Source organism: Pithys albifrons, chromosome 1 (genome assembly GCF_047495875.1).
Source record: "Pithys albifrons albifrons isolate INPA30051 chromosome 1, PitAlb_v1, whole genome shotgun sequence".
NCBI lineage: Eukaryota > Metazoa > Chordata > Aves > Passeriformes > Thamnophilidae > Pithys > Pithys albifrons.
In genome coordinates, this window is record NC_092458.1 from 6,661,105 (window position 1) to 6,722,052 (window position 60,948).

The 60,948-nt window shown below is 40.4% G+C and overlaps 1 protein-coding gene across 1 annotated transcript; it reads left to right on the plus strand.

Moving 5' to 3' along the window:
• The first annotated feature begins 6,205 nt into the window (after nt 1–6,205).
• SMPX (small muscle protein X-linked) lies at nt 6,206–44,731 on the plus strand. The gene is made up of 4 exons (XM_071569427.1): nt 6,206–6,252; nt 10,948–11,037; nt 15,508–15,661; nt 43,720–44,731. Exons 1-3 carry the CDS (start codon nt 6,214–6,216, stop codon nt 15,646–15,648), a joined length of 270 nt encoding a protein of 89 aa, XP_071425528.1. The 5' UTR covers nt 6,206–6,213; the 3' UTR covers nt 15,649–15,661; nt 43,720–44,731.
• Nucleotides 44,732–60,948: the final 16,217 nt, after the last annotated feature.

The window sequence follows — 60,948 nt, forward strand, 5'->3', positions numbered from 1 at the left end:
CTTTTGGATCTCTGTACACAAGACACAATGGTTTATGTCACATGTCAGTGTACATGGCCTTAACTTGCCAGATGAATCCATCATCTGAAATGCACATATGCATCATTATTAACTTACTGAATAATCTGCTGGGTGTATCAAGCAGATGAATCTGCGAGTCATGGGGCTGTGCATCCCAAAGGTTATTCAAAGGTAATGATACGCTGCAAAATAAAGCCAAGTGACTATTTTTCCCTTAAAAATCTACTCAGATCTACATTTTCTGACATTATGGGTAAACTTTGGGTTTACTCTTTTTATCCCCACAGTTTAATACAGTTTATGGGTGATAGGTATGTGACAAAAGTAGATTCTCTTCCTGTTTACACATCACTATCTATTAACTTACTTGTCACTGCTCTGAAAATGTATTGAAGGAAGCAGTGTTGTGTTGGTATTTCTTAGGAATATTTGCCAAATTATTTTAAAAGCTAAACAATGGCCTACATTTGCTAAATTAATGACATGGGGAAGGAAGAACTGTGTATTCAAGAGCTAGTTTGTAATATAACTATTGTAATGCAAATTGAAATAAGTTCATTACAAGCCAGGTTACAAGTCATCAGCTTTACTGGCTTCCAGATGACAGTATTTTTGGAAGAGAGGGCAGCAGAGAGTGAGTCGCAGGCTTAATGAAGCAGCCTGATTGGTCATCTTCCTCTTTGAGATACTTGACATGAAAAGGCTCATTGGTCAAATGAGTTTAAGTTAAAGTCAAGACAGATGCTCTCTGAAATCACTGTCCCAATGACAACTATGAGTAGTTGCATCCAGAGGAACCCTGACAGGCTTGAAAGATGAGCCTGTGTGAACCTACTGAAGTTCAACAAGGCCAAGTGAAAAGTTCTGCCCCTGAGTCAGGGCAATCCCAAGCACAGGTACAGGCTGGGTAGAGAATGGATTGAGAGCAGCCCAGAGGAGAAGGACTTGGGAGTGTTTGTGGACAAAAAGCTGAGTATGATGTGGCAATGTACAACAGCATCCTGGGCTGCATCAAAAGAGGTGTGAGCAGCAGATCAAGGGAGGCGATTCTCCCCTTCTACTCTGCTCTTGTGATACCCCACCTGGACTGTGTTTAGCTCTGGGGTCCCCAGCACAAGAAAGATGTGGACCTCTTAGAACAAGTCCAGAGGAGAACCACCAAGTTGATCAGAGGGCTGGAGCACATCTCTTGTGAAGTCAGGCTGAGAGAGTTGGGGCTGTTCAACCTGGGGAACAGAAGGCATCAAGGAGACCCTGTGGCAGCCTTCCAGTACCTAAAGGGGGCTACTAGAAAGCTGGAGAGAGACTTTTCACAAGGGCATGTAGTGATAGGACAAGGGAGAATGGCTTTAAGCTGAAGGAGGACAGGTTTAGATTAGATGTTAGGAAGAAATTATTTGCTGTGAGGGGATTGAGGCATTGCAACAGGCTTCCCAGAGAGGTTGTGGATTCCCTGTCCTTGGAGGTGTTCAAGACCAGGCTGGATGGGGCTCTGAGTAACATGGTCTAGTGAAAGGTTCCCTGTCTGTGGCCAGGGAATTTGAGGTAAATGATCTTTAAGGTCCCTTGCAACACAAACCATTCTGTGATTCTGTGATCAATGTCTTTGGCACTAATTTTGAAAGTTGTTGATCTTCTCTTAAAAGTGGCAAGTAGCAGCAGCAAGTGGCCAGTACAGTATTGCCCAAAAGGACACTGCTCTTGCAACCATTAGTGTTGCGAGTCAAGTGGGAAGCAGGTATGGCAGAGGAGTGATGAGGATGGAAGTTCACTCTTGTGAAGATGCAGTGGGCAGGAGCCTGCACTTCTGCAAGTGGAAACACCAGGATATTCCCCACACATGCTGTGACAGATCTCCATCAGTAGCCTTCACTGAAGACAGTACTCCAGCCACATGAGCATTGACTGTGTGATAACATTTCCCTTCCCTCATGAGCTGTAGCAAGACACACGCACACACATACACACTCTTCCTTTAGCTTTCCTTCATCCACATGCCCAAAGGGCTGCTATGGCCTTGCATGCTCAGAAGCCTTCCTCCCCTGTGTGGCTGTCCTGCATCCAGGGTGGCTGTGCCGACCCCAGGGCAGATGCTGTGTGAGTTTGCTCCCAGGTGGCAGCAATGCAGTCACGTTGGTGTGTCATTCACCTCCCCTACATAGTTCCTCTGAGGTGAGTTCCTCATAATTACGTCTCTGTAATTATTTCATTCTCTGGTGTGGCAGTAGGGAGGCACACACTGCCCCAAATGCCACGGGAGTTGTGCATTACCTACTGCTGCTGTATGCCTGGCACTTGGGAAAAACCCAGAATGACAGGGAGAGGGAGGGCAGGAAAAGGACCCAAAGGTGTGTTCCTTCAACACCTCCTGCTTGACAGTTGAGCCCTGATTTTACCATGGTCAAGTGTCACAGGGGACCAAGTTACAGGGTGAATCAAATTCTATATTTAGGAAGAACAACTGGAAGCTATGACAGGAATTCCCTTTTACACTTCGCTTCTTTGCTGAGTCCCACTCCAGCCTGGAGCAGCTCTCAGTGCCGTCCAGGCTGAAAGCATCGGAGCTATTCCAGACACATTAAAAGGGTCACAGTCAATACCTCAGCTGGTAGAAGAAGGTACCTTTTCAGCATCAAAAGGAGGTGTGCATACTTACTTGACGGTTTGGAACTTTTCTTTTATAAGTAAATAAGTAAGCTAATATTGAAGGGGTCAGTTAAAAACTTGGAAGACCCTTCTGAAAACTCTTCTATAACTGCTGTGAGTTGACTACAATAGTTGTGGGTTTCTGCTTATTTCAATGTCTCATGCAGCGTATCAGCATATTCAGAGCAGATTGCTCTTGCTTTGTAGTCTGTGGGGATCTTTAAAGATTTAAAATAGAAAGTCACTTAAACACCTAGTGACTCATAAGAAGTGTAACTGTGTATTAGCTGGAATACTATACTACATAGGTAGATGGTTATTGTTTTCTCTGTGGTTATTAGTGAAATATTACATGGGAGCTTTGATGGTAAGAGTGGTTTCTTTCACTGTAAATTTAACAGGTAACTGTACTAGAGATTATTATATATTACAGAAAATGTGACCACATTTGCCTGGAGCATGTAGTAAGTTTTCATGTAACAGACTGAAAGCTGCAAAGTGGGGGTTTCTCCTCTTGCGTTATAGTAGCTGGGTCTCACAGTAATGTAGTTCCTGTCAAAGCCTCTCAATAAGAGAAAACACTGCAGTTCTGTGTCTGGAATACCCGCTGTGCTCGATGCTGTATGTGCGGCGGGGGGAGAGGACAGCTTCCAGCTGGGGCAGGGGGAGGGCTCTATCTGTTGTCTGTGTGCTACTGTACATCACTTGTGTGGATTACAAAAGATGGCATTATGATATCTCATCGTATTTAAAGCAAATTGCATAAGTCAGCTTATTATCTTGATGCAACCCTGTCAGAAATTATTTTTAGCAGAGAGACAGAAGATAAGTCTTTTGTTTTACAATGTTTCACTGCAAAACACTGATTTATTTCACTGTAGTAGTCCCATATTTCACAAGTAGTTCTGCTTGAGTGCTTTCACTGTGAAGCAAGGGAATTTGCAGGGGAATTTGCAAGAAGTCCAGCATAAGCCAGCTCCGAACTGAACTGATGTTGCCATTGCTTTCTAAGTTTGGCTCAGCATGCAGCCCATAAAAGGTGAAAGGTAAGGTGTGGGGAGGCCAAAAGGACACCAGGCAATACAGGCTGTGTGTGTTTGTGTTTTTCTGCTTACCTGTGAAATTCTGCTGCGGAAATGAGGGTGATGTGGGATTTTTTTCAAGTGTGCAGAGCTGACTGGAATGACAGGAATAGCTTAATACAATCAGTGTAGCAACTCTTGACTCTCTCTCTGAGATGCGTGACAAAAGAACAAAGTAATTTATAAAAATGAGCTGATCACCCCTGTAATGGCTGCACTTGTTAATAAACCTAAGGTTTATTTTCCTGTGATTGATGGTCACTATTGCTCTGTAAGGAAACTGAGGGAAGGTGGGAAGGGGAAAGAGCCAGAGAAGTAGATCTATTTTTACTCAGGAGTGAGCTGTTGTCCTGATTTCTCTGACGGTAATGAGGACAGCACGATCTGGTAGGAAAATCACCTCCTCCAAAAGCAGTCCTACACAATTGTATCATGCATCCCTCTTTAGGAACCGGTGTCTGATTGCAGTCCTTTCGAACACTGACTGCCTGTGAACCCAGAGCCCCTCGCTGAGGCGCACTGACTCTGTGCTTGTTTTAAAGCTGAGATTCAGTTTAAATCCCTGCTGTTTATCTCTAGGTGGCCCAAGAGGGGTAAATTGATGTTTTTTGCAATGCACAGGAGTCCAAGATGAAGTACATCTTAGCTTGAATTCCTTTGTGACAGTGGTCGGGAAGTAGATCCACTGTGTTTTAAAATATTTTATGTTATTTTTCTATGCTTTTGTATTCATTTGTTATTCTGGTTAGAAAGAGGAGAAGTTGATAAGAAAAATTAATTAAACTTTCTCTATTGTGAGTCTTATCTTCCCAATAAACTGGGGATTGTTTTGTGTTTATTTTGGAATACAGTCAGTGGTTACCAGAACAGTTACTTCTATGTATAGTAAAAGTTTTCAAAAAGGAAGGAGGAAGAGTGTATTAACTCCTTTTATGTTTTTGAAATCTGTTCGAATTTTTTTTCATGAACTTCAGTGGCCAAGATTGCATCTCCTAAAGTGAATTCTGAAGTTTTTAAAACTACCTCTGATTTTAATATTGTATATGTAAAACCTCAGCCTACAACTCACTGGAAGAATGCTGTTTGTATTTTGCCCTGTTATTAATTTAGTGGAAGCAATGTCAACCCAAAGCCCTTTATGAAGATGACTGAACACTGTGTTGGCTTGGACACTGTGTTGGCTTGGACAGCACGTTTTTCAGCTGTGAGTGCAACCAGAGAGAGACCTCTAATGGCAGGTCATTTTAACTTTTAATTCTGCTCAGCATCGTACACAGATTTAAAGCCGACGTGAGAATATGGACGGGCAAGTCTTTCATGCAGCCTCAGTGATACGACTCCAGGCTGATATGCTAAGTTGAAGCCAACCTATAACTCATCTATACATTTTTTTTGGTACTGCTTCACATGGCAGTTACACTTTTTGGACTACCCAAGTCTCTGACACTTTCAATTTCTCAGTATATTTCTACTATCTCTCCTATGCCATTTATTACTATTCTCATTACTTCCTTTCCTATCTCAAGTTAAATATAGTATCAGAAATATGCTGTAATTTGTGATCAACGAGTTCTCTGGTGAATAATTTCTCAACTTTTAGTATTAATATCTTACTTTGTATAATAGTGGTTAAATAACCAGACTTTGATGAAGGTCTAGTCCAGTAAAAATCTTAATTTTCAGTCAGTGAGTAAAAGGCTGAGATGATGTTTCAAATAATCTGCTAATAAAAATTCTTGCTGTTTACTTCAATCTATTTCCTTTTGTTATTGTATATTAATATTGTATCAGTCTGTGTTTCTCACATGCATGAAAATCTATGGAAAAATCTGTTAACTTATTGCTGAAGAAAACTGGTGAATCTGTATGTTCTAAACCTTTGAAGAGAGACTACTTTGTGCACTAGCAATTGTCAAAGAGAACTTTTCAGTTTGACCGTCTTGGTTGCTCTCAATCTACAGGCATTAAAGGTTTGCAAGAATGTGAGAGTCAGAAAATGGTCATGTCTGCATTTATCAATGTTTGCTAACAAGTTATGCTTTGTTTGAAAGAAGGCTTAGACTGAAAGTTCTAGTAATTCCCACATACATACTGTGCTGGAGATAATCATACCTTGTTTATCCTCAAATGCTTCCCTTAGTTCTAACTCATTTTACAATGCTGTTAATATTTGAGAGATTCCTTATCTCTACTCATTCTTGTTTTTAATGTGAAAGAGATAGCTTCATTTGTGGCTATGAAAGATTAATTGGAGAAGCTCAAGTGTTCTCTCTCTTTCTGATATTCAGAAGGAATAACTAAGCAACTTGGAAACTGAGATGGAAACAGGAGCTGGGTGAATGAAATGGATGCCTGTCAAGAGGCAGCATGGGTTAAGTTCTAGCCTATCTCCCTTAGCTATCAGAATGTCAGAGCCTGTAACACTTTCCCATTTTGCTTGCAGGGATAAGCCTCTGTCTTAAAAATGTCAAAACAGCCAGCATCACATGTCAAAGCCATTCAGGTAAGAGAGAGTGTTTATGTTTCTAATATAATAAAATAATAAATCTCAACCTCCATTGCTTGGCAAACTGCATTTTTACTCAGGCAAAGGACCATAGGTGTGGTAACTGGGGATTATTCTGTTAAAGTGAAAAGCTGAGTAGATATGAGAGCACTGAAAAAGTGTGACCTGAAGAGCATCTTTTGATCTGAGCTCATAAAAACTGAATCAGGTGGGTTTGTTGATCACTTGTTTGCACAGTCTTTCCAGTGTGAGGTTATGCTGTTGGTGAATCAGCTGAGCAAACATGGTGATACATCTGTGTAACCGATCAGCATTATAAGTAAAAATAATTCTTGCAACTATTAGATTTTCTACAAAGTTAATACAATGCTGGTAGAATTATAGGCTAAAAAGAGGGTATAGCTATTGTGCAGTTTTTAATGTCTGCATTCCTTTAGGAAAAAACTCCACAGCTTCCAATATTTGTTTAAGAAGTATTGTGTTTTAAAGCTAGAATAAAATGAGAGAAAAGTTGATATTTTAATTTAAAGATTCTTCTCTATCACATGGCTCCTCAAATGGTATATGCTTATAATGATGAAGTTGATTGTTGCATATTTGTAAAAGAAACAGCTGGAGAATTATCCCATTATCATGAAGTAACATAATGAAAAATGTATTTAGCTCATACTGTCAATGACTCTTGTCAAAAGGCCAAAATATTTCCTGAACTGAAGAATCTTACAGAATTTTCATGTATTTTGTAAAATGCACTTCCAATGAAATTTTATGAGTTCAGGTTCCCTTACATAAGAAGCACAAAATGGAATTTCTAAAGTGTGATCTGTCCTCTCTTTCCTCAAGATAATACTAATTCAATGGATTGGAGTATCAAGATTAATTACTCGGTGACTAGGTGGCATATTGAAGTTGTAAGGTGGTGTAAAAATGCTAATTCTCTTTATCATCATCAATTCTACTGAAACAGGCATGCAAATTACTGTTCTGCAATACAGTTGAAATTATGAAAATTTGGCTATTTTGCCAGAATTTTGATTTCACTCAGTTCAAATTTTCATTCCTCTTTTATCCTGACTATAGAAATGTTTGTATGACTAATGAAAAAATACAGATGTTTTATAGTTCAGAAGTATTTACATTTTACATTTAAATTCCATAGACATGTGTGAATATTTTTAAGAAATGAATTTGTTTACTTTTTTCTTAAGTAAAGAAGTAGTGATAGACTGCTTTTTATTTTTCTGATGGCTTTCCAGTTTCTAAATGTAAACAATGCTTCTAGCTTGTTCATTTAAAAAGTGCATTAAGTTTAAATACTAAGTTTAATATTTTAAAAAACTTGAATTTTTTGCAAAAGTAATTTGAATCATGAGAAAAACTACAGCACAAACTTTAAAATATATCTATTAAACATTATGTCAAAGGTGGCTCCAGTAGGGAGACTTGCACTTGAATCGGTGCCTATCACACTTTGAGCACTCCACGAACCATGACTCAAAATGTCACATTACTTTTACACATTGTGTTTCATATGTTGTGATTCTTTGCTCTTGTGTGCAGCCGTGGAAATGCAATGCCACTTTACTCAGTGAAGTATTTCTTGGTGCTCTGGCTTCTGTCTGACCATATGAGATGTACACAAAAACTTTGACTTGACAAAAGCCACTAAATACAGACGTGTGAGGGTTAAAGGCAACAACTGGTTCCCAAATTTGGGGCAATAAAGGACAAAAGTACTATTAATTCCTGGTAAAATTAATTGCTTGCCTTCCCCTCTCAGTGTGCAAAAGGCTGTGTACAGCTCTGACTGAAAACTATTCTATTCAAATACCACTCTTTGCTTTCCCCAGAGACAAGGGTGAGGGGGTTCCTGGTTGGCTTTTAGTGTGGATTTTCTTTTTCCTGAATTACATTCAATTTTCTCTGCAGTTACTCTCTTTCTCTCTTATTTTTACAAATTAAATATATTTATACTGAAGTGTCTTTCCAGATTATTCAGTCATCAGTCTAAACAGCTAGGAATGACTGAGATGCTGTGAAGAACTTATCCATAGCAGTCCTCAACTCATGCGTCGCTGCATGAGCTGTATCCTAATCTGAATACCCTGTATCTATTAAAGAGAAAGAAGAACCCCCAAAAATTCTCTAAATATCGGTTCAGTTGATTCAGACCAGCAAAATATGTTGTATGTCGTGCTTACAGATATTCTTCCTTTGGTCTGTTCAGAAAGACCTCAGTAAAGTACAAACTTTTGTACTCATTACAAAAACTGCAATGACATCTAAAATATGGTAGGCATTTTCCAGAAACAAAGAAAGAGGCAAACCTATTAAATTAGTATGTTAAAAATAACAATCACACCTAGCAAGTCTGTTTAAAGTAATTATAACTCAGGATTTCAGGAGTTTGGAACAGAAAATTTCCTGTTTAGCATTTTACTGGATGAGAAGCAGGCAAAGAAGTGATCCCTGAGGCTCATATCTCCATCCCAGCAGACAGGTGACAAAAGCCTTGAAATGCATTTTAAAAACAAAATTGCAAACTTGTGCTGATTGCAGCACAACACCATCCTTGCAGAGTGTACAGCTGCTCATCTGTGGGACAGGACAGGCACTGGATTAACAGGGAGATTTTACAGCTCAGGACTTTGGTACCTCTGTTCAGGAACTGTTTGGAAATAAGTCATGCTTTCATTTCATACTTTGTGTTATCAGATCCAGGCAGTGTTTGATTATGTCTTAAAGGATGCTAATTTTACCAAGTTAATACATCATGACTGCGCATGTCTTGCCCAAACTCTGATGTGAGTGCCCTTATTGGAAGTAAAATAGTACAAACTGCTTTGGTGTGACACAGATTACTGTAAAAGTGCTGAAGCAGACCAAAGAGCAGTTTGTTTAATTTAATTAGCAGTCTGGGACTTAGTGGTTCATTTTTGTTCCCTGAACCAGTTTTAGTCACAGTTGGTCTGTCAATCACAGTAGGAAATTCAAGGGTTGTGGTGTGCCATGGGAGGCTGACTTCTGCTTTGATGGACTCCAAGGGGAAGGAATGTCCAAGTTCAGGATGAGCACCATCTTAAGCTCTTAAAGTTTCAACTCTGCAGACTTGTATGACCACGCTAGCTGTAAAGAACAGAGAAGTTTCACATTCCAAAAAAAGAAGTTGCCTGGAGGTACCAGAGCTTGGTGAAGGAGATGCTTAAAATTAAAAATAGCAAAGCTGGGGTTTTTTTCCCCCATAAATGAAATACTAGGTTAAGAACTGTGAGGCTGAAAATGCCCTGTCTCCTGGGAATTTACAAAGTGCAGGTGAAAGGTTTCACAGTATCTAAACTAATGCTCAGTGAAAAAGCATTATTAAACAAACACCCAGTTGTCTATAAACTACATGACATGACCCTGCAGATATTTGGCAGCCCCACTGAAATGACAGCATCACCTTGCCTAAATAAGATAATGGGAAACAGGTAAGTAGAATACAGGAAAAGGTGCTTATTTCTTGACAAACTGGACTCTTAGTTTGCTAGTTAGATTACAGCTGTCAGAAAACTTGTTACTGAAAACAGTGAGCTGTTTTCCTGTGGTTGACCAACTGAGGTATGATCGGCAAGACCATAATTTGAGCAGAAGGATGGGATTATTTATCTTCATTTAATGCAAATCGGTCAGATGGGGAACTACAGGAACACCAGCTCACTGTTAGAAGGTTCTCTGTTTCCCCTCTGTAACATTACCAATTCACCTTCTGGTTTTACCAGTGGGAGTCATGATATTTTGATGACATTTCCTAGGAGCAGCTTCTCTTCTGAGATCACGAGATAAGAGTAGGTATAAATTGTGCATTTAGCTGATCCTGCCATTTGACTTCTAAAATAATCTAGACTGGGTCACATTGGGAAATAGATACATTTCAGCTGCTCTTTCCTAAGCAGTGTTTTGTGTCATTCTTTTCTCAAAAATCTTTACTTTTGTGGTATCCATTATCAGCACCAGTTATGTTATGGCTTCCAGCTTTCTGCCCCAGATGAAAAGCCAGATTGATGCAGTTGTGTGGGTATCATTCTGGAGGGAGTTTGCTGAAGCCAGGGCCTAGTGGTCTGCCCAGTGTTAGAGCTGGTTCAACCATTTCCAGTTTGTAGCACCCATGGGTAAATTTTGTTGCTAAAATCACATTTTAAACACTTGTGGCTTAAGCTGACTCAAGGCAGGCTTTCCTTCCAACCTACTTGTGATTGAATGAGGTGAAAGCTGGTGTCACTGGGGAAGGGAGGGTGGTCCAGTGGTTTGGGTGGTATTGTAGGAGTTGGGTGATTTGCACTTAAATGTTGCTTTTGACATTGGCTTTCTCTTGGACCTTGACCAAATTGAAGCAGATCTAGGTGCCTAAAAACACTTTGGTGTCTAGTACTCATTTAAAGTCCAATGAAATCAGGAAGCCTTAGTCTAAAATGCAGAACTTCAAAAGCTTTCTAGGTTGCTTTGTTTTTTCACTTTCAGTCTTTAAAATGAGAGGAAAGCACTTCTCTTTCCCACAGGAGTGGTGTGGTGATGCATACATTGAAGACATAAGTGCTCTGGAAACCACAGTAATGTCTATACACTTGTCCCAATCCTTTTGAGTTTGCCATTTATCAAGTGTGTGTTTATTTATCAGTCACCATTATCTGCATGACAATTTCCTTCTCACAGGCTAATATTAACATCCCAATGGGAGCATTTCGACCTGGTGCAGGCCATCCTCATAAAAGAAAAGAACTTACACCTGAAGAAGTGGAGGAGGTAAGCAAAAAAGGGGGTTTGACTTTTTTTCTGCAGAAGAATCCCTGTCATAAAATGGAAGGAAGCCTTTAAATCATTCTTATAGCTCTGCACACCAGTCTTAGGTGCCACAGCTGGACAGGCACTGATCATTCATTGAAATAAATGGCCACTGACTAAATACTTCATATATAATAGTCTGCTTTTGGTGCCAAGGCACCTGTAGGAATTGAAACTGTTTCTAAGGTGTGCAGCTGTGCTTCAACAGCAGCATGATATCTGCCATCAGGGAAGAGAGCCAGGAATTCACCAGAGGCATTTGTCTAGATGGGAGTTGACAGGATACAGCAGGGAAAGCTATAGCAAGGCTTTGGAAGAATATGCTACTACCTGCTGAGCTGTGGTGGGATTTATTGTTAGAGCTTAACAATATGGGAACAGCTTTGCAAACATGGCACTTTTTGGAATGTTTATCAACAAGGAGAAATTGAATGTGAAGACACTTGCAAGTTAAAACAGAAAATTAGAACCCATTTACCTGCCTAGGGGTGAAAATACTCCATTTTAGGCTGAACTCCATATTTTTATGCTTATGTTTTACAGGGAATATTTAACACAGAGTTTTGAATATAAAATCCAATTTGTGCCTTAACTGACACTGATCAAAAAGACTTTGATTAAACACAAATATCCTATTTCTAAATAATATTAAAGCATCTTATTTACCATTAAGTTTTATTGTAAATGAGTACTAAAACATATAGTGGGAAAAAAGGTAAGGGTAGATGATTCAAACAAGGAAAAAGTCAATTAAATGTGGGTGTTTCTGGCTTCCTGACCAGTTGGTTTCATTTGGATTTGTAATCCCCATCTGAGAACTGGTTCTGGTGGGCCAGAGCTGCTGATGTTCCTCAGAGCCAAGGGCAGGAAAGGGTCCAGTTGGCTCCATACATCCAGGCTGTCTCTGACAGGAGTGGTTTGGTGAACCTGCTGCCATGCAGACAAAGCAAAGCTGTTGTGGCAGGAGAGAGTCTTGCCCTCCTGCAGAGCAGAGCTGTGATGGTCAGGAGGGAGGGGACAGCCACAGCTCCCTAGGAATGCCATGGCACTGCTGGTGATTCAGCCCCAGAAAAGATGCAGCCAGATTAGTTTTGAACAAGTCATCAGCTCCTTCTACTTGGAGCAGGCAGTTCAAATGGTCAGGTTTAGTTATGTAAGAGCTAATTCTTCCTTTTCAGATTTTCTTTTTTTTTTAGTTTGCCCATATTTGGATATAAATAGTACTCTATTTACAGAGAACTTTCCTGAAGTAATCAAACCCAAGCTCTTAAGAAGATTTAAAAGAAACAAACATACAGAATGACCTTGAACATATATTGTGGCTTTCTCCCCTGGAAAGAAAGGAAAGCATATTCTCTCTGCAGTAATTAAACTGGTGAAGGAGTGCATGTTATTAAGCAGAAACTAATATAGCATGTGTGAATTCTGGTAGTGTTTGAGAAATAAAATAAATGACTGGTTCCGATAATTAGGTTTGGTTGGGTAATTGAATATTGCTTTGCTTCTCAGGTGCATGAATACTATAAAAGAGACATTATGGCATCAAAGTTCTTGGCATAGGTTTTATAGGCAATATTCAGCCAAACCAATAGGAGCAAAGACTACAGAAACAGATCTTGTAAAAGGAATAGAATAAAAATGCAACTAGTGCACTTGGCTTTTCAGTTTTCTTCTCTCTTAAAATTTTGTAATAGAGCTCATGATTTTTCAGAGCAGTTTTAGACAAATACAACTTTTGCTAACAATGTGTAGTGTTTTTCACTATTTCTTAGAGGCTTGGCAAAGGAGATGAGGGGAATATGGGCCTTACTCAACGGGATGGTGGAACCAGGTGGGAATGTGATTTTTGAAGGGCAATAGAGCAGGCATGTTAATGTGGAAAGAAATGGAGGGTGGGAATTTCACAAAATAACTTATTCAGTCAGAGCATTTCCATCCTTGTATTTGTCAACTCATGTATATCAAAATCACTCTTCAGACTTCCTTCCATAGAACTGGAGGCCAAAGTGCAATCTCAGCGATGCATTGCACATGGAATGGGTGATAAAGGGAGGGATGCAGTCATAGGGAACCTGAGGTTAGAAGAGAAAGTTGACAGCAATTTGTGGGACACAAAGTCTCCAAAACACAGTCAAAGCTTACACTGCTTGTTCCACATGAGGAATGGTATTGCACATGACTTGACATGGTATTTTTAACATAGTATCTGCTATTTATAGTAAGAACTAAGCAGCTGAGGGAGTGGTAGTTTCCTCTGATTATTCAGATTAGCTAGTTGTGTAAGAAAACTGTCAAAGGAGACAATACAAGCTCTTGGCATCTTGGACTACTGATAGAATCTTGTGCATCCTTCCAAACAGCTTCTGTATCAATTTACTTATTCTCCTGCTGTGCTTTGCTACTGTTTCAGGATGTTGGATCATTAGGCTAAATGGCAGACAGTATATATCCTAGCTGTGGCTGAATTACTGGCTGGGAGTTGAAATGATCAAGCAGAAAAAATAGTATGATGTTATTAGTTAGTATTATCTTGTATTAAATAATAGTGTATTGGCTAAAATGTGAGAAAAGATAATACAAGCTTATCAAGCCAAGCAATGTAATTGTTGCTTCAGTTTTCCTATATCTATAGTGATCTTGAAAAAGTTCTTGAAGATCACATAGGAAGAAAAGCTCTGTTTTCTTAAATACCTTGTTTATTTGCCACTTGACATTGCAAAAAGCCTTCTTCCTAATTAGTAAGTAGTCTATTAGTCAGCAGAAAAAAGACAGGCTTACTGGCCAATAATATTTGACAGATAACTTTGGAATTTTAAAAATGAAGTTAAATATTAAGAATTGATTGTCCACAGTCAATATACATTTCCAAAAAGAGTATCTAATAAGTCTAAAAAGTGACTTAACTCCAAAGAGCCAATCCCAGGAGGGCATTCACAGAGTAATCAAAAAAAGAAAAAAACCCCAATTTAATAATGGAATTATTTGCAGTAAAATACAAATTAATTTCCAAGTCTACATGATCCTCCCCTTTCACCAGCTTTATAAAACATGCAACTGCCTGGAACAACCTTCACTCCCTACTGGAAAGCTACTACTTCAAAACATTCCTCAGTCTAGTATAGAAATTGTCTAAAATGCATGTTCTACTCACCTAGAAGTAATAGTACAGCTGAGGAAGTACTGAGGGCTAAAATACTGTGGTTCATCAGGAAGTTAGCTGAGCTGCTCACTATTGTGTAAGTGCTGTTATTTAACATTTATTTTTACACTGTCATCAAAATAACCATGAGGCACTACCCTAATTCAAACATAAAGTGACAAAAACCTTTCTGGTCTTGCAATTGAGGTTAAGAAAAATTAAACTTCAACTCATGTTGAGCTTGCATGGAACTTTTGAGGTCCATACCCTACTATCATAGCTCTTTTCCAGAGCTGCAGAAGTACATGATTATTTTCCCCTCCAACTGTCTGGTGATGCCGTGAATGACCCTTCCCCCCAAAAACAGGACTTTGAGCCACGTTAGTGTAGGGTAAGATGAAAAGTAAAGGTCCTTTAATAACACAGGGCCTACAGCCCACAGGAATACAGGGTGACATGCATGTGTCCCAGTTCTTGTTTCCATGGCTTTTATAATAAGATCCCTTCAATCATTGCTTTACACATTTCTCAGTCCAGCCCCAGTCCCACCCCTGGTCCAACCCCTGGAATTGAGTCTGGGGTCATCAAGACCCTCTGTCTTCATCAACTCTTCTTCCTCAGGCACACAAAGGTCTCTTGGAGTTCATCCAGTTCTGGCTTTTGGGTCACTCTGACCTGTGTTTATGTTTCATTCTGTGGGCCTTCTGATATCCTTCAGCTCTACCTTGGAAAGAAGTCTAATTAACTAAAGGAATTTGAGCTCCCTGTTCTGGGACAGGGGTAGTGATAGAAAGGCATTAAACTTAAACTGTTAGAAATATTAACACTTTAAAAATCTACAACTACTGTGTTCCTAAAATCTACAAAATGTGAAAATCAGAACAAAAACCCCTTTGGCATCACTGGCAATTATGAAACTCTTACGAAATTTAATTATAAAAATGGTTCTTCTGGATTTTCTCTCCGAAAATATGAAGGACTTGGTGTTGCCTGTAATGCTTCATGCAGTTATTTTCCACTACTAGTCTAGCACTGTAAATTCTTACCCATCTACCAAAACATCCATGTTCCTCTACACTGAGCACCTTCTATTCTTTTTAGATTGGTTTTAGGCAACAACCAGCAAAACAACATATCTCTTCCTGCTCATTCCCACCTCCTTCTCGCCTCAATTTCCACTGGGATTGCCTTTGGTATAAAGACCCCCTTTCCTGTTTCTCAAAAACTGACCTACGCTCATGCTCAAGAGATTGCTATTGCAGCAGTAAGATCACTGATGTCCTTTTGTGCAGAGTGTTCCTGCTTTGACAGACGAGGAGAAAAACAAGAAACATCTCCCAGGAGCTAAGAAACTTCCAGGTCCTGCTGTCAACTTGTCAGAGATTCAGAACATAAAGAGTGAGCTGAAATTTGTCCCCAAAGCCGATCAGTAGCTGGAAGAAGCAGGTGAGTAAAAGAAGGGGGTTTTGCATGGCTCTAGGAAAAGCAGGCTGATCCAGAAACCTCTTTATGTGAAAAGATGGCTTTCCAATTACTTCAATGGAGTCAGACCCCATAGTTCAAAGACAAAATATAAGAAGTCATAACCGTTGATATTCTCTGTTATTTCAAACATAGATCATGTTGAAGACTATATCTAATGATAAATGGCACCCATCAACTGGCCTAACAAATAGTTTATTCAACATATTAGGAATTCAGTGTGTTAGGAATATTGGAATCAGCTTAAAAATAACATCTTGCTTCACAAGTACAAGTTCCCCTTTTGCAAAATATATGACTTGTATTTGTACAATATAACTACAAATAGATGTTTTACAATGCAAATAAATTTAATGCAGAGGTGGACAAGTAGGTCCACATTTTTATAAAGCTCCTTTGGAACATTATTTATTAGATATAAATTTATTTATGTAATTCAAAATTGATGTGCTTATGGCTCCATGTATCTGATCACACAAACATACACAATGCTATTTGTGGCATCCAAGGATTTGCTATATGCATATATCAGGCTTGGAAATATGAGACTGGGCATTGGGGAGATGTGTGCTGTGCTCCTCTGAAATGGCAGATGAACACCAGGTAGGGACCCTCAGGCACTGCAGGCAGCACCAGACACCTCTGGATTGAGCCACTGATCTATGACTAGAACTACAGCTCATACTTACCTTATTTTGATCACTGTCTGGATGGAGATCAATGATGAGTGGTGTCTCTCAAGGGTAAGTACTGGGACCAGTACCATTTAATATCTTCATCAGTGGGCACAGCCAGTGGGGTAAAGTGCACCCTCAACAGATCTGCAGATGATACCAAGCAGAGCAGTGCAGCTGACGCACCTGAATGATAGGAGGGCACTCAGTAGGGCCTTGTCAAGCTCAAGAAGGGAGCCCATGAAGCCTCAGTAAGTCAAACAAGGCCAAGTGCAAGGTCCTGTATGTGGGTCTGAGCAAATGTCTGGAGAAATGGCAGGCTGAGCAGGGAATGGATTGATAGCAGTCCTGAGGAGAAGGACTTGGGTATGTTGGTGGATGAGAAGCTGGATATGACCTGGTAATGGGCACCTGAAGTCTGGAAAACCAACCAAGTCCTGGGCTGCATCCAAAGCAGCATGGCCAGCAGGTCAAGGGAGGGGATTCTCCTCTCTGGTGAGACCCCATCCAGAGTACTACAACCAGCCCTGGGGCCTCTGATGTAGGAATGAGGTGGACCTGTTGGATTGGGTCCAGAGGATGGCTGCAAAGTTGAGGTTGGTGTATCTCTTCAGTGAAGACAGGTTGAAGGAGCTGGGTTTTTCAGCCTGGAGAACAAAAGGGTCTGGGTAGACCTCATTGTGGCCTTTCAGTACTTAAAGGGGACTTATAAAAAACATGACAAAAGAGTTTTTAGTGGGTCTTGTTTCAGTAGGACAAGGGGTAATGTTTTTAAGGAGACTAGATTCAAACTAGATATAAGGAAGACGTTTTTTACAATGAGAGTGGTGGAACACTAGACCAGGTTGCCCAGAGAAGTGATAGATGCCCCATGACTATAAACATTCAAGGTCAGGCTGAAAGAGGCTCTGAGCAAACCTGATTTAGTAGAAGACATCCCTGTTCATTGCAGGGGGGTTGGACTAGATGATCTTCAAAGGTCCCTTCCAACACAAACCATCTTATGATTCTGTGATTGTTTTATTAAAAAGGAAATATTCAGCACTTCAACACCAATTTCAGAATCATTTCCATATGATTTCAAACAAGTTCCATAAGTCTCTATTCTGCATTCTGAGCGTGATAGAAATTAATCATAATTTCTGTCCATGAAATTATCCTGGTTTTCCTTGAAAAGCCTGAGTCAGTAAAGATGCATCAGTCAGTTACAAAGAAAACTAAGACGTACAGAGAAGTTTCAATACAAAGAAAACCACCTTGGCTACAGTAAGAAAAAGAGAGTTGTGTCACATATTAGTCACCTGAATTGCCAGTTTTGCGTATTGACTGATAAATCCTATTTATTGTGAAGAGAGGCAGAGGAGCTAAGCTGAATAAACGAACATCATCTGCAATTTGCTGCACAGAAACACAAGTGAAGAACAGAGGAAAACAGAAAACAGCACAAAAGGGTTGTGGAAATGCAGAAGTGCTAAGGACAAGGAATCTTAAAAGAAATGGCATACAATCTGAGTGAATTGCCCCAATGCACACTGCATCATTAGCTTATTTTTTATGTACAGCATAAATGCACCATTTGGAAGGAAAGAGTGCTTAGTTGTTGCTTGCTTTTACCCTGCTGTGTCTTAATGTTCCTGTTATTTTAAAAAAAACCAACAGAGTCTTTCTCTTCAGAAAACTTGGGAAAAGAAAAATTAATATTTTGCAAGATGTGACATTGTAGTCATTGTACTAAATCACTACCCAGAGAAATATGAGTTTTTAGTGTGAGACTTTAAAGAGGCTTTTTCTGTAAGAGATATTTGGATGTAAATTTAACCCCATGTTTATTGTCAGATGATTGCTATTTTCAACATTTAAAACAGTTTTTTAGTAATTAGCTGACAAAGAATCTGACAGAAATATTTGGGGCACGCCCAAAGGTTCACTATAAAGAACAGATTTCTACAGAAAGGTCAGCCTAGTAAAGGATATCTTGAAAGTGGTGAGGTTATAATAAAGTCATTTCTGTCTCCATCCTTCTTTTGATGTATTGTTTATCAAGTTCTAACAGTGGTAGAGATTTCTAGATTTTGTGAAGTGCAGTCACAGATCATGTGTGAAAAATTAGTTTCTAAAAGAATTGCAGACTCTGTACTCACAGGAGCCTGGGAGTTTGGGTTTGGATGCTGTGCAGAACTAAATATATGCATGATTTCTGCATAAAACTGAGATGTAAATCAAACGTACCATATCCAGCAGCCTTGAATGGTACTAAATCTGAGGATCATCCCTTATAAGAGGACATTCATCAGTTCAGGTGTTTTTGTCGTGACCTGCAGCCTTGTATAAAATGTAATATAGTCATAGGATTGTTTAATGACTGACCATGGCAATCCAGTGAAAATTGTCTTTATTTGCAAGAAATCCACACTCACATCTGCCTGATACTTTGCTCCACCTCCAAGAAGGGGTTACAGATCATCCTTTGGATGTGATGCTCTCTAAAGAACAGTAAACTGATCAATAGAACATGCTGGTGCAGAATGTGTACTGAGAAATGGGGGTGTTCTTTGGTTTTCACAGTTGGGAAATTAATTCTTTCTTGCATCAGTTCTATAGTCTTCTCAGATATTCACTATTGAGTGATTTCCCTTAAATATTATTTTTATATTTCCTGTAGTACTCTGTAGGAAATACCTACTCTGGATAATTTCCATTAGTCTGTGATTCTATAATAAGGTACTATAAAAGATTCTAAAATTATTTATTAGCAGTCAAAAATTCCAAAGCTTTTACAGTTATTTCCAACTTTAAGTCCTAGTATTGTCATATATCATGGGATAGTCTCAGTAAATTGCAATTTAAGATGATGAATTTTGTTTTAATTTTGATCCATGTAATTTTGCTCAATTTAAGAGAGTGCAAAACCAGCAGCAAAAATAAGAAACCTGCAAAGCAGTGGGTTGGTTCATTATTTACAAACTCATTCCTACATGATTTGCACTTTAGAGTAACTTCTGTTAAATATCTTTGGTATTGCTCTTCTCCACATTAGGAAACATGATTATTGACTTACTAAGATCATAGTTGTGAGCCTAACGGTTTGTGGGAGGGATATAATTAGTGAGATGTCAGGAAGCTGGATCCACTGAAGGTCATCAAGTGCTCCTCAGTTAAAATATTCCTGCAGTCATCCCCTGACGTTGGTCTATCATCGAGAATTAAATAATTAGCATACTCTGCTTTGTCATAATGATTTTTTCTTCCACAGACCTGTAGATGATGTGTTAGATGTAGCTAGTTTTCATATACAGCCTGAGTTGTGATTCATTTCCCTTTTCTTCATCTACAGTTTTTTTTTTGTAGCTGCTTCCTTCACACCTGCCACACCTGCTCATTTCTACATGCACAGGAGCAAAGCACATGCAAAATAAAATAGTAACAAAATATCACAAGCTAAAAATATATGTTCTATTGAATAAATAATGGTAGGAAGCATTTGTGACAAATTGAGCCTGCAATCTAAGATTTATTCCTGATTGTTGTGATATCTCATGTGATAACTAATATGGTGATCATACCTAAAAATTGGCCGAGCACAAACTGGCATTTCACCTGGGAATATCTATAACTTCAGCCAGCTACTTCTGCAGCTCATGTTTGTTCTTCATTCTCTACTCCTTCACATTTTGTGTCCTGATGTGGGGAGGGGCTCTGGAACAAGACATTTTACTGTGCTCCATGAAGGGCTGTGAAGTTTGAATGCTGGACTTTGGTTTCATAGGACTTGAACTTTCAGCTAAAGTGGTCTAGTCTTTTCCTCTTGAAGGAGACTTTTGTACTTCCTGGAGGACCTTTTCAAAAGGCTAGAAGAGAAATTTACTGCCTTGAAATTAAAAAACAGTCTGTCAGGGACATACAGGCAGCACTCCCAGCACTGTGGTCTGGTTGTGTTTGGAGAAAGCGTTTGTCAGCATCCCCATCACAACACCCATGATATGGTTTCTCACATGCAGCTGGTACTTGTAGATAAACTGTTGTCTTTACCTGCTACTCTGCTGGAGAAGGATGTTTTGATTGCAGAAGGTAGTTTTGTTGTCAGGTTACAGAAGCAAGGGAGTTGCATGTTGAGGGCTGAAGGCTATACATCTAGCAAAAGCTTCCCAGGACAGCTTAGCCTCTGCATTGCTTGCAGCATTAGTTCCTCTATAACATATTAGGAATTCTGCCCAGCATAAAATGAGAAATCTCTTCAGCAGAGCAGCCTCTGAGATTGGTGTCACGTGGGGAAGAAAGGATACCATTAGGAAATAGAGCTCTTGTACCCATACAAACAAGGTGTTCCTTGGTGTTGTTATTAATTGCTTACAAAAAAAATTTGTCAATAACCCTGGGCTAAAAATGCACATTATAGCTTTGTCCCCTAAGTACTAAGTTTTGTGCTATCTACTGCTTTGAAGCTGCATCTCAGTTAACAGAGCCATTTACCTCTCCTGGTGTCTGACTGCACTGACACAGTTTAGTGATTGCCTCTTACTCCTGTGCTCACATGGGCCTGAGGGATACAGTTCAGCTGCTGTGTAAGCAAGGATATTGCTTTTTGCTTCAGAAACACAGCAGTGCTTTGCTGATAGAGGAACTCTGACATGCTGTGAGCTCTCGAAAGAGTCCCACAGTTTTAGGTAAATGTGTTAATTTGAATAAGTCCAAACTAGACCTTGCATGAAAGGAGGAAATCCTGCATCCAGAGCATACCAAGGTAAGGTCAGGAGGTAACATCTCCTTAGCTGGAGTGGAAACTATGGGGTAAAGAAGGAGGTTGTGTTGCAAGAATTTCTGCAGGAGCCTTCTGCCCAAGTCAGAGGTGGCTTGGGGGGATCTCATCACTCTACCTAAAGGCAGAGTGCAAGGAGGGCAGACCCAAGGTCTTTTCAGTACTGCCCAGTGATGGGCCATGCCTGGACCTACTCATTGTGTGGCCTATATTAATTTCAAAATAGCTCTTGTCTTTTTCTATCCGTGTTTTCCTACCATTCTGCTGTCTTCATTTCAGAACTCCCAGATTAGCAGCACTTGCAGATTTTGTGGCCAGCCATTACTCTTGACAGATCACTTCTTCAGTTTGTAAAATTGTCCTAAGAAAGTAGGTAGTTGAGGGTATATAGAATATTTTGAACAGCATGTTTAAGATTCTTTTGGTTTGCCTTCCAGATTTTTTGAGTCTACTTATAACGTGCTTTCAGACTTTACAACAGAAGAGCTAGAAATTTCTTCTCAAAAAGAAAACTGGGATCTCCAGGCCATAATTTAGTATCAGAGGAATCTTTGGAGTCCTGTTATCTCCTTGAGCAAAAAAGTGATTTATGGTTTGTTTTCCAGAATTTCTGTGTTCAGAAGAAAATAATTTAGTTGTCGTGGTTTAACCAAGCCAGCCACCAAGTACCACATCGGCACTCACTCGCTTTCCCACCAGTGTGAGGGGGAGAGAATGGAAGAGTAGAAACAGGAAAACTTGTGGGTTGAGATCAAGCCAGCTTAGTAGGCAAGGCAAAAGTCATCCAAGCAAGCAAAGCAAAACAGAATTCATGCACTGCTTCCCATGGCAGGCATCTCCAGGAGAGCAAGCATAGCAATTACTTGGGAAGACAAACTCCAGCACTGCAAATGTCCCCCACCTTCCTCCTTCTTCTCCCCACTTTGCATAATAAGCATGATGTCATATGGTCTGGAATATCACTTTGGTCCATTGGGGTCAGCTGTCCTGGCCATATCTCCTCCCAGTTTCCCACTCACCTCCAACTTCCTTGCCAGAGTGACAGTAAGAAAAGCAGAAAAGGCCTTGGCTCTGTTTAAGCACTGCTCAGCAAGAGTGAAACCAATACTGTTTTCAGCACAAATCAAAAATTTAGCCCCATAGTAGCCACTGTGAAGAAAATTAACTCCACCACAGCCAAAACCAGCACAATTGCTCTAACGTGGCCTGCAGCTGTCTGTCACCTTCTGGGGGTCTCTACCATTGACACAGTGCTGTGTAAGCTCCCAGCATGGCATTCCTCAGGCTTTTGCAAGTCAAGTAGAGATTTCCTTCTCATTCTCTCGCTGAATGGTGGAAATGATGAGAAAAACACACTGTAGAGGGTCTGCTTTCTAGATGCCTAAGAAAGTTTGAATGTATATGCTAGGACATGGATTTTGCTGAGGAAAGAACAGGGAATATTCTTATGAACAACAAATACTTCTACGTAAACCAGTTAGGAAGAGATTTTGTTTTGTAGTTTTCAAAACTGACTAAGAACTTCAAAACAAATAGTGAAAAAGCAAAGCAAACTACAAGAACAGATGATTGTATTGTTTTTAAATACAAAATATGCAAAAAAGAGTGTTTTATTTCCAAACTGTGTCTTCAAGTAGAGATTTTTAATTACTGAAAGAGATACGCCCAAAGTAATAACTCAAAGAAGTCTCTATTCATTTTTAGAACATGAGCGTGTTACTTACTGTTTTTCCCTCACCACGTGGGAGAGAGTTTGCAGATGTGGAGATGAACAGGCCTCTACACACAGACAGAAGAAACGTCTTCATTGAGCCTCTCCCTTTGGAACATTCATTCCCTTAAAGTAACAAAATACTTCCCATGCTAGCAATGTGGTCCCACAAATCTCTGTTCCATTCTCAAGTGAGAGCCATTTCTGGAAGAAAATCCCAAGAATCTTGTCTGAAAGCTGAGAATTATCATTATTAAAAAAAATTTAAAATCACTGCTATTTACGAACTACTTTCCTGTGATCATTCTGTTGCTTACTTGGTCCTGAACTTTTCAGTCAATTCCCTCCATTAGATGAAATTTCTGGGGTGATATCCCTCAAAAGAAGCTCAGAAGGGGAAGTGGCCTTCTGGAGATACCAGCTGTGGAAGGATCAGTGAAGTGTGAGGATGGAATACAGTCAGCAGGCTTTTTCTTGCTTATCTCTGCTAGATGTGTTAGGAGTTAGTATGAATGAACTGCAGCATCAAACAACAAGTACCACTGGAATATATTCCTCTGAGAAAACTCAGAACAGGATATCAGGAATCCTTAAAACTTCAGTTACTTGCTGTGTGGACAGGTCCAGGTATTTAGAGATGGTCCCGTGACCTAAATGATGTTTACCCTGAAGCACATGCATACAAACCCATCCAGAATGAATTGCAACCAGGGAACCATTAAGATTAGAGAGAGCAGGAGTTTGGAGGGCAGGAACAAGATCATGCTGATCACTGTAAAGAGTTATGAGTGAGATGAGAGCAATGCTGTTTCTCTGTTCTGGGAACTCTTCCGCCAGTGTTAGGCATGCCTGGAGCACTGGCATAGTCAGAAACCCAAAATAAAAAGCAGTTCCAATTGTTCTAACCTTACACAGTTCAAAATGTGTTCTGCACAAAGGTTTTCAAGTGCCTTCATCAGAGTGAAAAGGCTAACTGCTTTTGAATACATGAAGTGTGACTTCCCACATTAGTAACAGCTCAGATAGTTTTATCAAATCTACATAAATTGTAGCCAATTAAGCTGACAGTATGATCTGAAATATCACAGCTCTGATGTGATAATCAAACAGATTTTCTTCTAAATTTAGTGCATCATCTTGTTTTATACTTTTTATACATTTCATTTGATAGAAGACTACCTAATTATGTTTTCACAGCCTTGTGCTCAGGAATCACATAAATTTCTGCATCTCTGTACTTTGTCATTTCTTTCAGAGCTGGCTCAATGTGGCATGAACCTTTTGACCCCTATCTGGGAACAGGCCATCTACAAGTGTCATGAGCCCTGCTTTGTACTTAGAATTACACCTGCTTCAGCCACCAAATTGCTCCTTGTATGCCTTGTTTTGAAAAATGTCACTCTTTTAGTGCCAAGGCTACCTCCATTTAACACTTGTTTGCAAATTCCTTCTAAGAATGACGTTGTATAATGGTAGAGCTCACCGTATGTAGGTAGAACTTTGGATGTAGGTAGAGCTCACCATGACCATGATCTCAACATTGATCATCCCATCAGCAACACCACCGAGGAAATATTATGATGCAGATGTCACTGTTTCTGTTTTAACTTCCTAATTCCCCTTTGATTTGTCACAGCAGTCTCAAATACACTGTATTTCCATGTACTAAGAGAACAAAGGACACAGCACAAATGAGCATTTCCTTCAGGAATATGTATTAGTTTTACTCTCAGTGTTGTTCATGTTTGTTTTTTTTTAAATTCAATTTGCTGCAGGTTGTAGCTAGCTAAAAGGAAACTCAGCTGAACTAACCTTTACTTGAACTTGGGAGCAAGTGTAAAGCCTGGTTTTCCCTCCTGCAGTTTAGTGGTATGGCTGGATTTGTTTCTGGCTGCAAATGACTGAGGTCCATGTACAGACATGGATTTAATAAAAGCAGAATAAACCCCTCAGTGTTGAGAACTTACTCCCCCCACTTTGGTAAAGTTGATGTAGTATTGCTTTTAATTTAATAATTCGGTTATTCAACGGATAAAAAAAATAAATCGAGTCCTTCAGCTTTCAGCTTTCGTGGGTCTTTGTTCTTGTTTGTTGCCTTGGAGCAAACCTTGTCTTAAAATTGCTGTTACTCCCACACGGCCTTATAGAGCCTTTCAGGGCACAGAAATGTAATCTCGAAGCAAATAATAGCTGTGGCCGTGAATGCACTTAGGGAAGAAGAGGGTGATGGCTGTGCTTGCCCTGCTTCCTAGCAAATGAACCCCGGGAGGAGCAGGCTGACCGTGCCGTGCCCGCTGCCCTGGCAGTGCATTTCAACAACAGTGGCAGCAGAAACATTGCTGTGCACAAAGAGAGAGAGCAGCACTGGCAAAATTGCTTTTACAGAGGAAACATCAAAGAACAAAAAGCTTCCCCCAAAGCCAAACTGCGCCTTTTCTGAGGGAGGGTTGATGACAATAACTAGATGGTGCTATTTCAAAGCTTTGAAAGGTGCTGCCTTTATATAAAAGATGAAACCAACACAAAGTAAGTACTGAAATGGAAGAAAATTCATGTCTGAAGACTAGAAACCAAATATTTGAGCTGAAATAGGCAGAGTACAGTGAAAATCAAACCTCCAATTTTTCCGTTTGCAAATCATGCTGTTCTTGAGTGCAGTATCCTTCCCAAAGATTGTTAAAGACCAAGGCACCTTTCCTAATGAAGGATCTTGGATTTTCATTAAATACTTAATGAAGAAGGTCAAACCTTTTACTTTTGAACTTCTCAGTTTCCTTGGTTTTGTGGTTTTGTGGTTTTGCCTGAAAATAGTTGAATTTATCTGTGTGTTTAGGCTTTAAATGGAAGCATTTGTTTGGGAAAAAGAAATGTACTCTTTCTCACTTTTAGTTCTCAAGAAAAGAAGAACTCTATCTGTGAAAACAAGTGCCATATTTTTCAGTATTTCAGTCCATTTTGCAGAAAGGCAAGTGAGCTCAGATGGGTATATCACACATGTAGCCTTTTTTTAGTTCAAACCCTTCATTAAAAAAAATTAACAAGTGAGGCCATAATGTAGTAATGCATCCCTTTCTGCTGTTTATATGCTTTTAAATTTTTTATTCTGTCACAGAATAGATTTACTATCATATATTTAAACAACTACTTCTGGGGCAAATCAGTTCTTCAGCTACGTGTTGTCTGTCCCATTACTACAATTTAACACTGAAGTAGACAACGCCTGAGCCACTGCTGAGCACGTGCATGTTTCAAAGTCTATGAAAAACCATGGAAACCTCAGTGAAGATGTTCGTGTTCTGCTTCACAGATGCAGAGAACAAGAGATTGAACCTGACTGAACATCACAGCTCAGTTGACAAGCAGTAGCTTAGTGGGTCATGTCCAAGCATGAAGTCATTTGCAGTTTGGTTGAAATTAAAGAAAACTATTTCACTAAGGCAAGATGGCAAATAGAGCAGTTAACTCCAACTTCTTCAATGCCTTACTTTAATGAACACCTTAGAGGTGAGTGGAGACTGTCTCTCAGGGAAACTTGTGCTGACACAAGGCTAAAAGCCTCCTTTTTGGGCCAAAGGTTGACCATCCTTCAGCAAAGTAAATTCCTTGAGACCCTGCTTGCACTGAGTTTTGGTATTTAGCCATTTTCATCCAGGCAAGCCCATGGTATGAAAGCCATTGCAACAGCATTAGCGTACCTTGACCCAACAGAGCATTCCTTCACATCCCCCAGCAGTGTCTGGAATTTTATTAACAGCACAGGGATCAGATATATGTTGAAGGGAATGATGCAGGCGGCTCCAGACAGCCATCATTGCACTGCTGGGTTCTCATCTGCCTCAGAGAGGCACTACCTCTCTGTGTCTCCCAGTGCATGTCTTTACTGTGGAAGTGTCCTCTTGCATGATCTGCGAATGGGTACAACTGCCTGGACTCTGCTTTCTGTCAAACACCTACTGGCTGGCTGGCTCCACCATGAAACAGGGGAGTTGAATTGCCTCAAACCCTGAGGGCAGGCAGACACGAGTGGAGAATAGATGGCCCACAGCCTATGGCACTGCTTTCTGCTGTGTTCCAAGGGCTGGATGAAGGCCAGGATTGTCTTCCCCTTCCAGGGTGCTCTGGCATTGCTCAGCTACAAGTCCTGGTTCCTCTGAAGAGGAAATTAGTTGTAAAGAGACATACAAAGTTAGAGGGAGAGGAAAATGGAGGTAGAGAGAGCCCTGTCTCACCCGTGGTCCTCAGTGTCTCTGATCACACAGGTCCCTTCAGAAATCTTTTGCCCTGCAGAAACCCACACTTCTGCCATCTAAAGAAGATGGTCCTGCAAGTGCTGTTAAGAACACTTCAGCCATCTCTGCAGGTTGCATGGTGAAGCTTGTGTGAAGAGCTCTTTAGATGCAGCTAACAGAAACAAATTCTTCCCTGAGGCTTCATCCATGCCCTGCATAAAGCCAGGAGACATTTTCCCTCACATTGCATTTACAGTGTGAACTGTCTTTTCCAGATTTGCTCCTAGATTTTTGAAAAATAAGAAGAAAAATTTGCAAACATGCAAGAGAAGGAATGAGGTGGTGGCCCCTCCCTTCTACTTTGCCTCAGTGATTATCACACATACCCAGCCAGAAAGCATGAATAAAGCAGGTCAGGTCCTTCTTTGCCTCAAAAGGATTAAAACACACAATTCTTGCTTCTCTGGAGGCTGCAGACTACCTTGGCAGGGGGGCCCTTTGTAGACTTTGAGCTAAAGCTCGGCTGCTGTGCAGAAATGAATTAAAATTAATCTTTAGACAAGTGAGCCTGATGGCAGCTTAGCAATGTTGAGCTCAGCTGGCAATAAGGAAACTTCCTTCTGTGTGCCTTATCCTGTGGATTGCTGTGTACCATGTCTAAAGGCTAATTTGTGTAGCAACAGTTTCCTCAAGCTGTGCTTTAAAAGAAACCAGGGTGGCTGCTGCTGTGTTCTTGTGCAAAGTCTGATGCAATTAGGCAGGTGCTGAGGAGGAAGGTCTCTGTGGAATCCCACCAATTTCCTGGGTGCTGCTCAGGGTTCCATACTTCCTCATACTCAGATAAACAGGTTTATCTGAACTCAGGTATTTGTAGATGGGCATGAGCAGTTTGAGGTTATGGTGTAGTTGGATGATGGTTTTGAGGATTACAGTTTTGGGCTTAAGCATTTGCATCCTATTTGCACTTTAGGGATCCAAATTGCTGGAACTCTGTCCTCCAGTATTGAGCACAACGCTTATAGCACTCAGTGGGAACTGTGCTCCTAAATCACTTAAATGCATCTCAAAATCCCATTCCAGATTTGAATATTCAAATTGCATATGGTTCTTTGTTAAGATTGCGTGGGCCTCTGTGTCTTTCTGCTTCAGATCCAAGACTTGTGTGGATACAGCTGTGCAAGTGCTCCAACAGGAGCTGCTACATGCACATTCTGAGAGGACCCTTTCTGCAGATCTGAGCAAAAAAAAATTTTTCCACAGAATCTGTAGATTATGTTGGTGCAAATTTAAACCCAAAAAATAATTTGTCTTGGGTGCCTGTTTTTTAACAGCTGGTGATTCCTCTCACCTTTGCCTTCTATTTCTCTGTTGAAACATATTTATTTCTTTTCAGTTTGTTTAGTTAAAAAACCATCTTGTGTTTTGAAACAGGGTGCCATGGGAAAGTTTAGTTCTCCCATATGTCTTCCACTCAATTCTAATAACTCATTTAAAATTCTTGCCTGTCACAGATTGGAAATCAAGTATTAACAGTACAGACTTGTACAGGCAATATGCTGTAACACCTTCATTTTTGGTTTTAGAGAAATCTATCTATTCCATGGGAAAATAAGGGCTTACATTTGCAACTCTAATAAATGATAAAGTGCTGTAAACACAACATATATATATATACACACACACATATGTAAGCATATTTATATACGTATGTGTGTAAATACATAATGTATGCATATATATACTGGTTACTGATGTGAAAGAACCTCATGTGCACTGTAGCTGTATGTATCAAATCTTAAACTACTCATCAATAGGCAGAGAAAAAGTACCATACTACCTGCAATGCTTTGAAGAAGCAAGATAATGTGAGGAATTAAGCATATCTTGCATAGACCAAATGTCAGAATATACAGTTTTCTATTACATGTCAAGTTAAATTAGCAGCCTGAATATGATGTCTTGCCTTCATGCTTTTCCATCTCTTAAGAGATCCTCTGGGTTATGTACAAGATGGCTGTCAAATTTTCCAAGCTGATTAAGACCTCTCACTTTTCCATGGCAAAGTGGCCACAAAACTTAGGATGAGAGTGTTAAATATTCAGAAGAGGCTGCAGAGAATATGGGCTATGGAACAACTATATTGGGGTTTGAGTTGGCAATCACTTTCTTACCACCCTTCTTTTTCCTCCCGTTTGTTATATTTTTTCAATGTATTTTGTGTCATATGAAGTGCTAAGTATTTCAGGAAAAGTACTTGCAAAATGCACAGAGACCTCTCAGTCTTGATTTGAATAGACTGAAAATAAAACCATCGCCAACTTCCATCTTATCTGTAACTGCATTTGCAGGGACATGACCATTGTCTCAGGACCTCTCTTTTTATTGCACATGCCAGAGTTATATTGATAGAAAACAGGTGGATGAACAGTACCATGATTAATCATGGTTCAATAGTGCTGTGATGTTATCTGTAGGCATATCAGATGTATGCTATATTTATATGGAACAACATTCACTCATACATTATGAATTCTGTTGGGAAGAAGCCATATAACCAGGAGAAAGGAGCATTTTTAGAAACTGTAACTAGCACAGAGAGTCAAATGTGGGCTATTTGCAGTACAGACTGAGTAAGGTGGCAGAACAGGCAGAATTCATGATGAATAAATTGGATATTGCTGCCCAGATAGAGGCAGCTGAGGCTTCTGTTTTCGTGTTTGGAGAGGAGCCCCTTCTCAGTGTCTCCAATATCACAGCTCTTGCTGCTAATGCATTAAGAACAAAGAAATCAGTCTGAGAGAGCTTAGGGATAGCTATTGTGTCTGGTTCAGCAGCACTTGGTTTGCCCCAGCCCCAACAGCCCCATGCTGCCCCTCCTTGTTCGTGCAGTGGAGCTCTACTCCACATGGCTCCACACCAGCCACACAGTTTTGGATAAATAACCTCCTCTGCCTTTGCAGCCCATCAGGGACTGCTAAATGTCACTTCAGCTGGCTGGGATCTTTGGACACCTCTTTGCTTTTAGTTGTAGAGCAGCACAGAGCAGCAGTGGTTGCCTCACAGAGTTTCGAGCTACCTGAGTGCTCATGAAATCCCTGACAAATCCTGAAAGAGCAGAAATTAAGGCAGAGCTGCATCCCTTTGCTGAGGCTTCCAAACAAACCTGGATCCTGTCAAAGTCCTCACTAGGAGCGAAGCGGGATCATGCTCTTTGTAACTTCAGTTGCAGTTGGGTTGTAAAGTGGGGGAGCACACCAGGGAGCAGCAGAGGAGCATCTGCAGGATGATCCCCCTTTCCCAATTGCTGTGGCAGTGGGTTCAGGGGCAGGAGGCCCTCTGTACAAAAAGGATTTGTAGAAATTACACTACTGCATTTTTGTTCTTTCACTCTAATAGCAGAAACAGTCAGGTTGTGCTGCTGCCCCTCTGGGTTTCCCTGGATACCACAGAAATGTTCTTTTTTTTTACATCCCCTAGCCTCTTCTCAATAGTAATGTGTGTCATGCAGCTTCTTCAGCTATGTGAAGTGCTAAAAATGCAAAAGACTCTTTTCTGGCAGTCATTTCTCTTCTCGTGACCACTGGGTTTGCCATTAATAAAGACTATTTTTTTTCCAAAGCACTAGTTTTCAAATGAAATCATGGGAGTTTTGGCAACTCTACTTACGTCATAATTCTAGTAGAGAACACTGCCCTGTGCACTGTGGATTGGTGATGAGGTCTTGTGTGAATTTGGGTAGGTTTTTTTTGTTTTTTTTTTTTTTGGTGGAGAAAGAAAGGGAAATAACTGTTACAGTGAGATAAATCCCAGTCAAAACATATCGGTGAATACCGCACCGTGGCAGTAACTCTTAAGGGAAACTAGAGGGCAGGCTTCTAACATACTTTAAGCTCCATTAAGTTGCAGTCACGTATCTCATCGGATACCCAAAGAAACCTTAAGTACCTAACTCCTAGGGGGTTTGCATGTTTAATCAGCTAAATGCTTTCAAAATACTGCCCTGAGAGGGCTCAGGAAGCCTGCTGCATGAAAATAATAGTCTTTGTTTTGTGTCAGCAGACAAGCAGCTCCTATTGCAAGAGTGCTCATTATTATACCCAACATAACTGAGTTGTGATTTTCCTATTCTTCCCTTTGTCTCAAATTTTTGCGTAACGAATTGCGTCTTATTGTGTGCTAGAAATCTCTGTGGGCTGAAAAGGTTTTTGTTATTGTGATTATTATTATTCTTATATGTGTGAGTACTGCATACCATCTACATGGGGCTTGGTTCCTGATCCCTTCATTTTGAGCATTTTAAAATATATTTTCAAGGACGGACAAAAAATGGAGAGCAATGAACCCTCATGGTCAAATCACCAAGAAGACAATGAAATTAATAGAAAATTTATTTGATTTTTTAAAAAATCTAACTTCTTATGGACCGTTCTTTGAGTCTGGAGGAGATTGGGTAAACAGTATAATTTGTAGAGTTTGTATTTGTCAAAATGAATCTTAAAGGGCAGTACTAAAGTGTTTGGCATCACACACTTGAGTGAAGGTGCAAACCAGGAGACTGAGATGAGGCAGAGGCTGTGGAACCAGTTTGGACATGCCAATTTTCTGTAACACTGCAGAGATGGTCCCTGCCTCCAGCTGAACCATAAAGGAGTAGGAATAGCTGGGGTTAAACCATAGTATTTACAGTTTAAAAACCAGAATATTTCTCCACTGATTTGAGAAACTAAGTATCTCTAGCAACTTCTGGATGTTGGGAGTGTTGAGCAGGGATTAGGGTTTCTGAGTTTAGCTGACCTGAAGTTGTTGGCCCTTGGAAGTCCCAAAGCACACGAGCTACCCCAGCCTCCTGACCAGCTGCCACGGAGCCAGAGCAAGGACTGATAAGAAACTGGCCAGACCACTCGTGCTCAGTGCTCCATGTTGCATCAGGAGACTCGCTGAAAGCAAAATGTTTCCATAAAAAGTTACACTTTCAGAGCAAAAAACTTTCCCAGTGGAGAAATGTTCCATCAGAAAAATGTTGGACCGGTTTGACTCTTGGCATACTCAAAGGTACAAAAGCTCATTGCATTTTAAAAAATTTCAGCAGCCTCAGCTTGTGCCAACTCTCAAGCAACAAATCAAGCAAACGTTTTTTTTCTCCTGCAATTATTCAACCTGATAATTCTCTTGTCATTTCACCCTTTGCTTGACCGAAGGAAGAAAGGTCGTGTTTGCAGTACACCAAGAGGCTGTTTGCTTCTGATTTCATTGCCCTGGAATTTGAAATTCATAAGCAGTCATGATATAAATATATATAGTTTTAATCCAATAATATGTATGTACAAACAACCTCAAAAATCAATTACCTTCAGGATATACATAATTGGACTTTGTTTAATAAAACATTTTTTTTAACATAGTCCTTTCTAAAGCCAGCATGAAATGCACCTTTTTTTTTAAGGGACAAATGAAAGGAAACAGTCTGCCTTGCCAAGGTTTGAACTCATGGCTTTTGAAAGTCTAACCAGTCAACACCTAGTGCTTAGACCTTTCTCCTCAGCCATTAAAGTTGCATGAGAAATGGAAAGTACTTGCAATAAAAAGTGAATGGCAGAGCTGGCATCCTGAACAATATGTGGATTCTTAAGCATAATAAAATAAAAATCTTCAGACAGTATTAAAGCCTGATAGGAAGTGAAAAACCAGGCAGAGTGGAAGCTGAGTGTCTATGGGTTTGCCATTGCATATGTATAAGCATACCACACAGTCTACCTTATATTGTGTTCCCTGAACTTTATGGTTTGTGACAATTTCCCTCATACCATCTCATATCTGCAAAATTATGTGTGGTTACAAAACTAGAACAACAACACCGAGTCATCTTTTCTACATAGCAGTGTGTCTCTGAAATAGCCTATCTCACCCGAAGTATAGGGGAAGAAAAACTTTGTATTGATATCTTAATTTTTGCATATGAATAACCAATATTAGGCTTCCTGTTCAGTCTTAACAGACTAACTGATGCTTATGTGGGTCATTTATCAACTCAATATTATTTTAATATGTGCTTTTTGTCATTCAGTTTCTCAACATTTTTGAGAAGGAAAAGCCATCAACTCCACAAATGTCAGCTGGCAACAAAGACCAAGGGTGCTTTAGAAATGCAATCAGTGAGGGCACATATTTGAGGACTCTATAGGAACTGGTAGCATGCCAGATATTTCTCTTTCCTCAACCTTTGTCCCTGAAACTCTACCCCCTCCTACAAAATAAAAATTCTTAATCTTTTGCTGACCAGTTTTTTTTTATTTTAAAAATATTGATAACTTTTAAACCCTTCTCTGAATGTGAAAACCATGCAGATACCAAGCAGTGTTGCTTAGCACTGGGCGTGTGTCTCTAGAGAAAGTGCCAGCTTATCCGGAGTTTTAAGTGGCAGCAGTGTGACAATAGCAAAAGGCGTGAGCATTCAGGTGTGAAATCATAGAGGCTTTCCAGGAGCAGCGTTTTGCTGTGTGCTATGTTGCATTCAGATTTGTGAGAAACTTCCCTACATAATTTAAAGTAAAGCTTTAATATTTGATTATACAGCTAGCACAAATTAAGTGCCAGCATAGAAGAAGTCCAAGGCCAGTGCCTTCCTCCAGGATCTCTTTTGTCTAATAAACCAATGTAATAGTTTGACCCAAGGCTTCCTCAGTAACCATTGTATCTAAGGAAGTTACAAGTATTCCACAGTGTCTTCCACGTAGCAGTGGGGGAGTGGTGTTGTTCTTACTTCCCGGTCCTGGGCTGAGGAGCTGGGGGAGGTGGTTGAAGTCTGGTCCCTCCGGTCCCTGGTGTTTCTCCTGTCCTGGGTGAGATTGTTTCATTCTTGTTCCCCTTCCTTGAGGTTTTTAATTGGGTTTGTTTTGATTCATTCAGTTTTTTTGGGTTGGGTTGGTGTCTTCCCTATTTTCCAGCTAATCAATCCCCTTTTCTCCCTTCCCCTCTCCCCTGGGGGGTAGGATCCTATGTATTGTGTATACAGTGTGGTTTGTAAATGTTAGTAAATATAATTTATTCTTTTTATTCAGTTCAGTTTCTTTAGAGTGCGTTTCTTTTCAGTTTTTTTTTCCTTTCCTTTGCTGAGAAGGTTCTGGGAGGGGGAAGGGGGGCCAGTCCAGGGTTGGCAACAGCCAGGCCAAACCTGCGACAACCAACTTGGAAATCATTGTTCATCATTAAATTATGGAGCATGGTTATGCATTTTAGAGTTCTCATGGCATGAGGCAGCACAGTCTTGAAGGTGATAGCCCACCCCTACAATGGCTTTTATTGGACTGTTTTAGAGGCTGCAATAAGACTGCTGAAAGGATTTGACTGGAAGAGTCTTTATCATACCATAAAAATGCCAGTAAAAATAACGTCACCTTTTTCCAAATTTCAGCCTTCCAGAGTCAAATATTTTTCTAGAAAACCAAAACTGAGTGGCCTGAATTTTCACAGAAAAGCACAGAACAAATGGGGATTTTCAATTTACTGAGAATGAATGAAAATTTTTAAACTAAATCAGGCACTTCTGTCAAGAAGGCTTGTTTTATTAGATTTCCAGCTCCTTGTTGACCCCAAATAACCTTTCTAAATACTTCCAACACCTGTTGTTCAGCAACTTCAAACCCTTGATACTATGGGTCTGGAACAGACTCTGAAGTTAAGATCATTACAAAATTTTGCAGCCCAGGCTACTGACTGAGGATTGCAAGGCTGTGAGATGCCTCATGAAATGTCCTCCTCCACCCCCAGGCACAGCTCCTGCTCTTTGCCAGCCCACACAGCTATTTGTGGGTCTCTCTGAGCTGAATGCCCAGCCAAGGCACATGCAAGGCTGATGGGGTGAAGTTTCCACCAGAATGGGAGTACCATGAGAGCAGCAAGGTTTGAAAGGTGCAAAATGCCTTTGGTCCCTCTGCTTGTGCTGCCCTCTGTGGGACATGAGAATGTTTGACTTTTTGAAGCAGTAGTGCTTGTGGTGGGTTACCTCATGATCCAAGACAAAGGCTGTGGCCCCCACACTCATTAGTTACTTTTAAAACAATCCAGGAATTCTGTAGTTTAGCTTTATAATTATTTGACCACGTTTAATTTCGGTTACACAGTCATTATGTTCTTGTCCTTACACTTGAGCTGCAGACACCTATAGGGCATTTTCCCCAAGTCTTCTCTGGTGGACTACCAAGTGCTGGCTGCAGGGAGTCTCTTCAGCAAGAGCATTCACCACCACATACATTTTCTCCTAGCTGGAAACTTTGTTTTCAGAGACACATGCTGGTTTAGAAACCCCAGTCATGCAATTATCTCGCAGCAGGTGCATTTCATATGTCATCAGAGTACCTGCTTACAGAGCCTTCACCAGTCTCAGTACAACAAAGATCTCCCATTGTTTTAAATGTCACATCTTTTTGTGACTCTCTCTTTTAGTAGTTGATTTTTATTGCTGGGGTTTTTGTTCTGTACTATTTTACCAGTCATTATTTTATTTCTAATAGTGGTTAGCCTGGTCCCTTTTGTATGTATCTTTGTCCTGCAGACATCACAATTACCGGTTCATAAGGGGACCCAGCAATATCTTTTCATTTTCACAGTGCACCACCACCCAGGTACACTTCTACTGGCTATTTTTCACCCTGTGCCTGCAAGCTGCTAAGTGGTTTTGGTTATCATTGGAGTAATCAATAGGATTTGTAGCACCTCAGAGGAGGTAATAAGCACTTTGCAGGATCAGCGATTAGGCCTTGGCTTCCTTACTGATGAATTTGCTAGAACAATAATTCCTGAAGTTTCACTCTCTGCTATGATGGAGGATGAAAATGGAATACAACTAAACTGTCCAAGAAATCCTTTTCAAATTTCAGTGCCATAAATTTTTTGCTATGAAAGGTCTTTAAGTCATCTGGCCTCATTAATGGATTATTTGGGTGTACGTGTTAATATGGTCAGGACAATACCTTAAAAAGGAGATCAAGCCCTTGAGTGATGCCTACACTGGAAATCAAATACTTTATAAAGCAGAGGTGGTATAGGTGAATGAGAATGGCTTAACATAAACCCCAAGAACAATTTTTCCTTTATGTTGATAAATAATTGCAAAGAACAATAATTATGGACACACATTTGCATGAACTTAGAAAAAGGCTACAGAGGAATAACCTGGGTTTTTTTCTTCCTTCAGAAGGCACTAATTTAAAAGGTAGTAAGTGCTGCAGCATAGTTCTCATTAACAGAGGTAGAAAAACCACTGCAGTTCCTCATCAACAACTTTAATCATCACATACAGTATATACTGCTTAATCTTTACTTCCTGTTATGAATCACAAATGGTCTTATACAGTCCCAAAGCAACTGAAGATGGGTCTGCAGAACATTTTCGTAGGGGTGACATTTTAAGTTATGAGAATTTTAGGGAAAATGTTAATGGAAAGCAGAAAATTGAAATGAAAACTTGAATTTGAGGCAAACTTATTGGCACTGTGCTTCAAGACACGTAAACTGTGGAGAGAAAACATTAAGGGTAGCTCCAGAAAAAGTCACTGCAACAGAAAGTATATCAGAATTTATATTAGGTTTTCTTTGTAATAACATTTTGAAGTGTTATACATAATCAGTCCTTAAATAGTCTCTTTATGAACTCTTCAGATATGATAAACCTCTTCATATGCTTTCCCACCTTTAAGAAACTGTTGATCTTTATCAGTGTTTATAGTGAATCCATAAGCTAAAAAATCTGTGCTCGTTAAGGGTGGTACTTCATCTAAATGAAAACTAACAGCCCATCACATGATATTTTAGGCAGCTTTCTCATCTCAGCCAAGAGATGCCCAAACAAGAGTAAAACTATGACTGATAAATCTAAAGAGATAAAAGTTCAGAACACATTTCCATGCTCTAGAGATTGTAGCGTTTGTGACTAATTACAAACCCCAAACCTTTTGAAGTAGTACTAATCAAGAAGAAGGGATATTTGTTTATGGGAAGAGGTTCTTTATTTTTCACTGGAAATGTTGAAATTTGAGGGATTTTTTTTTCATATTTGAAACTCTTACTGATTGTTACACTTTAGACTGTTAGAACCACATACATTAGCATTTGGGTCACAACATCTGAGTTCTGCTTACTGAAAAAAAAAGAAAGGCATTACAACCTATGACAAGGCTCATGACTTCTTTGACATTAGGTCTTTCGGAGAACAAAAATTTAGAATTCATGTTGATCTGAACTACTTCCATTTGACAGCTGTAATTTCAGACCCACTGGGCTAAATTGTATCTCTTTTGCAAGTTCCTTTGCTGACAAAGCATTGTGTCAGTGAAGATAACATGAAATTTTGACAACAGTATAACAGAAGGAATGTTTTCACTTTACTGGTTTTTTGTCCTAAATAAGAGTCTGTTGTGTTTGACTAGACATGCTGTTACACAGTACTCAGCCTGTGTGTGCATTACTGAGCTGCAGTGGAAAGGATCAAAACTGTCCTTGACTCCCCATGTCCTACTGTCTGAACTCAGACATGAATTACAGGAACAACATATGTATGAGAGAGGGAGCATGGGGCTTTCAAGAATTTCTTCATGGTGAAGATAAGCAAAATTCGTTATCATAAAAATTATTTTTATATTTTGGTGGAAAATGCACATTTTTTAACCTATCATTCTTTGTCAGACAAATTGAAAAAATAAGAATTATGACAATTATGACCTTTTTTGTTTCTTCTGAAGCTCTGTATGTATGTGTGTATGTAACCTATGTTTCCATTTTTAGCTGCTTCCCCACATATTTCAGTGGGTTGTAGGTAGAGTCAAAAAAAAAAAAGGAAAAAGAAGGCATAGATTATTTAATCTTTCTAGTATTTCACAGGAACACAGAATAGTTGAGTTGGAAGGAACCTCTGGAAGTCATGTGGTCCAGCCTCACTGCTCAAGTAGGGCTACCTTGAACAGGCTGCCCAGGACCATGCAGAGAAAATATACATGAGAGAAAATATATTTTAAAAGACATATGATAGATGCTCAGATATATGAGAATTTTCCTGACAGAAACATAACAAATATGTTGAAATAATTTGCAAAAAGCATGCAAGAAAGCACATTTTAATTTAAAGTAGGGTCTTTCATTTAGTCAACCAGTTACTGTTAGGAAGGAGTCAAGGGATGAACTCCCATTTGCAATCCAAAACCTCTCTCTGGCATCCCATCACAGTACTAGTATGTTAACCTGGAGCACACTTGACTTCCTACTGCTTCTTCTGACATCTGTGTGGACAGTGATTCCAATAAGATATAAATATCAAAGTAGTTGCACAGGAGATGATCATAACAAGTGGTCCCCAATGAAGGGAAGTGAGGGCAGATGAGTTAAAGTGGATCCCTTGGCACTTTAGTTTACTGTCTCAGAAAGGTCAAGGCTTTTACCAGATCTGTAAGAGAATTAGGGAGTCTAAGCAGATAGTCTGGCTTTATTTCACATTGACAATTCACTAGAGCAATCAAAGAAGACATGTCCCTGGATTTACCTTTTGCCCAGGTTTTTCCTTATGAAGACCAGTCTGTTTGTAATTCTAGGCTAATTCTGCTCCAGACTAACAGAAGTTCATGACCTCTGTCCCCTTCTTACCTTACTGTAAGTGATACCCTTTTCATTCCCAGTGTGCTATTTGCTAGGAATGGCCAGATGTCTTTTGAATGACACCATGGGAATAAAACTCTTTCCTGGGTCTCCAAGCTCCATAAGAAGTCATTATCTTCATTTCCCACTTTCACATTTGAAGAGGCATTTTTTAACCCTTTCTATCAATTTTTCCAAATAGTGCAAAATTTCCTTCAAGCAGCCATACCTGTTGTCAGTTTACAACTGATATGGTAGGTAAACACTTTCTGTTGATTGGAGTCTTTAGAGTTTGGGTGATTTAAATTCTGCTTCACAGCCTGGTTAAACAGTATTGTAAAGACAAGAGACAGTTCTCCAACTGTAACCTCCCTGTCTGCTCCTAAATAGAGTGCTTCTTGATGCCTCTTTTTAAGTGTTGCATGTATGACTGTGATAGTGGTGAGTAAGAGATCTATAAATGGGTCCTAGTGAGGAGTAAACATCATGTGGTGTTCACTTTGGAAGCTTGTCGAGTGGGAGGCATTTACTGAACCTTGTTGCACTTGCTATAATCACTGATCTTCTATGAAGTGCTAATGTCTGTTTTCTCCTTTGTAAAGTTATTTCTTACAAAAGAGGATGTCTTAGCAGAATCTTAGAGTGAACTATATGAGGCTGAAAACAGTTAAACAAATAACAAATATGTTTTTAGTGCCCAGGTGATTCAGACATGGTCTATTAGCATGGAATGTGGTCATTTTATTGCATATATGAAGATACAGCCAAAATCTGTATTCATTTCGTGTTTCTTCTTTCAACTATCATGCTCTATAAGACCAGAAAACACTGACAGTTGTAATTACTGGGTTTTTTTAAGAATAAATCATTTATGTGCTTGCTGTTAACCTGCTGTTAACCAGATTTTGTCTTTTCAGAGAATAAAAGAGTGATGTGGCATTAAAGATTATAATTTTGAAAAAGAAAAAAAGTGAGATTTTGCAATTCATTCATTTATTTACATTTATTTTTGAAATTGCATCTCTGTTGAATAACTAAGTAATTTTTTGCATAAAAGTAGCCATTGCTTTTTCCCATGGTTAGAAACCTCAGGGATCCAGTCTTCTTTGTTCCAGTAAGTAACACTGGCATCCTACTGACTGCAATCATAGTCCTGCAGATCCTCACTCAGGGAATGGAAAAGGACTTGAGAACTGAAAAACCCTGTAATTCCATGATTCAAAAGTGCTTCTAAGCATGTGCTTATATATATTCTTAATCAGGACAACATTTAAGCAGTTGGTCTCAAGTGTATTCTTTTCTGTTTTCTTTAAAGGGGCCAAGGGTTGTTCAGTATAAGCTTGATTGGAGTGGCAAGGCAGGCTGGTAGGTAAGAGCTGCAGCAGCTGAAAGAACCACCAGAGAACACAACTGTGAGGATTATTAATGTACCATAAGCAACCTATTTTTGAGTTTACAGACTCCCATTGATCTCTGGAGGAGTTGGCACTCTAAAAATAACGTGCCTTTGGGAGCTGGGACAAAGAGAATTGGAGCCGGCCAGTGGGTGGTCTGAGTGGGCTGGAGCATTATGGGGAGATAATAGAGGGTCGGTTGACTGCAAAGGGAGCTCAGGTGGCAATTATAAGTGGCCAGAGAGTATACCTGAGAGAAAGATAGTATTATTACCAGGTGTTAAAATAGCACTGCTGGCAAGCAGCATGCTTTAGACAAAATTTGAGAACAGTGGGCTTGATTTTCCTCAGCACCTGAGCACTGGGGCAAGGTTGATCATTATGGCAATTTGATTTCTTCTGCATTTGGATGGCAAGTAGCAGTGTTCTAAGGTGCTAGAGTTTGGGCTTTTTTGCTCCTCCTGCTAACTACCTAGTCTTGTAAGCACACGGTCTCCTAGAAGACCAAGTTTCCTTTGGCTCTTAGAGCTTCTGTGTCTCAGTCCTGACTGGAAGAATTGGACACAGTAGATTTTTTGGTGGGTTGAATGCTTAGTGAGAGTGTCATGGGACAGAGGAAGAAGAGAGGTGCTCGCTCAGCTGACTGGGGTGATGCCAGGTGGGACCTTTCAGCCCTGAGGTCATAAAGGTATTAAGTGATATTAATACTAATTTCAGTGGGATCTGGGTGCTAAAAGTTTGAGAACTAGGAGAAAACAAAGGAAGGACAAAGGAGGATTTGAAGAAATGAATCAAGTGGCTAAAAGTAATTCCAGCAGCCAGATTACTTCGATTATTAGCAACACAGTGATTCAGTGTATAACACCTAGTTCTTTTAGTTTGCAAACTTTCTAGCAGTGCCACAGCTAAGCAGGGGCAAATAGGGACCTTGAACCTGGCCCATGAATCCACTCCAGCCCTTGTGAGTGGAGGATAACTTCCCCTGGGACAAACAAAGGCTCTTCCCAGACTTAGAGATTGCCTGAGCCTTGAGAGCACCTCTGGATATCATCCTGTCCATCCCCTTGTTCAGGACAGGGTCTTTGCTCAGGGCCATGTCCAGTTGGGTTTTGAATGTCTCTAAGGATGGAGTTTCCACAAGCTTTCTGGGCAAGCTTTGACCACCCTGATGGTAAAAAAAAGTTTTGTTTCCTATTTAGATGAAATTCTCTGTATTTCAATTTGTGCCTGTTTTTTCCTGTCCTCACCAGCGAGGAAAGTCTTTCTCCATCTTCTTTGTACTCAGGGGTTTTGTGCTCATCTTCTTTGTATCACCAAGATCCCTGGGGCTTGATGTGCACAGCACAGGACAGCAGGCATTAGGAACTCAGGAAATAAGGAAAGACTAAACTACTTGGGGAAGATAAGCATAGAGGTCCTGTGCAGGGCAGATGTCTCCTCCAGGATGACAACTGCAGAAAACACAGCCTTACTGTCTAAGATGCTGAATCTGAAAGGTATAAAAAAATATATCATCTAATCCTGAAAACCAGAATGCTAAATTACAGCTGTCCATCATGCCACAAACCTACCCACAATGTGTTTGGAGGCAGAAACCAGTGATGGCCTCTTTCAGCAGAAGGGTCAGAAAGTACTTGTGACACCGAGGACCACACTATGCTCAGATGTGTCTGCTGTGCCCTGAACACTCTTTCTCCTGGTCCCAGGATTGAGCACTCCAGCTAAGTCATAGCCAACAATGTTTTATCCACATGCCACTTGAAAATAGCCACTCTGTGATATTCAGGAACAGGCACAGAACAGTTTGAAAGAGAAAGGAGAATAATCCTGAATGCTGAAGCACATGGAGGGCGTGAGTAGGCAGGTGGTAATTATATAGAACAGGATTACATGTGTGTGTGTATCCCACGGAGCCATCAAATACAGCCTTAAATTTCTATTTTGTTTTTGAGATTGGAAAGATAAATACCTAAAATTACCTGACTGGAAGGAAATTTTGGCTGAAATAGAAGAGTACACTGCCTGACTGAATCCAGCTATGAGATGGCTACATTGTTTGATTGCTAATGGTCACAGAGCATGTTAGTAGCACCATATGTAGTTTTCTGACCTCTTCACTGTAGACAATGACATCCCTTCACTTCTTTTCAAGACAAGTTAATTTGCTTTTGACTTCTTTATTCAAAAGTTGCCAAAGTTTCAAGCAGTCAGTGTAAGAAATGTAGGGTTTCTCTTAATATCACCTCTCTTTCCAGGGAAGTGTTTCATCTGAAAGCTAAGCGATCCCAGCCTTTTGAATGTCCCACCAGATGTGCACAGCCTACACATGTTCAGGAGCTCAGCAAAAACTCATTTTACAAGATATAGGAGTTTGTGATTTTTTTTCTCTGTCCTGTGAATTTTTCTCCATTTTCTAAGCGTTTGTTAAAGGCTCATGAGTCCAATAAAATTTACTGAAAATAGAGATATTTCTCCACCTCAATTACTTACCTCTTAGCTGATTAAACATTCTTTCTGACCTTTTGACAGTTAATTGCAAAACTTGTTTTCCTCAGTATTGAGCTGTGTGGAACCAACGATATCAACAGCAACCACTGGTATCTCTTAACTTCAGAGAGAACAGAAATCAGCCCTATGATGGGCTTTAAATTAGCTGTGACTGTGTAGGAAAGAGTCACTGTAGACAGGTCAAAGGAAGTTGCTCATCATTCCCCAGACAGCATCTAAGTCCTCCCCCCCTCGCCGCCCCCCCAGTATTTTAGATAAATAAATAACTCTAGTGGGATTTATGCAATCAAAAATACTTGGCTACTATGTCTAGAATACTGTTCTTAGTGCTGATCATTCATGAGAATTAAAGCACAAATAGGAGAGCAGTTCAGCTGTGACAAAAGTAGTTACAGGAACTTATACACTACCAAAAGAAGAGAAGCTGAAAATTTAGATTGTTCAATTTGGACAGTAAATAAAGACTGAGGCTCATTTACCAGTAAGGACTCTAATGGGGAACAGAGGAGGCAAGAGAAGAGCATAATCAAAGCAACTGGAAAAAAAATTAAAATGCATGCACATATAAGTATATATGAGTAAATAGCATTTACAGGTAAAATTGAATACCATTTTGATATTTATAAATTGATGCATCCCTACACCCTGCAGTGTGGACACACTGCTGAGCCACATGGCAGGATTTCCCTCCTGCAGCTGTGGGAGCAGGGGCAGGGCTTCCCTGGGGCTGAGTCCCACTCAGGGTCTGTGTAGGGCTGGCTCCTGCCCACCTGCACTGTGCCAGACAATGGTGGGAGGGGTGGGTGGGATGGTGGTGATGGGATGGGGCAGAGGCCACAGCTATCATATTCCAAGGGCAAAACTTGAGGCTTTAAAGGCCTGAGCTCTTCACAGAGTCATGAAGTTTCACCAGATAGAGATTTGGAGAGTAGGTGGAAATATCTATTGGATCACAAAGATTTGTACACCCTGAGCTTTGGCTGTAAACAAGTACAGTCAGTGAAAGCAAAATTGCAGGTGTGGGGAGTGTATTCCCCCTCAAACTTACAGGTGCTTTTCTGCATGATCTGAAAATACGTGTGAGTGCCCTGATAATGAGTCATTTCTGGTCTTGTATTTGTCACACAGGTCTGACAAGGGAAATTGAGTGGATTCCAATGAATGGAGAAAATTTGAAATATTTTATATATTTGTATGAAGACTATGAACTTCCTAACTGCTCAATATCCCATAGGAAGCATCTTCTCTGTACATTCATATCAACAATTTCTTCTTGTCCATTTTGTTTAACATAGGAAAGTACTTTCGGAATAAAAGAGACCACAGCAACTAGCAATGAATGTGTATGTGTACAGGAATGATTTTAACCTGAGAACAAAAAATAATGTAACTTGAAGTTTGAGCAAAAGTAAAATAAATGCTTTAAAAAATAGATCATTATTTGCAATTAATTTTGTTTTATTCTTTTCGAAAAATGTTAACATGGACAAAGATTTTTTAAATTATCTGACAAAATGCAGAATAAATGCAGAGTGTAACATCTTGTTTCCTGTTGTGTACTCCTATTTATAGAAGAGGAATCATGTATCATGTGTAATAAAGGAAATGATAACATTAAAAGGGATGGTTTTTCTGGGGAGTTTAGCTTATTTTTTCTTTTGTTGTAGAGCCAAAGTGTTTATTTTTCTTCAGAATCTAAAATGCACTGATGTTCTGATGCATCACCTTTACTCTATACAATGAAAACACAAGATGTGAACCAGCTTACAGAAAACATGCAACCTTTATTCAAATAAACAGCTTTGAAGGAACGTGCTCATAAATATAGGCTGAGTGATCATTATCTTCAAAAGCCCAAATCAAATGTGGACATTGAAATATGGATGCTGGGCAAAATTCATGTGTGGTCACAGCAACTCTTACATAGAATGATTAATCCTTGACATTTGTTTCATATGGATTGTATGTAAAAGAAGACTGTTCAATGCATATTCTATTTTTGGAAATGAGATCTTACAGTTAGAGGAATTAAATACACTGTGTCTTCTTGGTCTCTTTTATGTTTTTTACTGTAAAGGGACATGAGGAGCTGTTTTATAATAATATTCTCCTAATGTTTATTGAAACTATTCTACATACTCTGAAACTCTCTGCCTGGATCTTGTTTATTCAAATAAAATAAATATAATTATTCTGGTTAGAAAACAGATTTCAAGTTGAGTATTACTTACAATTAAGTCAACTTAATTCTTGTTTGCTCCATCAAATAACATAAAAGCTAACACAAAATATTTTTGAATTTTAAATTTTCACACATTTGCATTGCTTTGCACAGGACATTAGAAAGGAACTGCACTCATTGTAGCTCAATTAAAAGGAATTCTTGTTTTATTACTTTGAATGTACGATACTAACATTTGTTAGTCTCCTGCTACATCCTTGTATGCTCATGGCTGATTTCCATTAATGCATTCCTTGGAGGTGAACATCCCTGAAGGACAGGTAGAAATGGAAGTGTAAAGAGATGGAATGCATCAGGAGCACCTTTCATTTACATACCAATGAGAGTAACGTGTCTATTCAATCAAAAACTAACAATTTTCTCCAACACTGCATTATCAGTCACTGATATTGGACTGCATTGCTCATGCCAGTATGGAAGTGATAGAAAGAAGAAAACACACAATCCCTTGATCCAAAAGCATGTTGAAGGTGAGATCAGTCAGGGCCGCAGTTTATATTATTCTTTACTCACTTTAAAAATTATCTTATCAGAGAAGAATGGAAAGGTAAAGCCTCATTTTCTGCACCCTTTCATAGTTAGGAAACCTTGTAGTGTAAATTCCAGGGGATGGGGAGTGCTGGGGCCACATCCCAGTCATCACATCTGAATGTATAAGTGAAAGAAAAAAACTCTCCCTGACAGAGAAATGTTGTTCTTTTACCAGATTTCAACTCCTTGTTCCCAAATGATCCACATCTTGATAGTGGGGAGGGACCAGGCAGAGGCAAAGAATATTTTTTCTGAACTTCATTTTTGTTTAAGTGAAAATTCAATATATATATATGATTTTAGACTCTCTTGAGGCTGACAGCTAATGGAGAGTGGGGATCAGTGAGTGAGATCCCCAAGTCAGATGTTACAACTACAAGAAATTCTTAATAAAACATGAAATTAGCAATTAAGTACTAGAAAAAAGGAGATACTGAAGACTCTTTGTCTCAGCTAGCAAACTGTTTACAACTGATCTGAATCATCATTTGCTAGGGATGTTATTTTTCATCTAAGCCTTATCAAAGGGTCCAACTGTTGGGCATACACAGACCAGTGAAAGATGCCCCAAGCAACTTTACATACAGTCTTACTTCTGGGATAGGAAATTGGCACAAAATTAGGGAAGGACTGAGGTCTTACAATGAAGGATGAGCACAGAGGTGCATAATGACAGATCAATGCCTATTTCATGTGGATACACAGCAGCTTTTGTCAGTATGAGCCAAACTCACTGACACGCATGTACCAACACCTCAATAATGAGATAATACATGGCCATCCCTACACAGTGGAGCCAGAGGAATGGTTGCATCCAAGTAAATAGTTGTCATAACTGAAGCACAGAGAAATTCCTCTTCACCCCACAATCCCTAAGCTGCTTAATGGGGAACTGGATTTCAAGATCATCCATGTGCTCTGGTCTCCATATGATGCTAATGTGACATAAATCAAAGGGACAGTACTGTCCTTGTGTCATCAAGCACCATGCACATAAGGTGGGAAGAAAATGTTCTCTGTTAACTCCCAACCCAGTGCTCTGTGCTGTATTTTTTTGTCCTAATGTCAAAAAAGAGATTTCTTTAATCTGAGAGAAATTGCTCTACTATGCGTTGGCAACATGTTCCATTAGAAAACCAGAAATATTTCTCATGCAATGCCCACAGCAAAGGGTTTAGTCTGATGAGATAGAATTACCCCAACACATTTAGGAAGGGGTTTTTAATTGTTGGCCAATGAATAAAAGCACAGTGTAATGATTTTTCTGATCATCTGCACAGAAAAATCCAATCACATTTAGCTTAGAGGTAAAGATAAAGGTGAAAGTCAAAATAATAATTACTGTTACCTAAAAATTTCAGTCAGATTGAATGTATTTTCATTGGTTACTCTGGTTTCATCACTTTCAGTTAAAAGATTTTATTGCTTCTGCATTTCTAAGACAAATAGTGTTACTTGCCTTGAAACTCTGGAGGCTTGGATTTATGTATTAGCTTGAGTTATAAAACTAAACTGGCAGGTTTGCCTTTTCTCTGATGATATAAGCTAGCAGTAAAAAAAAAAAATAAAAAGGTAGCAAAAGCAAGGGCCCCACCGTACTGCTTTACTTACTGTATCAGTAAAACATCTGTAGTTATGTGCAACTGTGCTTATGGATGTGAATTCCCAAAATCAAAGTCTGGAGACCCAGTTCATTGAGTTCAGTGGCATTTCATCAGGACTGCACTCAGTGCAATCACAAGGGTGATAAAGAAGGTCCTTTTGTTTATCTCTTGTTTCTCACAGTCTGTAAATTATTTATGAGAAGACATAATAAAATTCTGTCACTTTGGCTGGTTTTTATTATAAAAAATTGATGTTGAGAGAAGAGAATCATAGAAGGTGGTCTGAGAAAAATAGTTGTATCTTTACTTTAGGGGCAAAATATTGAAACAATATTCTTTTGCCCTCATCAGTAAGTCTCAGTTTCTCTAATGTGTGCGTATTTAATTTGAATGAAATTTTGCAGATTAAATAATGCACTTGGCAAAAAAATTCCTAATTTTGGTATATGAGCTGACTAGTACTACTGGTGCATGAATAATTACAAAGAAAACTTCCCCCAAAGCCAGTTCTTCAGTCCTCAAAAAGTACTGCAGCCCCAAGATAAAATGTTCTCCAGAGACAGTAAAACTAAGTGTTGGATAAAGATCAGTCAAACTTGGTAAAATCCAGTTTTCCTGTCTTTGGAAGCAGTCTAAAGCCATTTGTAAAATAAGCACACCTATTCATATGTTATACTTCCCACTACATAATCTATGAGGTGGATGTTTTCAAAGACATCCTACAGAAAACTAGTGACTAACTGCAAGTGCAATAGCAAAGTGAGAATGTTCTGGCCCTGATACCAACTGTGGGTTTCATAAGCACTGGAGGATGGTAAATATTGTCTGGTAACTAATTAAATTTGATTCTGTCTGGATGTCATGCTGTGAAAAGTGATCTAACCCTTTGCTGCATTTTCAGTGAAACTGAAATTAGATTTGTCTTTCTTACAGATGCTGCATCCATAGTAATTTTTTTACAGGTACTGCAATAGTTTCTATTGAGCCTAATCTTCATCTAATATGATGCCGTGAGAGCCCTCCCAACAAAGGAGGACTCTGAGCCAAGTTAGTGTAGGATAAGATAAAAAGTAAAGTATTTTAATACCAGGACAAAGGTCCACAGCAATACATGATGACATGCATGTGCTCTCCAAGCTCTAGTTTCCATGACTTTTATAATGTGATCCCTCCAATCATTACTTTACACATCTCTCGATCCAGGCCCGGTTCCACCCCTCTTCCACCCCCAAGGATTTGGGGCTGGGGTCGATGAGACCCGCTGTCTTCATCAGCTCCTCTTCCTCAGGCTCCTGGAGTTCTTCCAATGTTCTGAGTCCCAAGGTTGTTTGCTTATGTTTATTTGTTCTGCAGGTCTTCTGATAGCATTCAGCTTTTTACCTTGAAGAGAGTCTAAACAACTAAGGGAATTTGAGCTACTGATCTGTGGTAGGGGTTAGGATGTATAAACAATGAACTTAGGCTGTTAGGAATATTAGCACATTAAATCTACATTTGCTACAGTTACTGTGTTCCTAAAATCTACAAAATGAAAAAATCAAAACCCTCCCTGCTTCAATTACAATGGTTCTTCATCTTCATCTAATGCTTTCCTAGCTGACTGTTTGAAGAGTTGCAATGAGTCAGAACAGATCTCCCTTCTAACAAGAGACTGATAATCCAAGCTTTGACATGAGCACGCTGGTGAAAGATAAGTGCTGGACTGAGCCATGGCAGATGAATTCTTAGAGGAGGTCAAAAACTTGAGAGCAAATCTTTAGGCCCTTTGGATCCTTATTGTTACTGAACTTAAGAAAACCATCTCACTCCTTGTTCCCTACCAACAGTCCTGGTGTGTGCTGAACTGCTGATCTGGAGGTGCTGGGTGAGTGGTGGAAGAGGTGTCAGGGTTTGGTTAAATAGGGCTCTACGTCACAGTGTTGTGGGTTGCTGTCACAATTGCTGACAAGTCTGGCCCTGGCCTGGTGGCTGTACCTGGAATTATGAAGATCAGGAGAATAACCAAATTTGTGCTTTCCTGCAGAAACTAGGAAAGCATCACAAATCCTTCTGTCTTATTGCACAGTTAGGTAGCAAACACAAACTCATTAAAGAAGCAAGTAAAGCCCTCTACCCTGTGAGGCACATCGTGTCCTCCTCCTCCCTCTTTCCATGACAGACACGTGTCACTGGAGCTGGGGTATGGTTTACCAGCCATCTGGCTTTCACAGTGTTCTCAGCGCTTCTCAAATACTTCCTGCATGCACATCCATGCACTCATCCTCTCTTTTTATTGCTGAAGGTTAGTGAGGATAAATGAAGGCCTCCAATGCCACTTTCTATGGACAGTTTAGGTCTCTCAGATAATCTCCTATGAGGTCACCCACCTCTTCTAAATGTCATGAACGCATGTGGTCTGAAAGCCTTCACAGTCTGTCCTCATACCTGAATGGCATCACAGTGACTAATGCCTCCAAATGAGGCCACCTCTTAATTCCCTGGGTTTTCTCCAATAAAATGCTACTGACCACACTAAGAGCAATCAAGTGGGGCAGTGTGAAGGGTAAGAGTATTGTGGGGATTGGGAAAGATGATACTAGATGGCACTCTATAGTTCAGAACATTAATTCACCACCAAATTCATTTAGTCATGACACAAACGGGACGTCAGGGCTCTTCCCTGGCCCTTGAGGGAAAAGGAATACACTCTGCCTATGCCATGTGTCCAGCAAGGCAACTGAAGGGAGCCATGTTCCTGACCAAAACCAATGTCCAGGTCATCTGCAGGTGTAGATGAAGCTTTGCTGGTTTGCACCATGTATAAAGCTCATGGACCACTGTAGCAATGCATTCTCAATACATAGCTTGGAGAATGTCATGTCAGAAATGGGCAGATGAAGAAAATACACCAGCCACTGAGAATGCTTTAAGAACTGATGTTTTTAATGTGGTTTGAATGTACTATATGTAAAAACTGCATTGTCATTGTTTCTTCTTCCCATAAACCCCATAAACCCCTGCCAGGCCAGGGGGCTGGGAGAAAGACTGTGACCTCATGTTACCTGAAACCCTCTCCCTTTGAATGTAAATGCCCTTACTCCTATTGGCACAAATCCAGACTCCCCTCTTGTCCCTTATTGGTGAATTTGTATCCCCCCAAAGTCCATATAAACCTGTACCCCTGATTAAACCTCCTCTCTTTGTTCCTGCCTTCGCCAGTGGTCCCTGTGTGTCCTTTTTGGGGGCTCTCAGAGACCACATGGTCAGGGTAAGCAGAGAGCACACACTTCTCCTGGGTTAATGGGCTGATAATCCAGGACCAGGAGAAGCTCCATATTGTTGCAGATTCCTTCAGCACACAGCATAATGAGGCTACAAGAAACCAACCCTCACAGACCTCCAACCCCCACCTGGAAAAGAGCCCCAGCAGTTCATGATCTCTGGAGGAGCCTGATTCAGAAAGACATCAGGTGGGACCACAGCCTTCAAAACCTTATCCTGCTGGAGTGGTGGCAGACCAGGGAGGCAGGGAGAGAGGACTGGGAGCCTCCTCTCCCCTTCCCTCCAGCAGGACACAGGCTCTGCTAGCCTACTGTCTCCTGTGATTGCCCCTGTCCAGCTTGCTTGGTCAAGGCTTCCTGCCTTGCTGTCCTTCAGGGAGCTCCTCACATCTATGGGGGAAAAGTCTGGTGCCCAGGATTTATAGTCCTTCCCCACAAATCTGGGACTGTCTCATCCCTCAGAGAGCTTTTTAGTGCGGCTGTGTTTTCCACATTCATGTCCTGCTTGAACAGCAAGTGAACTGTCATGTTAGGGAGGTGGTTTTGCATCACCTGGTTATTTGCATGGTTATGTCAGGAAACACACAAGTATGTCAATGTGGAGGCATTATTCCTCTGGAATTTGGCTCATTGTGTCCCAGCAGTCACACTGGTGTTGCATCATCTGGCAAACCTGTACCAGGATCAGCTTCCAACTCTCCAAGGGGGTCTCCCTCCTACCCCTCTATCGACTTGGTATGGGCTAGGATGAATCAGACAGAAGAATATCGCTGTTGTTACGCTTATTGATTTTTTTGGCTTAGTGATGTTTTACACACTTTCCTCCTTCTCTTCAAGGAAAAACAACCAAAGGAAAAGCGACAATCACAAATGCAAATTACTAATATTCAGAACAAGAACTATTTCTTCTTTACCAGTTTAATCTAAGATAGAAAACTACCAGTTTTATTAATCTCTATGTCAGCTGAGGGAAAAAAAAATCAAAACAACTCTGACATTGCTGCTGAAGGGTTAATTTCCATACTACTGCAGTCGGTTGTTAAAAACGCATTCTTTATGGATTGATCTCAGCAGAAGTGCTCAAGTCATGACATCCCTGGGAGGCAGCTTTTTAAACAGCAGTGATGTTGGGCAATGACCTTCCAATGGCTCTTCCTGTGAAGAGAGGCAGTGGTTTAAGGGACATTCTTTGCTTGCCCTTTATCCTGTACATTTTCAGCTCACTGACATGCTTAGTAAATTGTCCAAACAGAGTGATTATGTGATTTCCAAAGCATCACACGCTAGCATGCATTTCAAGATTTTTCATATTTAAGGCTTTTGTCTTTCAGCAAAGCACCTCCATTGAGAAAATCACTTGTGTGAATCACCAAGCCCTGAGGACTTTGTTCAGAGGAATCTGTGATTGAACACTTACTAGGAGCAGAAGATCCTTGAGTACAGCCCTCAGTGGGATTCCAAACACCATCTAATCCATCTTCTTGCCTCCAAGCCTAATTCCAGGCAGATTTGTAAGGGATATATTCTTTACATCACTTTAAAGATGATGCCATCCATGATGGCAACCTCACAACCTCCATGGGAAACCTATCCTAGCCTTTTGTTATCTTTAATGTCTAAAACTGTTTCCTAATTTAAAGTTGTTATTATTGGCCTGCATAAATGTAACACATATCTGTGATATTACACATTATGCCTGTTCAGGAAACATACAACACTGACTAGAGGAATCAAGTTAGAGAATTATGCCAACTCTATCAATTTCCATGCCAGAGATGAGAAAGCAAACCCTGTGTTTCCCAAGACATGATTGACCTACATGCAATGGGCTCTGAAGTGGGGACCTTGGTCTCTCATGATTTTTCTAGGTCAGATGACAAAAATAATGAGTCTTAAAAGAAAGCAAGCTCATTCTTGCTGAACCCAAACAAGAGCTAAAGGATTCCAGTCAGAAGGACTAGTAGTTCCCAACCATAAGAAACTTCACCTTCTCTAATGGCACTAGAGAACAGATCAAAACCAGAACAAGGAGAAAAGGAAGAGGATAAATGACTAAAAGTTTAAAAGTCAATCCCCAAACCACTGCATCAGGCTGAAAGCATAGCTCAGCACACATTTTATTATCCATAAGCAAGGGGCACAGATGAGTAATCAGGCGATTGGTGTAACTAGAAATTATGTCATTCAAATGAAGAGAGCATGAAAAGAGTCAAGGCAAAAATTGGATTATAGATTCCCCAGTAATTCTCCTGATTGGTATTTTTGGTCATGATGAAGTGAAAGGTATGTATAAGAAATAATGACAAAGCATTTCTTGTCTGAATAGTCTTAGGAAGTTGAGACTAGTAACTCAGTTGAAGCTTTTCTAGAACTTTAGGTTACTACATATAGTTGTGTAAAGGATGCTGAAGGACTATAGTAGTTTTGGAAAACCTGAACCTTTTTTATTCTTAATACAAACTTTCACCACTAATAATAATCACAAGAAAATAATTTTCTCTTCACTCCATCCAAAATTTTTAAATGAGAAAGTAATTGTTATCCAAAACATCAAACCCATCCGAAAGGATAACTGGAATGAAAGCATCTATTTTCATCACTGAACACATAAGCTTTTAAAAATAACGTGCTAAAATGGGCCAAGTGGGGAAGAACTTTACCCCTCCGTCCTTACACATAAGTCTCATAGTGATGCCTACTTTTATGGCAGTGCAAGCTTGCACAGGAAGCCAAGGTTAAATAGTTTACAGTTGAATAGCTTGGCTCCCCTTGGAGCTGGCATTTGTGACCTTTAGAAGACTGTGCAAACCAGAAGCTGTTAAATATTTGTTTCTAAGAGAAACCCAAACAATTAAGAGCAAAAAAATTTATTGACTGCAGTGATTGACTACAGTGTTCTTATGGGAGGGTGGTTTCCAGCACTTTCTGAGTGTTTCTAAAGTGCCCATTGCACACAGCACTGTCCTGAATCAAACTGGACAGTTTGGTGTCACCTTGATAACAGATTCACTGCATTTTAGTAAGTAGGAAGGACATTGTCATGAGGAACAATGGCCACTAGGATTGTTTAGCTGCCTGAAGGGACCCTGGCCTTTAAACTGCTCTTTCTGTATTTGAAAATGCTCTGAACACTTTTGTTTCTGATGCCTTAGCTATGCCTATTTATGCTCTTGTTTGCCTCTGTAGATGAGAATTTCAATATATGGGAAAACACAAATTGCCTACAGGAACTTAAGTTTTCTGCAGTATCTCTTTTCTGAAGATTGTGGTAATGTTTTGCAATTCCAGGAACTGTAGAAATGCAGTATTTTCTCCATTAGCTCTTTTCTGAAAACATAAGGAAGATCAGGAGAATGCCCTACCTGACTAGCTGGAAAGAAAAATAAAACCTACCTTTTTATCATTTAATCAAACATTTCCAGTAGGAAACAATCTTGCTTCTGAAGTAACACAGGTGAAATCAGCAGTAGGGACACAATGGACAGTCACATGATGCCAGTGTCTGAAGACTCTGCTCCCTAAAGCATCAGTGAAAGCTCTAGAATGGGAGGATCCTGGCTGAGATTTTTGCTATCCCTCCCCATCCTTGCTCAGCAGGGCCTGCTCGCCTCACAAAGACCACTGATGTAATATCTACATATCTAGAGTTACCACATTGAAAATAACGTGCTGCAGATAGAAACTCACCAGCCCCTTATAGCAGATAAGGGGCTCAGTTGTAAAGGGTCTGATCTTTAAAATGACCTTTATTCCAACAGGACCATTGGGAGTTAAATATATCCTGCACATTAGGTGAGAAAGTTGGTATATAAGGCTGAAAACCTAAGGTAAGACATCCCCTCAAGCTCCTCTATATTAAGGTGCATTTCTGCTTGTTGCAGAGTTCATGGAGAAATTCCTATTGGCTTCAAAGGAGTCAAATCCAGCCTCTATTTCCATATAAATCTGTAAACTTTGAACTGAAAAATACTTATTAGGTCACAAAGCTCATTTGAAGAAAATTGCAAAATACCTCCCTGCAGAAGATCTGTCAGACTTCTAACAGTTACTTTATATTGTCAAGGGCAAATAAACCTGCTTGGGGAAAACCAGACAGGTGATTTGTATGGTGATTGCTTTCGTTTTCTTTGTATAATTTCAAGTTATAGCCTCTGATCTGTAGTCAGGAGTAGCAGAAATATGAGGGTGTGCAGTTTGTTTGCACAGACTGCTTTTCATTTTACACATACAGCTGGTGTGTGCCAAAAATGAGTGGATAAGGCTATTTCAGTGTAACTCCTGAACTTGAGTGTTTTCTTTCCAGACAGTGTAATCTCCCAACCCTGGAAATGATGTCAAGGTGCTGATGTTGGGAAGTATGGGAGAGTTTACTTAATACAATATGTCTTTTAAAAAGCTTTGGCTTAGCTGGTGTAATGGAAGACTGTACTAGCAGTGTGTAGAGGTGGGCTGGAAGTGTGCCTCAGGTCTAGTTTGTCAAGATAATGTGGTTGTTTGTTTGTTTGTTTGTTTTTAACCAGAACCATAAACACATTCATAAATTACTGTGAGCTAAATAAAGGTGTAGGCAGAGAGATTATCTACTACTCTACCTTTAAAATTGGGTTTCCTCTTATCAGAGTTGTTATTTGCACAGTGCAAACTAAGGAAATTGTGATAGCTTGCTTGTTGGACCATATTTCAGAAAAGAGAGAGACCCGAGGAGGCTGAAAGGAAGGGAAGCCATAGTTGCATCCTGTCAAGATAGTCAACTTTGCCTTAAACTACTGCATTGCTGCCATTGCATGACCTCCAGAAAATAATAATGTCATTACTTGTAATTTTTAAAGAACTTGATGCATAGATATTTATTTTTAATCTCCCTCCCCCCCCCTTGCAGTGGTAGAATATCAAATTGACACCATTGTAACCACATTTCTCATTTAACTTCAGCTCTCATTAGCATCTTCCCCTTTCACATGACCGCTGTTGGGATCAGAGGAGGTTCCTTGACATCAGTGCTGCTTCCTTGAACGGAGAAGGAAGATGCAACTGAACTGGTCTTGTATGTATGAGGAGTCAGGATTTTCTAGAAGCAGCACAGCATCCTGCTGAAGCATGTTGCCCACCCTCACCCCCAGAGCCACCGCCTCTTTACTGCAGGAGTCGTTTTGCCAGTCTTCCTGACAGAGCATTTCTGGCTGACCTGTGTTACTCAGGTGGGTGTGTGCTTGCCCCAACTGCATTGCTTGATATCCCTGAAAGGCTGGGGAGATGCATCCGAGGGCTGCTGACTTCTAATGTCATGCAAGTCCCATGGTTCTGCTGAGAGATTCCTAGTGCCCTTGAGGGATGGGCACCTGGAAGACCAATGGACAAAGTCTTTGCAGTATTGGGAAAGCTCCAGTTTTGCTGTTAGACATTTCAAACTTTATGTTTCCTCACAAAGGGTTTCACATGTTTTAAGTCTGTCTATCCTCTTCACCTGCTTTTCTCTTCATCTGTCTATAATGTCATTTCTTTGGTGTGATAGTAGGGCTAACATAGAGCAATGAGTTCTCCACTTCAGGCAAAATCTAAAGGTTCCCTGAAAACTCTGCTATTGTAGCAGGAAAATGATGCTGCTCTGTCATGCCAGGTGCACACTGCTGGGACTCAGGGCATGGGCTACCTATGGTCTCTTCCTTTGAGAGTCACTTATGTCAATCCTTATTCTAGACAAATGAGACCAAAATAAACTTGCTGAATATAGAAGTTGGTACCTCTACAGCCTTTCAAGCTGGTTTGGCCATGACTTTCTGGGCAGGCAAATTTTTGCACTTTCATGAATGATAGGCATAGGAACTGTAAACTAAAAATTGATAAAAATGAATACTTTAGCTCTTGGAGAGTTCCTTGGTGATAAGGGTTTTGTCTCCTTGCACTCCATGGCTTGTATACATACCCAGTTTGCACCCAGATCACCAGGGAAAGAGGGGAGATGTCTGAAATTTTGGCCTGGCTTTGACTCTGGCCTGGAGAAGAAAGCTTGGCATATACAGTCCAGTTCCTGTAACTACCCCAGACACTTCTTTCAGGAGTGAAACTTAAAGACCATGTCTTGTGTTCAGGGAGTTGTCTCTCTTCCTATTTGATGAGCAGGGCTACTAGTACCTTCTGTCATACAGTTCAGTGCTGAAATCAGCCTGACAAACGATGGGTGAGGCTTGCTAGTCACACACCATCAGTAATTCATGCAGATTAGAAGTTTAAATAAAACACATCCCATCAATGCTTTGACACACTCCAGTTTGGGTTTATTCAGTCAGGAGTCATTAAAGAAAAAAAGTCCTCTACAAACCTGGTGGTATGTTGTCCATCCTTTATCCTTCATCACATGTCAACTAATTCCAGCTGCCCTTCACTCAGTGCAAGGGCCTGTGTGTTCTCCCACTCTCAAACCTGAGAGCTTGTGAGCAAATGAAAAAGGATCAGCAGATGCAGGTGGAATCCTTTCAGTTGCAAGGGTAAGCCTGAGAGTTACAGATCATGGAGGGACCAAGTCCAGATCACCAGGTAATGTGCTGTTGCTGCTAACAATGCTGATAATGATGATGACATAGTGTACAGACTCTAGGAACACTCTTACTGATCCGTTGAGTATGGGCATCATGCTGTCATTCTCTCAAAGAGTAGCTGATTACACTGTAACCTTTACTTTGCTAACCATCAGTCTGTGTCTTAAGAGCATTTGCTTGAATGTGAACTAGAGAATGGAAGAGGATGGTAGAGCTGAATCCTAACCAGCTTATGAAAGCTGAAAAGGACCTTGATTTCAGAGAGTTCTTATCAGTCTGCCAGTTTACTTCACCTATATGGTGACCTAATAGAAGAAAATGTCACTTTCATTTTCTCTTCTATGGTCCTAGAGCATCAGTTGTTCCTTACATCTCTATCCCTATAAAAACTAATCCTCCTTCTAATGGCAAGGTAAATGCATTAAAAGAGCATTGAACCATGGGGAACCAGGTTCCATTTCCTTATAATTTTCTTAGACCTGAGCTGTATATCCCAGTTATACTGGTTTTGTACTGGATACATGCATCACCACAGAAACCATGTCATAGTGGACTGGGCTATCAGCCATGGGGGCAGAGCTGGGAGCTGCTTGGTGGTTGTATCCAACCACAAACAGGAGGGAAAGCCCAGCACTCCTGCTATTAGCAGTCATACAGCCTGAAACTGCAGCTGTTGCCACTACATGTACGTAAGCAAATAAAGTTTGAAAACCCAGTTCAACCAGCCCCAAGGTCTTTGGGGAGGCAGTAGTGTTGCATGGGGATCAGAAATGTTCCTTTATAGCAGCAAGGCTTCCACACATGCAGAAGTGACCCATGAGCAGAGCAGCTTCAGTTAGGGCTGTACATGTCCTCTCTGTGCAAAGGCAGGAGCCACAGGGGACCGTGAGTGTCCCTGAGCTGGATGCAGAACAAAGGCATCAGTGGGCAGGGGCTGCAGGTCCCTCTCTGCCCCACCAGCAGCACAGGCAGCACTGCCTGCCCAGCACGGTAAAGCCAGGGCTCGATGCAGAGCATTTCTGGTGCCACCTGACCATTACAGAAGCAGGTGAACCCTAAGCAGCCTTCTACCCTCAGCTGTGAAATCTGGGAAGGCCATTAGTATATCTGCTCTGAAATGGGCTCATTAAAATACACATTCTCCTTCATTATCCTGCAATTGCAGTGCCTGACTCATCCCACTGCAGTTGCTCTGAAATGGAAACCCAATTAAAAAACTTTCCCAACTTGTTTTTATTCACCAGGGAAGCTCATCTAACCCATTGAGAGGGCAATGGATGCTGTAACATCTGTCTTCATGGGAGGCAAATGAAAGGAAACCTGAAAGAAAGGAAGAGGAAACAAATGAGGCACTGGTGTTGCCTTTCACAGTTTGACACAGGATACTTTCTTGCACTAGTGTAAGGGTGCTAGAGTGACCCAACTGGAATATGGCCACTCACAACCCAGGTGTGTCAATGGTATTTCCTCCTTTATTGCACTTTTCCACAGAACCACAGGAAACTGCCACACAGCCATGGCTTAGCAGACATGGTCTTGCAGGAAGCTTTGGCTGAGTCCCTGGCTCTGACTCCTGCTCACACTAAATCTCTCCCCAGTGCCAGATGGAGGCTTTCACTCAGACAAAGCTTTTGTTGCCAGCACTGTCCCCAGACACAGACCCCTCTGAGGTGGCACAAGGATGGATACAGTGTGCTGAGAGTTTGCAAACTTATCCGATGGGCTGGGGGATGTGCTGCCTCGTGCTGATTTCCTGCTCCCTCAGCTCATGGGATTAGTGTCCTGTGGCACCACTCAGACAGTGCTTAAAGCTCCACTCATCCACAGACTCCCCCTGCCAAAATGGAGAAAACCTAAAGGTCTAAACTCACCTCATCCAAACTCATCCAAACTGTCTTTTGCTTTTATAAAGAGACATGATCTCACCAGGCATTGCTTTGGCTGCAAGAAAATTCCTCCCTCTTACTGTTTTGTTCTTAAGGGCTGCTTTCCTGAGCTAAGCATCCCTTGCTTTAAATAGATGGGCTGACCCAAATACTACTGTGAGTGATTATTTAAGGATGAAGAACAGACTCTAGTCCAGAGATTTTTATGAGACAACGTAAATCAATATGATCTTTCTGATTGGTAATTTCTAGAAAACCTGTATGCTACATCATCCCTATTCATGATTTGTCTCATTTTTGATGTATTTGTTCATGTGGTACATTACAGATCACCTGAAGCATTTACTCTCTTGTCCTTCAGACTACACTAATTTCTTTTGGAAGAAAATGTAGCCTAGAATCATCCACTGTGGATTTTTGTAATGAATATTTTACAGTAAGCCACTTGTTGCTAATGAGCCTAATTTTACTTGTGCAACTTGTTTTATAAAATTTACTCTTAAAATAATTGGGAAAATTTGAAATAGTAATTGAATTGTTTATTAACTGATGACTTACTTGCAATATTAAATGAACATGACATTGCAATTTGGGCCACTTTTCAGCTTTGTATAGAAAAAAAACAACTGCAAACTTGGAAGCCAACATTTTTCACAGCAGAACTCTGAATCTTCTTTTTTATTGCAGACTGCCTACTGCAGTAGAGCAATGACTTCAAGAGAAAATACACCGAAAGTCTGAAAGCTAAACCTAATTTAAAATCTAAATGATGCACATGATTAAAAATGTATTATCTATTCCCAACAAATCAACAGCATTGAAACACTAATATTTTCCTAATTTTAAGCACCATCTAGTGAGTCAAACATTAGATCTGATCTTCCAAATTACAGCTGAGGAGAATAAGAACATGGTTTGACTGCATCCCACCTCGTGAGAGGTCTCTTGCTGAGACCTGTAAGTTAGCTGTTAATGTCTGCTCTCTTACCAATGGACATTAAATATTCCTCCAAAGGAGCTGAAGACCTGAGATGCTGCCTGAGGGTGATTTGCCTGTTGACAAAGGAGGATCTTGGCTGGGCAGCCTCCCTAGTTAGACAAGGCTAACTGCCTAGAAGTAGAGCAGGGAGAAACCACATTTTGAAAATGATAATAGTTTTTTTGTCACTCCAGTGCAAGGGACTGGAAAGGATATGGTTTTATTTCAAGTATAAGCCAAAGAAAAAAAAATCTCCATGTAAATAAACAGCTTTATAAGGATCATGATTTGTACTACTTCTATTAGCCAGCTTGCCATGAAGATGAAGTAAGTCTGAGAGGGAATAGCACAGCAAATCTGCATATAATTATAGGACTTGTTTATCTGGCACTGGTATTAAATTAGTTCAGTTAAATCAGCACCAGCAACTGACCTGTATAAATCGGAGCCCATGTACGGAATTAATTTGTAAAGCAAGTGATGCACAACCAGTTTGGTTAACACAGCATCACTCTGGGCACACTCAGGGATGTTCAGACTGAGCATTGCTGGGCTTCTCTGAAATTGCAGAGCTTTGGTCAGAGCCGTGCTGGTATTTTGTACATGCCAGAAAAGTTGGTGGAAGGTTGATCAGTGTCTGGTCTGGCCTTGCTGAGGCAGAGGAAAATGCAGATTGCCTGGGAGAGCATCACTTGGTCAGGGGAGTGTGTATTGTCTGCTGCTGGCAATACTCTCAGCTGGCCAAGCCATAAGTCTGACCACTTTCTGGTACATTTGGATCTAGGGGAAGTAGGATTTAATTATGTGTCCTCAGTCTGGTCTACTATGGAATCCCAGCCTACATAGTCTAGCAGTGCTGGGGAGCTGTTGGACATGGCTCAAGGGCAGAACACCAGCTCAGTTTCTGTGCATCAGATGGGTGTCATGTGACAAGGCTCTCTCCCAGTGATGGGTCCCCAGCCACCTGCCCAGACACAGCTCACCTCTGCTGTGCTGTGGGGTTGGGGAATTACATCTGCTTAGGAGGTCACACAGTGTGGGCAGCCAAGGACCCAACCTGCACCACAGAGACTTCTCTGCTGTTCTGTTTTTGGATTTTCCTCATTCCTCTTTGTGCATCACTTCCTTGCTGTGTCACCTCCCAAACACCCACTTGAGAGCAGTCATGGCAGCACATGTTAAGGGCTGATGGAGGAGAAGCACTGTTGATGAGGAGAAGGTGATGCCAAGAGGTCTATAAGCCAGAACTGCTACCGAACACTCCTCAAACTCAGCCCTGCACTGTGGGTGCAGCCCCTGTGCTCCCCTGCCTCATTCCT

Coding starts and splice junctions, on each gene's coding strand:
- SMPX (XM_071569427.1), top strand. CDS start 6,214: ATGTCAAAACAGCCAGCATCACATGTCAAAGCCATTCAG. Junction 6,253..10,947: donor CACATGTCAAAGCCATTCAG/GTAAGAGAGAGT, acceptor TCCTTCTCACAG/GCTAATATTAACATCCCAAT. Junction 11,038..15,507: donor CACCTGAAGAAGTGGAGGAG/GTAAGCAAAAAA, acceptor CCTTTTGTGCAG/AGTGTTCCTGCTTTGACAGA.